This window comes from Ranitomeya variabilis, chromosome 1, assembly GCF_051348905.1.
Source record: "Ranitomeya variabilis isolate aRanVar5 chromosome 1, aRanVar5.hap1, whole genome shotgun sequence".
Lineage (NCBI taxonomy): Eukaryota > Metazoa > Chordata > Amphibia > Anura > Dendrobatidae > Ranitomeya > Ranitomeya variabilis.
Window position 1 is genome coordinate 592,870,168 of NC_135232.1, and position 65,191 is coordinate 592,935,358.

Genomic DNA, 65,191 nt, shown 5'->3' on the forward strand with positions numbered 1-65,191 from the left:
AAGAAAACCGGCGCTTAAGTTCCTGAAAGGCCTCCACGGCCGCAGGAGACCAATCAGCAACATCAGCACCCTTTTTAGTCAAATCAGTCAAAGGTTTGACAATACTGGAAAAATTAGCAATGAACCGACGATAAAAATTAGCAAACCCCAAGAACTTCTGAAGGCTCTTAACAGATGTAGGTTGTGTCCAGTCACAAATAGCCTGAACCTTGACGGGATCCATCTCAATAGTAGAAGGAGAAAAAATGTACCCCAAAAAAGAAATCTTCTGGACTCCGAAGAGACACTTTGAACCCTTCACAAACAGAGAATTGGCCCGCAGAACCTGAAACACCTTCCTGACCTGTAGAACATGAGACTCACAGTCATCAGAAAACACCAAAATATCATCCAAATACACAATCATAAACTTATCCAGATATTCACGGAAAATATTGTGCATAAAGGACTGAAAGACTGACGGAGCATTGGAGAGTCCAAAAGGCATTACCAAATACTCAAAATGGCCCTCAGGCGTATTAAATGCGGTTTTCCACTCATCACCCTGTTTTATCCGCACCAGATTATACGCACCGCGAAGATCTATCTTAGTGAACCACCTAGCCCCCTTAATGCGAGCAAACAAATCAGTTAATAATGGCAATGGATACTGGTATTTGACTGTAATCTTATTCAGAAGGCGATAATCTATACAAGGCCTCAGGGAACCATCTTTTTTTGCCACGAAAAAGAAACCTGCTCCCAGAGGGGACGAAGATGGACGAATATGTCCCTTTTCCAAGGACTCCTTAATATAATTCCGCATAGCAGTATGCTCTGGCAGTGACAGATTAAATAAACGACCCTTAGGGAACTTACTGCCAGGAATCAATTCTATAGCACAGTCACACTCTCTATGAGGAGGGAGCGAATTGAGCTTAGGCTCCTCAAAAACATCCCTATAGTCAGACAAAAACGCAGGGATCTCAGAAGGAGTAGATGAAGCGATTGAAATCGGAGGTGCATCATCATGAACCCCCTGACATCCCCAGCTTAACACAGACATTGTTTTCCAGTCCAGGACAGGATTATGAGTTTGTAACCATGGCAGACCCAGCACTAGTACATCATGTAAATTATACAGTACAAGGAAGCGAATCACCTCCTGATGAACGGGAGTCATGCGCATGGTCACTTGTGTCCAATACTGCGGTTTATTCATAGCCAATGGTGTAGAGTCAATTCCCTTCAGAGGAATAGGAACTTCCAGAGGCTCCAGACTAAAACCGCAGCGTTTAGCAAATGACCAATCCATAAGACTCAGGGCAGCGCCCGAATCCACATAGGCATCGACGGAAATGGAAGACAGTGAAAAAATCAGAGTCACAGACAAAATGAACTTAGGCTGCAGAGTACCAATGGCAAAAGATTTATCAACCCTTTTTGTGCGTTTAGAGCATGCTGATATAACATGAGCTGAATCACCACAATAAAAACACAATCCATTTTTCCGCCTATAATTTTGCCGTTCACTTCTGGACTGAATTCTATCACATTGCATAGTCTCAGGTGCCTGTTCAGAAGACACTGCCAACTGGTGCACGGGTTTGCGCTCCCGTAAACGCCGATCAATCTGAATGGCCATAGCCATAGACTCATTCAGACCTGTAGGCGTAGGGAACCCCACCATAATATCCTTAATGGCCTCAGAAAGACCATTTCTGAAGTTTGCAGCCAGGGCGCACTCATTCCACTGAGTAAGCACCGACCATTTCCGAAATTTTTGACAATATATTTCCGCTTCATCATGCCCCTGAGAGAGGGCTAATAAAGCCTTTTCAGCCTGAATCTCTAGGTTAGGTTCCTCATAGAGCAATCCCAATGCCAGAAAAAACGCATCCACACTGAGCAATGCAGGATCCCCTGGTGCCAATGCAAATGCCCAATTCTGAGGGTCGCCCCGCAGGAAAGATATTACAATCTTAACCTGTTGAGCAGGGTCTCCAGAGGAGCGAGATTTTAAAGAAAGAAACAATTTACAATTGTTCCTGAAATTCAGGAAGGTAGATCTATCTCCAGAAAAGAACTCTGGAATAGGAATTCTAGGTTCAGACATGGGAGTGTGAACAACAAAATCCTGTATGTTTTGAACTTTTGCCGCGAGATTACTCAGGCTGGAAGCCAAACTCTGGACATCCATGTTAAACAGCCAAGATCAGAGCCATTCAAGGGTTAAGAGGAGGTAAGAAGCAGCTAGACAGCAATTAAGGGCTAGGCAGCAAAACTCTGAAGGGGAAAAAAAAAAAAAAAAAAAAAAATTTTCCCTTAAACACTTCTTTTTCTCCTGCTTCAGCCCAAACAATTAACACTTTGTGGTCCGGCTATACTGTCATGAATCCCCAATGGCTAGGGATAGCGCAGGACAAGCAAAGTACAAATAGATAACGGACGAGCTCTAGGGTGATGGAACCTGGGCTGACCGCTGCCCTACGCCTGACAAACGCAACTAGAGATAGCCAGGGAGCGTGCCTACGTTGGTTCTAGACGCCACGCACCAGCCTAAGAGCTAACTAGTACTGCAGAGAAAATAAAGACCTCACTTGCCTCCAGAGGAATGAACCCCAAAAGATATAGTTGCCCCCTCACATGTATTGACGGTGAAATGAGAGGAAGGCACACACATAGAGATGATATATATAGTTTTAGCAAATAGAGGCCCGCTGTAAACTAGAAAGCAGAACGATACAAAAGGGGACTGAGCGGTCAGCAAAAAACCCTAATCAAAAAAACCATCCTGAGATTACAAGAACCCATGTGCCAACTCATGGCACATGGGGAGAACCTCAGTCCACTAGAGCTACCAGCTAGCATAGAGACATAATAAGCAAGCTGGACAAAAAACCAAACAACTGAAAATCAGCACTTAGCTTATCCTGAAAGATCTGGGAGCAGGTAGGCAGGAACCAAACAGAGCACATCTGAATACATTGATAGCCGGCAAGGGAATGACAGAAAGGCCAGGTAAAATAGGAAACACCCAGCCTCTGATGGACAGGTGGAAACCAAAGGCCGCAACCCACCAAAGTCACCCAGTACCAGCAGTAACCACCAGAGGGAGCCCACAAACAGAATCCACAACAGATTCCACAATTATTTCCTCAGAATTAAGTGATTCCATAATTTTTTCCCTATGCTTGGTTAAAAAAAGGTAACCATTACTGACTACCACATTTTTTGTTCTTGATTTCTTTTAGTGTTTCTTAAAGCCAGAAAGTTGCCATTTCAAATGACTTTAGTTTTGTGCCATGTCTGTGATCTGCTTTTTTCCTACAAAGTTAAACAACTGAATGAACATCCTCCAAGGCTGGTGATTCCATAATTTTTGCTAGAGGTTTTAATTTTGCACTTATTTCTTCTTGATGTGATTTCCAATTGTTGTCTGTTTTTCTCTACCCTCCCTGAGACTGTACATACTTTCTCAAGTTTCTACATTGTGGAAATCTGTATACGGTCACCTCCCTTTCCCTTCTCTTGTCTGAAAGAGGAGGGCTGTAGGATTTATAACACTTTTGAAAAACAATTTCATTTGTAAACGCCTTACAGACACTCTGTAGCTGCAAAATGGTGCATCATATTATACACTCACACTACATCATGTTACCATACCACCATGTACATTCACACTACACTGTGTTACCATGCCACAACGTACACTCACACTACACCATGTTACTATACTACCACATATATTCACACTTCATCATGTTACTATAACTCCATGTACGCTCACAATACACCAAGTTACCATAGCATGTACACTAATGGATCACCCCCAGAGTAGGGCAATGGGGTACTCGGCACCGGGTCCTACGGTTCGGGGGATGTCACGGTGGCCTGACCCGGTCCGTGGCCCTTTGAGGGGCGTCCAATTAAAGGTGAAATCTGTATAATGTTTGTGACGCCACCTGTGGTACTCGGTCAGGGCGACCGACGCTGCTTAGGGGTCCGCTGGGGTGATGGAATGGCAGCTAGATGGTGTACCTTCCCACAGGTGAAGTGTACCCCCAGGGCTTCCCAGATGTGTAGGTGGTGATGGTTGACGAAGTAAAGCGCAGTGAATAACGAGGACACAAAGGTTGCAGTCTCTTTACCTTTTACTAAAGACTTCAGCGTCCACAGTCCAGAGTACAGATCACAGGGCAGGCAGAATCCGGCCGGTCCGAAGGCACATCCAGAGTTCCCTTAACCAGGTGGAAATCAGTAGCCTTCCTACTAGCGCCTGTGTGTTGTAGTATCTCCCTGCTGAGCACCACAAGATAGTCCTCACAACCTTTGTAGATGTTCTAGGATGTTATTTCTTCCTCTCTGTCCCCCAGATGGTATGGATAGGACATACCCGTATGACTGGGATGGCCTGAGGCTTGTTTATAGGGACCCTAGAGACGCCCCGACCCCCACAATTTGCCTCCATTGTCTTCTTAGGTATTAAGGTCGGGCAGCCAACTTGGAATTGACTGTCCAGCCGGTCTTTGAAGTAATGTGTAGAGTCAATTACTCCCTCGGTATTCCGGCCACCGGCTATGCGCCTCAGAAGGAGGCAGCCTCTTACAGGACAGAACTCCTCCTGGTGTTGTCTCCTTGTGCTGTGACTTCGTTTCTCACTCCCTGCAACACAATTCCTTTCTTGTCCTTTCTTAGGATGCTGCCGCACGTGGGGCAGGCGCAGCTCCGTGTCTTTCTGTCTCGTGCTAGGTCTCTGCCAGGATCCCACCCCTGACAGGGACCCTCTGTCTGCAGCTCAGATGTTCCTCCTTTCCCCCTGTCTGCCTGACAGGTGTTGCCTGGGCGAAGCCCAGTCAGCGTCTCTCTAACTTTCTATCCAACCCACCAGTTTTACCCTAATGTGAGGAGTGTCCTAATAGATAGAAACAAGGCTCCCCCTGGTGGACTGGAGTGTGAAGTGTGGTGTCTGTTTTGTGATACCTGGAAAGATGAACTCCTTTAGTACCATCAGACGTAATATCACTCCCCCTGGTGGAAGAGCGACATTACTGCAACGACCAGGACTGTGGGGCGCTGCACTAACACAACGCCATGTTACCATACCATCATGTACACTCACACTATACCATGTTACCATACCATCATGTACACTCACACTACATCATGTTACCATACCACCATGTACACTCACACTACACCATGTTACCATACCACCATGTACACTCACACTACACCATGTTACCATACCACCATGTACACTCACACTACACCATGTTACCAAACCTCTACATACTGTACATTCACACTACACTATGGTACCATGCATCCACATACATTCACACTACACCATGGTACCATACCACCATGTACACGCACACTACACCATGTTACCATACCATCATGTACACTCACACTACACCATGTTACCAAACCTCTACATACTGTACATTCATACTACACCATGGTACCATACCACCATGTACACGCACACTACATCATGTTTCCATGCTACCACATACATTCACACTTCGTCATGTTACTTTTACTCCATGTACACTCACACTACATCAAGTTACCATAACATGTACATTACACTACGCCATGTTACCATGCCTCCACATACTGTACATTCACACTACACCATGTTATCATACCATCATATACACTCATACTACACCATGTTACCATACCATCATGTATACACACTACACCATGTTACCATACCAAGACGTACACTCACTCTACACCATGTTACCATACCACCACATACATTCACACTACATCATGTTACCACACCACCATATACCCTCACACTACACCATGTTACCATACCTCCAAATACTGTACATTCACACCACACCATATTACCATACCTCAACATACATTCACACCACACCATGTTACCATACCACCATGTACATTCACACTACACCATGTTACCATACCACCATGTACATTCACAGTACACCATGTTACCATACCACCACATACATTCACACCACACCATGTACCCTCACACTACACCATGTTACCATACCACCACATACATTCACACCACACCATGTACCCTCACACTACACCATGTTACCATACCACCACATACATTCACATTACACCATGTTACCATTTGGACTCATCAGACCAAAGCACAGATTCCCACTGATCTAATGTCCATTCCTTGTGTTCTTTAGCCCAAACAAGTCTCTTCTGCTTGTTGCCTGTCCTTAGCAGTGGTTTCCCAGCAGCTATTTTACCATGAAGGCCTGCTGCACAAAGTCTCCTCTTAACAGTTGTTGTAGAGATGTGTCTGCTGCTAGAACTCTGTGTGGCATTGACCTGGTCTCTAATCTGAGCTGCTGTTAACCTGCGATTTCTGAGGCTGGTGACTCGGATAAACTTATCATCAGAAGCAGAGGTGACTCTTGGTCTTCCTTTCCTGGGGTGGTTCTCATGTGAGCCAGTTTCTTTGTAGCGCTTAATGGTTTTTGCAACTGCAGTTGGGGACACTTTCAAAGTTTTCCCAATTTTTCGGACTGACTGACCTTCATTTCTTAAAGTAATGATGGCCACTCGTTTTTCTTAGCTGCTTTTTTCTTGCCATAATACAAATTCTAACAGTCTATTCAGTAGGACTATCAGCTGTGTATCCACCAGACTTCTGCACAACACAACTGATGGTCCCAACCCCATTTATAAGGCAAGAAATCCCACTTATTAAACCTGACAGGGCACACCTGTGAAGTGAAAACCATTTCCGGTGACTACCTCTTGAAGCTCATAAAGATAATGCCAAGAGTGTGCAAAGCAGTCATCAAAGCAAAAGGTGGCTACTTTGAAGAACCTAGAATATAAGACATATTTTCGGTTGTTTCACACTTTTTTGTTAAGTATATAATTCCACATGTGTTAATTCATAGTTTTGATGCCTTCAGTGTGAATTTACAATTTTCATAGTCATGAAAATACAGAACAATTTTTAAATGACAAGGTGTGTCCAAACTTTGGTCTGTACTGTACTACCACATACATTCATATTACACCATGTTTCAATGCCACCACATACACTCACACTTCATCATGTTACTATAACTCCATGTGCACTCACACTACACCAAGTTACCATAACATGTACACTCACACTACACAATGGTACCATACCACCGCATACATTCACACTACACCATGTGACCATACCTTCACATACATTCACACTTCGCCATGTTACTATACCATCATGTACACTCATACTACACCATGTTACCATACGACCATCTACACTCACACTTCACCATGTTACTATACCACCAAGTACACTCATGCTACACTATGTTACAATACGATTAGGTACACTCACACTGCTCCATGTTACCTTACCATGTACACTCGCACTATGCCATGTTACCATACCACCATGTACACTCATTACGCCATTTTACCATACCATCATGTACACTCACATTACACAATGTTACCGGAACGCCCACCAGGGCCGTAGGGTACTCGGTACCGAGTCCAGTACTTAAAGGGATGTGTCACGGCGGCAGTTACCCGGTCCGTGGCCCTGGGCAAAAGGAAAAGTCTTTTTAAAGGGGTTTTTGAAATAAAGTTCTTGACGCCACCTGTGGTATTCGGTCAGGATGACCAACGCTGCTTAAAGGGGTCCACTGGGGTGATGTTATGGCAGCCTGATGGTATAACTTCCCACAGGTGAAGTAGGTCCCCAGGGCTCCCGGTGGAAGATGGTGAGTGGTGCAGTAAAGAACGAAGGACGTAGTTGTGCTGTCTTTTTACCTGATCTACTGATGGTAGCAGGCAGCCACAGTCCAGGGCACCAGATCACAGGGCCTGGCCGGCTTGGAAGCGAGTTCAGAGTTCAGCTTTACCGGGTGGAGTTAAAAGCCTTCCTTCTAGCGCTGTGTTGTTGTAGCCCCTTACTGCCTATGACTTCTTAGCAAGGTCCTCTCAGTTATATCTTTCCTTTATTGAAGTGGGATACAAACCCGTATGACAGGTGATTCGAGCCTTTTTACAGGGTCTCTATCATGACCTGGGCTCTATGTGTCACTGTGTCTCCTGGGCATTAGGGCGACAGGTTACATGTAGTCTAGCTGTCCTACCAGTTTCTGCTGTGCCTCCTAGAGTATGACACAACCTCGGTTTTCTGGTTACCGGTATCTGCGCTCCACAGGGAGGTAGCCCAGTCGCTGCTATTCTCCCTTGTTGTCACTCTCCTGTGCTTCGCTCTCGGGCACATTAGATAAAGGCTGTTCTTCCTTCTGTATATCGCTATCCAGGGGCTACAGCACTTTAGGCTGTACGGTCCCTCACCTGTCCTTCTGCCTCATACTGCTCCAGTCTGCTGTCTGGCACCAACTGTCTAAATCCTCCTAACTGCCTAGCAACTAACTCCTCCTCCTGACCAGAGAGAGCAGCTCCCCTGAAGTCGGGTGTAGAGCTCCCCCTTCTGGCCTGGAGTCAGAACGGTGTTGTATGTGCTAATTACCTGTTAAGAGGAATCTTCCATCGCTTCCAAGCGTGACATCACTCTCCCCGTGGGGAAAGCGATGCCTCTGTGACAACCAGAACCCTGGGGCGTCACATTACTATACCACCATGTACATTCACAGTACATCATATTACCATATCTCCATGTACACTCATACTACACCACGTTACCATACCACCATGTGTACTCACACTACGCCATGTTACCATACATCCACATCCACTTCTCCATGTTATCATGGCATATCATACCATGATTTAACTTCTCAGCTACAATGCGCAGTGAAAATGTCTTCCATGCTGCTACTGCTTCTAGTGTGTGTTTTATCTTACACAGGGCTGGATTCTCAGCTACAATGCAAAACGATTACGTCCTTAATGCTGATGCTTCTAATATGTGTTTTATCTTATCCAAGGCTGGATTCCAGCTACGATGTTCAGTGATGATGTCCTCCAGGCTGCTGCTGCTTTCTAGTATGTATTTTATATTATCCATGGCTGTATTCTCTGTTACAATGATCAGTGATAATATACTCTATGCTGCTGCTTTTAGTATTTGTTTTATCTTACAGAAAGCTGGATTCTCAGGTACAATGCTCAGTGTATAATGTAATCTATGCCTCTGATGCGGCTTTTGAACACGGGTTTCATAGAGATAGAGCAGGAATCATCATTTGTGTGATTGTAGTGTATGGATCAAATGAAAAAAATGCACTCCAAACATCATTTATATGCTATCAAATTTTGTTACCATATGAAATTTCTTTTAGTTACAATTTCAATAGCAATTTCGTATATTACCATATACAAATGACATTTTCTTAATCCTTGTCTAAGACCTGTAGGCGCAGGAGCAGCCAGGTCCAGATGCACTGACTTAGGCTATGTTTTGGGGAAACACACCCTTTATCAAGCAAACAATAACTGAATCGCCTGCCAGGGCCGTGTGGTACTCGGTACCGGGTCCAGTGTTCACAGGGGGATGTCACTGTGGTTGCGACTTCAACCCAGTTTGTGGCCCAGGGCACCCATGTAAAAGGGAAAGGTCTTTAAAGGGATAAAGTTTATATTCGTGACGCCACCTGTGGTATTCGGTCAGGGTGACCAACGCTGCTTTAAGGGGTCCGCTGGGGTGATGTTATGGCAGCTGGATGGTATACCTTCCCACAGGTGAAGTATATCCCCAGGGCTTCCCAGTGTGTAGATGGTAGAATGGTGAGAGGTGCAGTAAGGAACGAGGACACAGGTTTGCAGTCTCTTTACCTTGTTTACTGAAAGCTTCAGCTGCCACAGTCCAAGGCACACATGGATCACAGGGCAGGTAGGGTCCGGCCGGTTTGGAGGCAAGTCCAGAGTCCCCTTATCCAGGTGGAAAATAGAAGCCTTCCTTTGCGCTATAGTGGTGTAGTCCCTTACTGCTAGAAGCTTCACATAAGGTCCTCACAGATGTTATCTCTTTCTCTCTGTCCCCCGGATAGGACATAACCCGTATGACTGGTGACTTGAGCCTGTTTATAGGGTCTCTTAGATGACCCGATTCTGCGGGGTGTCACCGTGCCTCCTGGGTGTGGGTGCGGACAGGTAATGTGAAATTAGCTGTCCTGCCGGTCTCTGATGTAAGGCGTGGAGGTGCTTACAACCTCGGTGTTCCGGCCACTGGATTTCTGCGCCTCAGAAGGCGGCAACCTGCTCGGGGCTGGTCCCCTTCTGGTATCGCCTCCTGTGCTCTGCTTTCCTGCATGCTCGCTGCAATCAATTCTGCTTTCTAAAATCTCTCTTTCTGGGGGCATACACAGCTCCTTAAACCCTCTGTCCTCCTCAGATTGATGTCTGGAACTCACTAACTTTCCCTATAGACTACCAGTTATATATATATATAGGGAGTCACATAGTAAATAGGATCAAAAGCTCCCCCTGGTGGCCTGGAGTGTGAATGTGTTGCATGTTTGTGATACCTGGTTACAGTTATCCTTTCTTGCCTCCAAACATAGCATCACTCTCCCCGCGAGGAAAGCGACATTACTGTGATGACCAGGACCATAACCTTAAAAAAAAAAATTTGGTTTGAACATGCTGTGAATGGGTGAAGTAATAGCAGCTAGCTCAGAGACGACTGAAGATTAGAGACGGAGACCACAAGAACGAAAAGCAGTAAAATATGCAGGATGCAATGCATACAATAGTCAGAAATAATGTTTTTTTTTTTTCTCACCTACACTCACAACAGCTGGTTCTGAAAAGCCTTGGATAATATATTCACATTTCTGTGCTATATATGCTTTTTTGGGGCCATTTTTATTACAAATGCAATTGTACCTATGGTATATATCAGCCCAATGGAGAAATCGGCCAACCACACATGGCTCCTAACTCCTTTCCTGTAACATTGCCCTCTCCTGTCCCTTTAACTCCTTGTCTTTATAATATTATACCCTGGTTTTATCCGATTCCCTTCTTATAGAAATTATTTTCTGGTTTAAGGCATCAAATCATGTAAATAGCATGGGTGCTCGTGATATCTTATCTGCATGCCACGTAAATGCGAATTAATCGGGATGGTTTTGCCAAGTATTTATGTGTAAGTCCATCTCGCTGCTAATGACTTTGATATAAATATAGCTAACTGCTAATTAGTAACACATTTTCCAATTGCTAATGAACGCTTTGTTAACGGAGCTATGACTCAACCGTCCCCGCAAGTGACTGTATAACACACAGACATAGAGGATAGCGCCAGTTTCCTTCATTCCTGCAGCACGTGAAATTATGAGAAATTAGGGAGTGCAAACGGCAAATGTTATGGTGATGAATGAATAAAGTAGTAGTAGTAGTAAAGTAGTGGTGAGAGGATGTACCAATATACATCATGAAAAATGATAACACAACCCGTATTCCATTGATCTCCATGGTGCCACATGTCGTCTTTTACTTAAAAAAGAAAACAGCCAACACTAAAAGCATCATGTCTCACCTATCTCTGAGCTGCAGTACCAGACACAGGCTGAGGACAAGTGTGGCGCTGTTTCTGGAGTAAAGAAGCCATGTTTTTCTAATCCTCCTTTTGATGATTTGGTTTTTCTATTCCTCATTTTTACATTTTTATTTTAACAGTATAAGTTCTGCTTCCTTAAACAAAACTTAGTGGTCTCCTGTGACTACTAAATCACATGTGAGGGGATACGCTCTTTCCTACAAATATGTAATAATTACTGATGGATCAACACAGTGGTGAAGGATTTTTTTGGAGAACCATGAATTAATTGGAAGTGGAGCTCATCTTTTGTGCTATGATTACATCACGTGTGAGTTTAAATTTTTTGTGAGGTTTCCTTTTTTTGTGCCACAGTGACATCACACGTGTGTATCCATCTGTTGTGTTATGGTGACATCACAAGGAAGTTCCAATATTTTGTGCGACAGTGATAATACAAGTGAGTTTCCGTTTGTTTTGTTACGGTCACATCACAAGTGAGTTTCCGTCCGTTGTGTTATTGTGACATCACATGGAAGTTCCCATATTTTGTGCAACAGTGATAATACAAGTGAGTTTCCATCTGTGTTGTTATGGTGATATCACAAGTGAGTTTCCGTTTGTTTTATTACGGTGACGTCACAAGTGAGTTTCCATGTGTTTTGCTATGGTGACATCACAAGTGAGTTTCCATGTGTTTTGCTATGGTGACATCACAAGTGAGTTTCCATGTGTTTTGCTATGGTGACATCACAAGTGAGTTTCCATGTGTTTTGCTATGGTGACATCACAAGTGAGTTTCCATGTGTTTTGCTATGGTGACATCACAAGTGAGTTTCCATGTGTTTTGCTATGGTGACATCACAAGTGAGTTTCCATGTGTTTTGCTATGGTGACATCACAAGTGAGTTTCCATCTGTTGTACTACGGTGACATCACTGATGAGTTCTTCCGGTACTCCATCAAAGCACTGCGACCAAGTTGGGGCCTCAGATTGACCGTTTACGGTCACGTGGGGTGACAGGAGGGAAGGGCAATGAATATCATAACATGATTGTCGAAATGGAGCAACATAAGAACAGAATACCGGCATGGAGAACCGGGGAGTGAAAAGTGAAAGAAAAGGCGAGTATAGTTGTTTTTTTTTTGTTAACCCTTTTCAAGCCCTCAAAGAATCAAGCAAAATGGTGGCTACCTGGGTAATTTTGGGGGAATTCTTTGTTTTGTAGAATGTCCCCTTTAAAAAAAAATGTTAGTTTAGAGCAAATCCAGTTCTGTCTTAATAGAGCCCTTAAAGTGAAGACGTGGCCACATTTTGGCTTTCATCGCCTGCTATCCTTTTAATTAGGGGGTCATTATGGATTTTGATTTGCACTTTATGGAGTTAAAGCAGCTATGGTGGTGTATTATTACGGAGATCAAGGTAAAAGGTGCAATTAACAAGATGGAGGGTGGCATTGACTGGGCACAGAAAGATCTGTCGGCGCTGGGCACCATCAGTTAAGGCTTTTAAAATTTGGACACAATTCATCCCCCCTTTGAGAATGTAATAACAGGGACAATACTGGGAAGGATGAAATGCGTATATTCCGTAAGAGGGCTGAAAAGGGACGCACATTAAAAGGCCTAGAACAAAAAGACGGCAGATCTTTTGGGAACCTTTGTGTGAGGCACAACAAAGGCTCAGGGATGGCAGTTGTCTGCCTCTCATGTCTCCGGGCACTGCTGTTCCAATCTGTCTCTTAGAGTGGAGCCGGGAAAATTTCCTGCACAGCTTTAAAATAAATAAATAAAACCGTCAGACTTGAAAAAGTGAGGGTCTCTCGGCCCCAGCCTGATTATCTTGGTATTTGAAGGCCCTCTTGGTCGAGCAGATGATGGAGGCGGCGGGGGGATCGGAGAAAGTAGCAGAAAACTCTGAAGATGGACGTCTGAGTGAGCAGACTTTAGAAGTGCAAGACTTTCATTAAAAAAAGGGCAGTGGAGCCCCCTATGTATAATCCTACAAGTGGGCCAGAGATCTGAATCTAGACAGGGCCTGAGAGTGTTAGGATATCCATAACTCCTGACTGTGAAAGACGGAAGAAAGGGACATGTGGTGCGGAAAGTTGTTTTGTTGTTGTGCTTTTTTTTTTTTTTTTTTAACAAAAGCCACCGCCTTTAATTCTGCCCAGTGTTTTTTGTTTGCCCACACAGAAATAATGCCCGTAATTGAGCCCACACAGTTTGATAACGTTTATGGCCCCAAGCAGTACAATGCCCCAAAAGGCCCTTCAAACAGCATGATGCTCCAATAAAGTACTCACAGTGCCCCTCCACACACACACACACACACACACACACACACTCGCCTGTGCCCACATACACACACATACACAAATTACATCCTACAGTGCCCCTACACACACACACACACACACACACACACACACACACACACACACACGTCCCCACAGTGCCCCTCCACAAACACAATGAAGTCCCGACAGTGCCCCTCCACACACACACACACAATGATGTCCCTCCAAATAGCCCCTCCACACAATGATGTCCCTCCAAATAGCCCCTCCACACACACAATGATGTTCCCACAGTGCCCCTCCACACACACAATGATGTCCCCACAGTGCCCCTCCACAAACACAATGAAGTCCCGACAGTGCCCCTCCACATGCGCACACACACACACACACAATGTCCTTATAGTGTCCCGCCACACACACACACACACACTAAAGTCCCCACAGTGACCCTCCACACACACACACACACACACACTAAAGTCCCCACAGTGACCCTCCACACACAAACGACATGCCGCAGTGCCCCTCCACACACAATGATGTCCCCACAGAGCCCCTCCACACAAACAATGGTGTCCCCACAGTGCCCTTCCACACACAGACATACACAATGAAGTCCCCACAGTACCCCTCCACACACACAATGATATCCTCACAGTGCCCCTCCACACACACAATGAAGTCCCCACAGTGCCCCCCCACACACAAACGACATCCCGCAGTGCCCATCCACACACACACACACAATGATGTCCCTCCAAATAGCCCCTCCACACAATGATGTCCCTCCAAATAGCCCCTCCACACACACAATGATGTTCCCACAGTGCCCCTCCACACACACAATGATGTACCCACAGTGCCCCTCCACACACACAATGATGTACCCACAGTGCGCTTCCACATGCACAATTAAATTCCCATACTGCCCCTCCACACACATAATGAAGTCTCCACAGTACCTCTCCACACACAATGATGTACCCCCAGTGCCCTTCCACATGCACAATTAAATTCCCACACTGCCCCTCCACACACAGAAGTCCCCACTGAGGCCCTCTACATAATCACATCCTCAGAGCTCCTCCACACTCAAGTCACCACAGTGCCCCTCCACACACACAAACGACATCCCGCAGTACCCCTCCACACACAATGATGTCCACACAGAGCACCTCCAAACAATGAAGTCCCCACAGTGCCCCTAAACATACACATTGAAGTCCCGACAGTGCCCCTTCACACGCACACATACACACACACATGATGATATCCCCCACAGTGCTCCTCCACACACAATGCAGTTCCCACAGTGCCCCTCCACACACACTCTGATGTCCCCAGTGTCCCACACACAATAAACTTCCCACAATGCCCGCACACAGTAGTAGGATGCCCATATTGAGCTGCTGCACACAGTAGGATGCCTCTACAGTGCCCCAATGGAGTATGACGCCACAAAAAAAGCCCATCCACACAGCATAATTCTCTAAAAATGTCATCACATTGCCGCCTACATACAATGCTAATTCTACAGCGCACATATTATGATGCTCGCACAGTGCCCCCACTGCACAGTATAATGCCCGCACACAAGATGATGTCTCCACTGTGCCCCTATATAGTATGGTTACAATCTACTATACCCTCTGACAGATGATAAAAAAGCCCCATTCCCATGAAGAGCAGATCTCTGCTCTGTGATGTGATTGGTCAGATGAGCCAGGCACATGTAGTAACATCGAGTCTCCTGCTCCGAACCTCAGACAGTACAGATAATGGGGGGCTTAATGCTCCACTATTAAATTCAACTAACCGTGTTCTGAGTGTGTGGAGATCATCATGCAACCAATATAAAAAGCAACTAAGTCAGTGTATCTACCGTAATTCTATATCTTGTGTGATACTGTCTGTTGAGCTGTGTATCTAACTCTGTGATACTGTCTGCTGAGCCGTGTATCTAACCCTATCCTGAGTGATACTGGGCTGTGTATCTAATCCTATCCTGTGTGATATTGTCTGCTGAGCCGTGAATCTAATCCTATCCTGTGTGATACTGTCTGCTGAGCCGTGTATCTAATCCTATTCTGTGTGATACTGTCTGCTGAGCCGTGTATCTAATCCTATCCTGTGTGATACTGTCTGCTGAGCCGTGTATCTAATCCTATCCTGTGTGATACTGTCTGCTGAGCCGTGTATCTAATCCTATCCTGTGTGATACTGACTGCTGAGCTGTGTATCTAATCCTCTCCTGTGTGATACTGTCTGCTGAGCCATGTACCTAATCCTATCCTGTGTGACACTGACTGCTGAGCCATGTATCTAATCCTATCCTGTGTGACACTGTCTGCAGAGCCGTGTATCTAATCCTATCCTGTGTGATACTGACTGCTGAGCTGTATATCTAATCCTATCCTGTGTGACACTGTCTGCAGAGCCGTGTATCTAATCCTATCCTGCATGATGCCGTCTGTTGTTGATTAGACACAAGATCCGTTTTAGTTAGGATACCCGCGATGATGTGCCCGTGCTGTTACATGCGGACCCTGTCCCCCCCCCAATAATCCTTATAACAAACAGCTCCTCATCAACCGTGGGATGACAATGGCTGCAATTTTCCTGTCCTTGCCTCATCTTGCTAAATGAAGAGAGGTAAAAGAGAAAAGAGAGGAAAAAAAAAACATGCACAAAATGTAGAGGTAAGGCCGAGGTTGTGAAATTGGGAAAACAACAAGCAGATGATGCGTTCCCAGCGCCGATTTTTTTTTTTTTTTGCTGGAAACAAAAGCCGTTGCCTAATTATCGCCATTTTCAGCCCAGTGAACGGAATTTTTTTTTTGTAATAATGTCATTTATCGGCTCTCTCGCTTATTGTGAGACATAAGTGTCCCTGATCCATTATCTGAACAATAGGAGCCGTGTTTTTGGCTGATAGGAGAAGAATCGGCCATTTTAACGCTGAAGCTGTGGCTCCTAGCAACATAAAGGACCACGACCTCGCACAGCGCCCCATCCCGGGCTAATTATGGTGCTAAGGTAGATGACGGGTAGGAATTGAAAATTAAAAATAAAAAAAAAGCCATCGGCTTCTCTTTTCATGACACAAACCGAGTAATTAATTATCGGACTGAAATCTCCACATTAGGCCTGGGAAATGAGGCCAGTTCTTTATATTCAGTAGGAAGAGGTGCGTTCCCGCAAAGAGCAGTATATCCACAGCGGCACGATCGTGCGGCCTCACGCTGAGTGCAGTGGCGATCGCGTGCTGGTGTCAGCACACCCCACAATCAATGCCCACGATCGGTGCTAGCACCGATTGCGGGCATTTAACCCGTCTGATGCCGCTGTCAGTAGTGACAGTGGCATAGAGAAGCATCGCACAAGGAGGGGGCTCCCTGCACGCTTCCATCATGACATCGCGATCGCATTGCAATATCCTGATGGTCTCCATGGAGGCCCCCGGCATCAAGATGGCTGCAGGGTCCTTCCGGGTCCCGGCATGCCTCCTTCCCTGTCTGTCAGATGACTGATCTGATACTCTGCTGTGCGTTATATAGTAATGTCCCATACTGGGTCAAATTAAAAAAGCTAAAACAAAACAAAAAAATTACAAGGTGTAAAAAATATATATTTTTAAAAAAATCCCTAAATAAAGAATAAAAAATATTTTTCCAATAAATACATTTATGTAAATAAAACCACAATAAAAGTACATATATTTGGTATTGCCACATCCGTAACAACCTGCTCTATAAAACTGTCCCACTAGTTAGCCTTTTCCCTGCACATCGTTAAAAAAAAAAAAAAGGGAAACCATGCTTTATCAACATACCGCCGAACAAAAAGTGCAATAAAAAGACAAAAAGCAATTCCTGAAATGCTGGTTTTTGTTCATTGTCTCCCAAAAATCAGAATAGAAAGCGATCTAAAAATATCATGTGCCCGAAAATGGTACCAATATAAACGTCAGCTCGTCCTGCAAAAAACAAGCCCTCACATGACTCTGTCGGCCGAAATATGAAAATATTATAGCTCTCAAAATACGGTGATGCAAAAACTAGCTTTCGCAATAAAAAGCATCTTTTAGCGTGTGACAGCAGCCAAACAAAAATCAGCTATAAATCTGGTATCGCTGTAATCGCACTGTTGTGAAGAATAAAGTCATCTAATCACTTATACTTAAAGTGGAATGGCACAAAAAAAAAATGAAACCAATGCTTCACCTACTGTTGATTTGTTCATTCTGCCTCCCAAAGATCGCAGTAAGGCGCACATTTATCCTGCGCGCACACTGGGGTTTCCGTGTAAATCTCTGAAATACTTGATTCAGACAGAACCCCAGGCGGAAGATTCCCTATAATGAGTCTGATGAAAATCACTGTGGACACCATATGACCCGTGATCCAGCGGTTTCCGTCTTTTCAGGATTGCACAGTTTTGGGCACTTCTGAAAAGGACACCGTTGAACAGAGGCCAGACAGAGTCCAGAGTAAGGCTGCCGTCACACTAGCAGTATTTGGTCGGTATTTTACATCAGTATTTGTAAGCCAAAACCAGGAGCGGAACAAATAGAGGAAAAGTATAATAGAAACATATGCACCACTTCTGTATTTATCACCCACTCCTGGTTTTGGCTTAGAAATACTGATGTAAAATACTGACCACATACTGATAGTGTGACGGCAGCCTAACTCTGCTGCCTCATTATAGTGAATGGATCCCTCAGGGGTATCCTCTGTCACGTCACTCAGATTTAGATAGAAAACCCAAAAGTAAGTGCTCAGTGTAGAGCGCTGGATAAATGTGATCCCTAACGTTATGTAAAATGTTCCCAATAAAAGCTTCAACTCAATCCACAAAAGAAAAAAAAAAGTACCCAGTCAGGTCCATCACCTGTTAACAGAAATATAGGGAGCTTCCAAATTACTGGTAGTACAAAGGCTCTAGAAAAGCAAAATGGCTGCTGACTCGCCAAAAGAAATTTAGAAAATTCTCCGTTCCCAAATCCAAATGCCCCCTCCCCCGAGCCCCAGTGTGCCTAAACCACATTTAGCGTCCACATGTTTGGCATTTCTGTAGTGATGAGAGCCCACCTAATTTACAGGTGCATGTCTCCAGAAGCATGAGCTGGGCATAATGTACTGGTCACTACAACGGCAATTTGCAATTTTCACTCAGCAACATCCACTGCTGCCTGTTTCTGGAAAACACCCATGGAGTCAAAATAGTCACTACATCTGTAGATAATTCCCAAAGGGGTATAATTTCCAAAATGGGGTCACTTGAGGGGGGTTTCCACTGTTTAGGCACATCAGGAGCTCTTCAAACAAGACATGGCGTCCGCTAATTATTCCAGCATATTTTACATTCAAAGAGTCAAACGGTGCTCCATCCCTTCCAAGCCCTGCCGTGTGCCCAAACAGTAGTATTCCCCCACATATAGGGTATCGGGGGTACTCAGGACAAATTGCACAACAAATTTCATGGAGCAATTTCTCTTGTTACCCTTATGAAAATGCAAAATTTGGAGCTAAAAAACATTTGGGAAAAATGTGTGTTTTTTTTTTAATTTTCACGGCTTATTGTTATAAACTTCTGTGAAGCGTCTGTGGGTTCAAGGTGCTCAATACACATCTAGGTAAGTTCCCTAAAGGGTCTAGTTTCCAAAACGGTGTCACTTGTTGGGGGTTTCCACTGTTTAGGCATATCAGGAGCTCTCCAAACGCAACATGGCAGCTGCTAATTATTCCAGCATATTTTACATTCCAAAAGTGAAATGGCCCCCCTTCCAGTTTTTCGAATGGTGTCATTTCTGGGTATTTTCTGTCATATAGACCCCCTCAAAGTGACTTCAAGTGTGAGGTGGTCCCTAAAAAAAAAAAAAATGGTTTTGCACATTTTGTTGTAAAAATTAGAAATCACTGGTCAACTTTTAACGTCCTAACAGAAAAAAAAGTTTCCAAAACTGTGCTGATGTAAAGTAGACATGTGGGAAATGTTATTTATTAACTATTTTGTGTGATATGGCTGATTTAAAGGCTTGAAAATTACAACATTTTCGACAAATTTCGGTTTTTTTTTTTTCACAAATAAACGCAAGTCATATCGAAGAAATTTTGCCACTAACATGAAGGTACAATATGTCACGAGAAAACAATGTCAGAATCAGTGGGATCCGTTGAAGCATTCCAGAGTTATTACCTCAAAGTGACAGTGGTCAGAATTGTAAAAATTGGTCTGGTCAGGAAGGTGAAAACAGGCTTCTGGGTGAAGGGGTTTAAAAAAATGGATTTTAGTCACATTTTACTTTTGACAATGTAAAAGTATTTCTTTAAAAATATTATATATATATCTCACACAGCGTTCCATTTTGTGGACAAAACCTTGCAGTGTATATAGTTTCCATACAGGCAAGAGTAAAATTTTTTTTTTTTTTAAGAAATTAAAACTCCAAACCACCACCATACCAGGTCTCAAGAAAAGTATAAGGTTGAGAGTTATGTTCTTGCAGCTGGAGCTGAAGGTCCTAGCAGTCGGACCCCACCGTTCAAAAAGTAATCACCTATCCTATGGAATTGTTGGATTGTGGCCGATTCCTGGTGAAGGCTACGTTCACACAGTTTTTTGCCGTCAGGCTCAATCCGGCGAGTTCTGAAAAAACGAATCTGTCGCAAATTGTTAAAAACTGATGGATCCGGGAAGAGGAGAGAGGGAGAGACCCCAGAATGGAAACCGCATGCTTAGTTTAATAAAATGGAATCCGTCGCCATAGGGTTCCATTATACCAAACGATGGATGGCGACGGATTCGTCACTGTCCGTTTTTTCGATGGATACAAAAAAGTTACTATGTCCGTTTTCTCCGGCCGCCAGAAAAAACAATTTGAAGGAGCTGTCGAAAAACGGATGAAACGTGAGGCCATCCGTCGCTAATACAAGTATGAGAAAAAACGGATCCGGCGGCAACTTTTGCCAGATCCGTTTTTTTTTTTTCAAAATTCACCGGATTGTGCCTAATGGCAAAAAACTTATATGTGAAAGTAGCCCAAGTCAAACTTGCCAGACACCCTACTCACTTGACTGATGGCCGGCTGGCCAGGTATTTCTTTCCTCTATGTGATTTCCAACTCCAAAACAGGAGGTTAAAAACATGGCTTTTCAATGCTTTAAAGCTATGGACCCATTACTGGGAAAAATATATTTTTGTATTAAAAAGTAGCCTTAATATCAACACAGCTTTAATTTTGCACTTATTTCCTCTCGATATGTTTTCCAACTATTGTCTGTTTTTCTCTGCCCTCCTTGAGACTGTAGATACTGTCTCCAGTCTCAACACAGTTGAAATCAATATAGAGTAAAGGCCCCGTCTCACACAGCGACGCTGCAGCGATACAGACAACGATGCTGATCGCTGCAGCGTCGCTGTGTGGTCGCTGTGTGGTCGCTGGGGAGCTGTCACACAGACCGCTCTCTCCAGCGACCAACGATCAGGGGAACGACTTCGGCATCGTTGAAACTGTCTTCAACGATGCCGAAGTCCCCCTGCAGCACCCGGGTAACCAGGGTAAACATCGGGTTACTAAGCGCAGGGCCGCGCTTAGTAACCCGATGTTTACCCTGGTTACCAGCGTAAATGTAAAAAAAAACAAACAGTACATACTCACCATCTGTTGCCCGTCAGGTCCCTTGGCGTCTGCTTCCTGCTCTGACTGAGCCGCCGTACAGTGAGAGCAGAGCGCAGCGGTGACGTCACTGCTGTGCTCTCACTTTACGGCGGCTCAGTCAGAGCAGGAAGCAGACGCCAAGGGACCTGACGGGCAACAGATGGTGAGTATGTACTGTTTGTTTTTTTTTACATTTACGCTGGTAACCAGGGTAAACATCGGGTTACTAAGCGCGGCCCTGCGCTTAGTAACCCGATGTTTACCCTGGTTACCAGTGAAGACATCGCTGGATCGGTGTCACACACACCGATTCAGCGATGTCAGCGGGACCTCAACGACCAAAAAAAGGTCCAGGCCATTCTGACACGACCAGCGATCTCGCAGCAGGGGCCTGGTCGCTGGTACGTGTCACACATAGCGAGATCGCTACTGAGGTCGCTGTTGCGTCACAAAACTTGTGACTCAGCAGCGATCTCGCTAGCGATCTCGCTATGTGAGACGGGGCCTTTAGCTCTGAAATTTCTTTGGTGCCTTCTTAGTTTATTTAATACTGCTGTGAATTTTACATGATTTGAAACCACCTTTAACAGGATCCGGAGCACCTTACGATGGAAAAAGAAACAGAATTCTCAAGCCTCTATAGTCACAGGGGTGGTGCCATTTTCCAGAGAAGTCATGCTGGCCGTTCCCCCTCTCCTAGATTGACTGATCCCAGGTATCACAGATTAATTCCAGCACATGGGCTCCTCATGTTAGAAAAAGATCCAGAATTCTCAAGCCCATGGAGCAGCTTTTCAAAAACGTGAGGCCAGCCGATCCCCCTCCTGGGCACGTACGTCATTACAAGCCACTTCCAGTGACATACGACACATGCGCAATGCAGACCTCGTTCTCTGTGTATGCGCTCTAAATTGGTGGTCATGATAATTCCAGCCTGCGGAACTGCTCACCCTGACTTCTCTGGAAATATCTCCACCTCCATGACTTAACAACACGTACTACAAAACCACCACCGAGAAATCATCGAGACACATATATATTCTGTATTTATATTTAATTCAGCGCGATATATGTGAAAAGCCGGTAATTCAATTGCCGGCTTTTCATTTCTCCTTCACAAACCCGACATGATATGAGATATGGTTACATACAGTAAACCATCTCATATCCCTTTTTTTGGCATATTCCACACTACTAATGTTAGTAGTGTGTATGTGCAAAATTTGGCCGCTGTAGCTGCTAAAATAAAGGGTTAAATGGCGGAAAAAATTGGCGTGGGCTCCCGCGCAATTTTCTCTGCCTGGTAAAGCCAGTGACTGAGGGCAGATATTAATAGCCTAGAGAGGGTCCATGGTTATTGCCCCCCCCCCCCCCCTGGCTAAAAACATCTGCCCCAGCCACCCCAGAAAAGGCACATCTGGAAGATGCGCCTATTCTGGCACTTGGCCCCTCTCTTCCCATTCCCGTGTAGTGGTGGGATGTGGGGTAATGAAGGGTTAATGTCACCTTGCTATTGTAAGGTGACATTAAGCCAGATTAATAATGGAGAGGCGTCAATTATGACACCTATCCATTATTAATCCAATAGTACGAAATGGTTAATAAAACACACACACATTATTACAAAGTATTTTAATGAAATAAAGACACAGGGTGTTGTAGTATTTTATTAGACTCTTAATCCACCTGAAGACCATCGTCCTGAAACAAAGTTAAAAAAAACAAAACAATATTCCATGCCTTCCGTCGTTATGTCCCACGATGTAAATCCATCTGAAGGGGTTAAATCATTTTACAGCCAGGAGCTGTGCTAATGCACTCTCTCCTGCCTGTAAAACCCCGGGTACTGAATGGAAAGCAGGGTGACCTGTAGTTACCTTGAGTTGCGGTGATGCGCCCTCTGCTGGATGTCCTCATATGAACTCGAGCGTGGGAACTTTTCCCAGGTACTTTGTAATAATGTGTGTTTTATTAACCATTTCGTACTATTGGATTAATAATGGATAGGTGTCATAATTGACGCCTCCATTATTAATCTGGCTTAATGTCACCTTACAATAGTAAAGTGACATTAACCCTTCATTACCCCATATCCCACCGCTACACGGGAGTGGGAAGAGAGTGGCCAAGTGCCAGAATAGGTGCATCTTCCAGATGTGCCTTTTCTGGGGTGGCTGGGGGCAGATGTTTTTAGCCAGGGGGGGGCCAATAACCATGGACCCTCTCTAGGCTATTAATATCTGCCCTCAGTCACTGGCTTTACCACTCTGGCGGAGAAAATTGCGCGGGAGCCCACGCCATTTTTTTCCGCCATTTAACCCTTTATTTTACAAGCTACAGTGCCCAAATTTTGCACATACACGCTACTAACATTAGTAGTGTGGAATATGCAAAAAAAAAAAAAAAAAAAAAAGGGATGAGATGGTTTACTGTATGTAAACCATGTCTCATATCCTGTCGGGTTTGGGAAGGAGAAATGAAAAGCCGGCAATTGAATTACCGGCTTTTTTATAGAACACTGCTGCGTATTTCTCGCAAGTCACACTGCTGGTCCGTGTGTAATCCGTATTTTTCTCGCCCCCATAGACTTTCATTGGCGATTTTTTTTTTGCGCAATACAGTGACAAACGCAGCATGCTGCGATTTTGTACGGCCGTACAAGACCGTATAATACGGATCAGTAAAATACGGCTGATAGGAGCTGGGACATAGGGAATCATTGGGCCGTGTGTTATGCGTATTTTACGGGTCTATTTTCTGCGCTCATACGTCCATAAAACTCGCCAGTGTGACGGTGGCCTTAAAGGGAACACACAGAATTTTACTTAGTTATTAATATGCTTTTTACGGTAATCATCATGGTGCCTGGAGCAACAAGAGAATAATCAGAGGCATTGCCTGAGGCTGACAGCCCCACAGCAGGAATATTCCAGCAGGCGTCTGCTCTATAGGAAGGAATAGATTGAGTCTATAAAGCCAAAAACCAAGCTTTCCTATTTTTCCCATCAGCCCCCACCAATGTTGAAAGGTGATTTAGCATAAACACTTATCAGCCTCTCCATACATTATCATTGTGTGGTTTAAAGACATGAAACTCGGGTCATCGCCTTTAAGAGATGGGAGACCCCTTTAAAGAGGAGCAGGCACCAAGTCAAATGTGGATTTTAGCTTATTTACAATTTTTTTCTTTTGCTCCTCTTAAATGAGGGGGGGCCTGGCTCATGGGAATAGGGCTGCTCTGCATTAAGACACGCCCATGAGGATCCCAGGAGCACTGCCCTATTGTAAAGACTATAACATTAAAGCCCCGATTTCTAGATTTCCCAAAGACTTTTTTATTTTTTAATAAAGAAGGCATATTCAGGGGAGCAGAGAGAATAAAATGGGGACAAACTGTCCACTTTGGACCTGGTGACAGGTAAGGGACCCACCTCCTGACTTCAATGGCCAACTCAGGCCCTCCATGATGCTTGGAGGGTACATGGATCAGGGGCCATCATATGGGCAGGGACTACAGTATATAGATGGAGGTCTATGCTTAATAACTTTTTTTTTCTGTATATTTTCAGGAAAGCAGCAGCCACTCTCTTCTTGGTCGGTGTGGAAGACTAGTGATTTTGTTGTTTTTAGTGTAAGAGACAAAACAGCAAATCATAGTCTCCAAACTGCCCCGGAAAAAAAAAATCTCTTCAGAGAGCACAAGATGGTGGACAGACGCAACGTGAAACCTCCTAAGCTACGCAGATGGCATTGTGTGACATTGTGTAACGAGCATGAAACGCCCTTTCCACTTGGATGATTCCCCCCTAACACCAGCCGTGTGTGACCCCATGGTAAGGCAGCCAACGGCCATTTTGAAGGCAACACCAGTTTTAATGAGTTGCTGCCTCATCGTGAAGGCCTCATTTATCACCCCGTCTCCATTTACTGGGCCCTAGAAACGATGAGGTGGCCATGTTGACCATACCAGACAATCAGAGCTTAGCTTTCATTTTGTACCCTGCGCTAGAAAGAGGAATGATTGGTTGCTACGGGCAACATCTGCTCTACAGCCGTCTCAATACATCTGAGGCCTAGTGACCTGACTAGATTTGCTGACACATTAATGCTATTAACAACAAAATGGCGTACATGCCATGGAGACCGGCATGTTAAGAGCCACAAATCTCCATTTTTCCAGTCAGGAAACAATTTCATCCTTCATTGGCTGTATAGCAATAAATGCAGTTTTCTACAAAAATATATGAGGGAATATATCAATAGGTAAAAAAAAAAAACACTAATAAAAAAAATTTCTGTACATTTGTCTCATTTCATTTTTATGGACTTTACTATTATGTGGTTACTATTGTGTAAGTTTTTTATGCTTTAGTCTTTTCTTCCAAGAGCCATAACTTTTTTTGGAGTTTTTTTTTTTTTTTTGCTGTACGAGGATTGTTTTGTGGGACAATTTGTAGTTTTGCACGGCGTCATTCATTTTATCATATAATACAATGAAAAACTAAAAAATTCCAAGAGTGAAATAGTGAAAATAACCTTTAAATATATTTTTGTGGGTAAGATTCAGAATTTTGTATTTAAACACAATAAATATTTTTACATTGTTTAAAGTTGACTTTTGTTGAAAATCAAGAGCCTTTAAAGGATATCATTTTGGGGCACATGTTTTAATTGCATTTTTTGGGGAAATGCAGCCACCCCCCCTTCCAAAAAAAATAAATAAAATGGGCAAACTTATAAATTTCGATTTTCTTATTTTGTGGCTTTTTACATACGCAATAAATATTAATATTTTCATAAATCGGACCTTTGGGGAAGCTGCAAACAGACTTTCTTATGGGAAAAGAGGGGAGATATATATATATATATTTTTTTTTTTTTTACATTTTCTAGAAACAAAATGTGTACTCAGCTTGACTGCCCGTTAGTGCTTTATAGTGCGTTACTTAATTGTATAGTGAATTTGACACTATGAACAAAAATCCGCTCCAGCTATCTGTAATTATGCCACATTTTGCTGCAAATATGGAAACGAAATTCATTTTTATACTGCATCTAATTAATACTACAGCCGAGGCTTACCCCTTAGTGGATTGTCGTGCAAGCGGTGAGTCGTGGAGCCAAATCCCCATCTGCCTTATTTTAGGTCTATGACAGCTGAAGTTTCCTCCCTCCATAATCCCAAGTAGCTTTTCACATTCTAAAACAGAACTGCTCCTGTCCACTGGTTGGTTGCGGTATCACACCTCAGGGAGAGGGCTAACCATGGTTTTACAAACCCAAACTATGATATGTGTGTGTGTGTGTGTGTGTGTGTGTGTGTGTGTGTGTGTGTGTGTGTGTGTGTGTGTGTGTGTGTGTGTGTGTGTGTGTGTGTGTGTGTGTGTGTGTGTGTGTATACACACACACACACAGTGAAGGAAATAAGTATTTGATCCCTTGCTGATTTTGTAAGTTTGCTCACTGACAGACATGAATAGTCTATAATTTTAAGGGTAGGTTAATTTTAACATTGAGAGATAGAATATCAAAAATAAAATACAGAAAATCACATTGTATAAATTATACATTTATTTGCATTTTGCAGTGAGAAATAAGTATTCCATCCTATACCAACCATTAAGAGTTCTGGCTCCCACAGACCAGTTAGACGCTCCTAATCAACTCGTTATCAGCATTAACCCCTTCACGCCACAGTTTTCATTTTTCACTCCCCTCCTTCCCAGAGCCATAACTTTATTTTTCCGTCAATATGGTCATGTGAGGGCTTATTTTTTGCGGGACGAGTTATACTTTTGAACGACACCATTGGTTTTACCATGTCTTGTACTAGAAAATGGGAAAAAAATTCCAAGTGTTGTGAAATTGCAAAAAAAGTGCAACCCCACACTTGTTTTTTGTTTGGCTTTTTTGCTAGCTTCACTAAATGCTAAAACTGACCTGCCATTATGATTCTCCAGGTCATTACGAGTTCACAGACACCTAACATGTCTAGGTTATTTTTATCTAAGTGGTGAAAAAAAAAAATCAAATCTTTGCTAAAAAAAAACACCAAAACAAACAAAAAAAAAGCCATTTTCTGATACCCATAGCGACTCCATTTTTCGTGATCTGGGGTCGGGTGAGGGCTTATTTTTTGCGTGCCGAGCTGACGTTTTTAAATGATACCACTTTTGTGCAAATACGTTCTTTTGATCGCCTGTTATTGCATTTTAATGGAATGTCGCGGTGACCAAAAAAAACGTAATTCTGGCATTTCTAATTTTCTAATTTTTTTTTCTCGCCACGCCGTTTAGCGATCAGGTTAATCTTTTTTTTTTTTTTTATTGATAGATCAGGCGATTTTGAACGCAGCCATACCAAGTATGTGTAGGTTTGATTTTTTTTAATTTTATTTTGGATGGGGCGAAAGGGGGGCGATTGAAACTTATTTTTTTCATATTTTTAAAAACTTTTTTTTTTACTTTTGCCATGCTTCAAATAGCCTCCATGGGAGGCTAGAAGCTGGCACCACTCGATCGGCTCAGCTACATAGCAGCGATCATCAGATCGCTGCTATGTAGCTGAATTGGAGGCTTGCTATGAGCGCCGACCACAGGGTGGCGCTCACAGCAGGCCAGCTTCAGTAACCATAGAGGTCTCAAGGACCTCTATGGTTACCATCCTGACGCATCGCCGACCCCCGATCATGTGACGGGGGTCGGAGATGCGCTCATTTCCGGAAGTGGTAGTTAAATGCAGCTGTCAGCATTTAACAGGTTAATAGCGGCGGGTGAATCGCGATTTCACCCGTCGCTATTGCACGCACATGTCAGCTGTACAAAACAGCTGACATGTCGCGACTGATGTGGGCTCAGCGCCGGAGCCTACCTCAAAGCAGGGGTTCCGACCTCCGCAGTAATAGTACGGCGTAGGTCGGTAATGGGTTAAAGACAGCTGTCTTACATAGTCACATTTATAAAAGACTTCTGTCCACAGACACAATTAATCAGTCAGACTCTAACCTCTACAACAGGGGCAAGACCATAGAGCTTTATAAGGATGTCAGGGACAAGATCACAGACCTGCACAAAGCTGAAATTGGCTACAAAACCAAAAGTAGGATTCTGGGTGAGAAGGAGACAACTGTTGGTGCAATAGTAAGAAAATGGGAGAAATACAAAATGACTGTCAATCAACATTGATCTGGGGCACCATGCAAAATCTCACCTTGTGGGGTATCCTTGATCATGAGGAAGGTGAGAGATCAGCCTAAAGCTACACGGGGTGAACTTGTTAATGATCTCAAGGCAGCTGGGACCACAGTCACCAAGAAAACCATTGGTAACACATTACGCCGTAAAGGTTTAAAATCCTGCAGTACCGGCAAGGTCCCCTGCTCAAGAAGGCACATGTGCAGGCCTGTCTGAAGTTTGCCAATAAACACCTGGATGATTCTGTGAGTGATTGGGAGAAGGTGCTGTGGTCAGATGTGACAAAAATTGAGGTCTTTGGCATCAACTCAACTCACCGTGTTTGGAGGAAGAGAAATGCTGCCTATGACCCAAAGAACACCGTCCCCACTGTCATGCATGGAGGTGGAAACATTATGTTTTGGGGGTGTTTCTCTGGTAAGGGCACAGGACTACTTCACCACATCAATGGGAGAATGGATGAAGCCATGTACCATTAAATCCTGAGTGACAACCTCCTTCCCTCCGCCAGGACATTAAAAATTGGTTGTGGCTGGGTCTTCCAGCAAGACAATGACCCAAAACATACAGCCAAGGCAACAAAGGAGTGGCTCAAAAAGAAGCACATTATGGTCATGGAGTGGCCTTGCCAGTCTCCAGACCTTAATCTCAGAAAACTTATGGAAGAAGTTGAAGCTCCAAGTTGCCAAGCGACAGCATCAAAATCTTAATGGATTTAGAGATGATCTGCAAAGAGGAGTGGACCAAAATTCCTCCTGACATGTGCGCAAACCTCATCATTAACTACAAAAAAGTCTGACTGCTGTGCTTGCCAACAACGGTTTTACCACCAAGTATTAAGTCTTGTTTGCCAGAGGGATCAAACACTTATTTCTCACTGCAAAATGCAAATAAATTTATACAATGATTTTTCTGGATTTCATTTTTGACATTCTATCTCTCCAAGTAAAATTAACCTTCCCTTAAATTTATAGACTGTTTGTCAGTGGGCAAACTTACAAAATCAGGAAGGGATCAAATACATATTTCCCCCACTGTGTAATATATATGATATATGACAAAATATAGGAGCAGCACCAGCAAAAGATTATAAACGGGTGCAAAATCAAACCTCAAAGCATGTCCAGAAAAGATGAAGGCAGCACTCCAAAATAATGGTTTATTGACCCATCATGCCAGGGTGACATTTCGTTACAAAGATGGCTTGGAAAAGTTCCCCATTTGGAATGAAATGTTGCCCTAGCATGATGGGACAATAAAGCACTATATTTTTGGAGTGATGCTGTTCAGGCTAGCCTACACCCTTAACACTTAAAGGGGTATTCTGGGCCCACTTACTTCCACATAGGAAGACTATCCTAGCCAGTGACTTCTTTACCAACGTAAACGATGATGAACGATAACGGCTAATGTGGTAGGTTAGCGTTACCATCCGAATTGGAAGTGAGTGGAGCTGGAATATCCCTTTAACAGCCAAGGTCTAACAAACCATCAGGATCAAAGACAATCCCTTTAGCTAGACTGGCTGGAAGTGTAGCAAACCCTCAGCTGTGACAATTAAGCGTTTTCAAAATATGGGGGTAAGTTTGGATATTTCCATTCACTCTCAGGATGCAGAGATGTCGAAGATTACACCTGGTGGAGACCCTGTTTGGACTCTGACAGGTCCCCCCGGAATGGAGTGGTGGGCTCCATACTTCGGCAGCCGGCAATGCACCGCCACAGCTTCTACTATAATGAGGCACATCAGAACCCCATTTTTGGGGAACCAGGTGATGTATCCATTGCACACAGCCATTACCCATCCTTGTTTTTGAAAGAATATGCCCCAAACCTCCCCTCCCTCTTATATCAGGGGTCCAGGCCCGACCACCATCACGAGGTCTTGTGCGCAAGATCAGGAAAAATAAAACATTTGGTTTTATTGTTAAAATCTAATGAAAATAAGACTCCAAATCGTTAGGGGTGATGGAGGGGTTAAACTTTAAAATATATCAGTGGGGTAAGGGCAAATAAAAAAAAAAAAAAAATCCTAGGTTGTTGGAGAAGTTGTGATATCCGCTGAGCAAAGTCACGTGGAGATTAGCGAGTTAAATAATTATGAGCAGTCGGCTATGAGCGAGCTTTGCGGGCTGTGGCGGTCCTGTATGGAAAATGGAGCCCCGGTGATGGGGGAGATGAGATGTGTACAGCACCACAGAGTGCCTCCTATGGGCAGGAGACCGGAACTGTCCAGTGTCAATATAGCATGGAGGCCACTTCCCATGATGCTCGGTGGTCAGGACTAAGTACTAGAGGCCCAGATGGTTCTGGCAGGGTTTGCGCGCTTGTGGCTTTTGTTTTTTTCTCGCTTTTGCTCATTATTAAGAGGGCTGAGAGCCCAACAGTCTTTCGATGGCAGCATTGATGTCCCCGCCCGTTGCTATCAGCGCCTGTAGGTTGGCTTCCCGGTTAATAAAACCCATCGCGTTTAACTGGTCCAGTTGGGACTGGAAGCGCACTTCTGGGGTCTGTCCCTGCAAAATATAAAATTAATAAATATATATTATTTTGAACAGTAGAAATTGAAAACTTTGTTCTTACAATTTCACCTCCACCATTGTGAATTATTTTCCCAATTCTCAGAGCAGTATGTGGTAATGTGAATGGTTTTGTTCAGAACTTGTCCAAAAAAAAAAAAAGCGAGGAAAAAAAAAAAAAAGCAAGTTCAAAAACAAATACACAGTGGTAGGAAGGAGTTAATTCACATACCGGGGGCCGCCATGACACTTAAAAAGCCCACAGGAGTGCAAAACAGGTTTTGTGACCATTACTAGTGGAGACTTTTAAAGGGGTCATTTTCTAAAGGGGCTTGTCTGCATTTTTCCCCACCCCGCCCGCTCGCATACCGGGGCGCTTCCTCCTGCTAGAAGCTGGATCATTTGCTGCATCATCTGTTGCTGCGCACTGCTAGTGCCCCCTGCTGGAGAGGCACTGGCCGGTGTGGGGGGATTGGGATTATCAGGGACTGTGCTTCCGCTGGATGTAGGGGGAATCCCAAAAGTACCGAGACTGGAAGAGAGAAAATGTGAAGGTCAGTGGGAAGATCATTAAGAAGAAAGGAACAGGCAGGGCACTAGTTTGGAAAATCTTACCCGGAGATCAGGCTGGGGGCTTCTGTCTGGAGAGTCTGCAGCCCCTGCTGTATCTGGAGGAGGGCCTGCATGGCTCGGGGATTGGTCATTACAGAGAGAGATTCTGGATTCTGCATCTATGGGCCACAACAGGGGTATAAGGTGAGCACCAGTTACACTGTGCAGCTTACAGTTTCGGACCGTGGTAGCATTATGGCACTCACCTGCTGTAGGAAGACTGGCAACTGGAGCCGGAGCTGTTCCTGTAGCTGGGGGTTACCCGAAAAGATTGGAATGTTTCCCATCATCTAGAAAGAAGACACAGAAGAAGAAGTTTGCATCAGTCACTAAACGGTATACAATGGTGGGGATCTGAGCTCGGAGACCACTACTGACCCCAAGGTCAGTTTCACACGTCAGTGCCTCTGTGTAGTGACAATTTTCTCACGTACCAGATACACTGACACGTAGACACATTCAGATGAATAGGTCTATGCAGATGTCAGTGTGTTTTGGCGGACCGTGTGTCCGTGTGCAAAACACACAGACATGTCTTTTTACCCGGACTCACAGCCCACCAAACATCCTGCACACGTGCATACAGAAAACAGTGTACACGGACGGCCGTGGGGGAAGCAGCGCTACTGTAAGCCGCTGTTCCCCTGCATGTGGTGCTTAATCTGGCTTTCATCCATAGTCCCCCCGCTCTGCCGGCAGCAGAACGATCAGGGGGACAATGAATGAATGAAAAAAAAAAAAAAAAAAAAAAAAAAACACCACACTACATGGGGTCCCCCCTATACAACCAACCCGGCAAAACTCACAAGTGCAGGCAGCTATTCTCAGGCTGGTAAGGGGTCATGGGATATGCCCCCCAGCCTTAAAAAAAAAAAAAAAAAAAAAAAAAAAAAAAAAAAGCAGCCCGCAGACGTCCAGAAAAGGCGCATTTAATATTACCGAGCTTCGCCCGGTTTTTCCCACTTGCCCTGTAGCGGTGGCAAGTGGGGTAATGAAGGGTTAATGTCACCTTCCTATTGTAAGGGGACATTAAGCCAGCTTAGTAATGGAGAGGTGTCAATAAGAAAAAAACATTTTTTTTAATGAAATATACACATTCTCCCCCCCCCCCCCATCTTTATTAGTCTGCCACTCCGAGCAAAGCCCTAGATCTCATGGAAAAAATGTCAAAATAATAAACCAACAATATACCATACCTGTCCAGCGTACAGTAAGTCCCATGCAGTAATCCATATCTAGAGGAATTTACAGTTTACAACCGAGCGGTGCTAATGTGACTGCCAGCTGATTTTCCCACGCTGAAGAGTTCATTTTCGTTCAGGCCGCCAGGGAGCATAGCTTCGGTGACGTCACTGCTAGTCACTGAAGCTCCGCTCCCAGCATTTCATTCAGTCACCAGTAGTGTACAGCCAGGAGCGGTTGCATTAGCACCGCTCCCGGTTGTAAACTCTAAAGTCCCCTAGATATGGATTACTGCGTGGGACTGACTGTATGCCGGACAGGTATGGTATATTGTTGATTTATTTTTTGACATTTTTTCCAGGAGATCGAGGGTTTCGCTTGGAATGGCAGACTAATAAACATGGAAAAACTGTGTTTATTGTTTGATTTAATTAAAATACTTTTTTTTCTTACTGTGTGGTGTTTGATTAACCATTTAACTACTCTAGGATTAGTCTTATCCTAGTCTTATTGACACCTCTCCATTACTAAGCTGGCTTATTGTCAACTTACAATATGAAGGTGACATTAACCCATTTGCCACCGCTACAGGGCAGGTGGGAAGGACTGGGCAAAGCTTCAGAAATGGCGCATCTAATAGATGCGCCTTTTCTGGGCAAGCTGGGTGCTGCTTTTTTTTTAGGCTGGGGGGCCCATATTTATGGCCCCTTACCAGCCTGAGAATAGCAGCCCGCACCTGTGAGTTTTGCCAGGTTGGTTTATAAACATAGAGGGGGACCCCATGTGTTTTTTTTTTTCTTCATAATTTCCCCCCTACTTGCAGGCCGAGCAGGAAAGGATGGATGACAGCTGGCTTCAGCACCACACGCAGAGGAACAGATCTTACTGTAGCGCTGCTTCCCGGCGGCCGTCCGTGTGGTCCTGATGCGGCACACGGTTGCCACACGGATGTATCACACGGACATCTCTGGTACAGTGTTTACCAGTAATATCAGGACCTGTGAAACCGGCCTAACAGAGCTTTCTCTGCACTTAAATAGGGAAGAGCTGCAGTTACCTGCTGAGCCACAGCTATAGAGGGAAGGACAGAAGGAAAAAACAAAAAACAAAAAACCTGTGGTCCCACCATTTTTAGGATTGTTAACAGTCCTACCCCGACAAAACAATGATGGTGTTTATTAGAAGTATTCCCCTTTAAACGTCTGAATGTCCAAGGATTAGACACTGATGCAGGGCCGGTTTAAAAAATGCAGGGCATTAAATAAAAAAATAAATAAATAAATAAAAAATTTAAAAAAAAACACTGGAAACCCCCTTTTAAAGAAACAGACCAACCTGAGCCGCAAAGTCTGGATTTTGGGAGAGTGTCTGCATCATAGTGCGCATGTAGGGGGCAGATATCATGCTCTGTATTAGCTGGGGGTTCTCAGATATCTGCTGTAACAATCCCTGCATCTCGGGGCTGTTGAACATGCCTAAACCAAGAAAAGAAATACCTTTAATCATTTACAGAATAAAGTCAACTAAAAGGGTTATGTGGTACTTCCTATGTCAATGTTGGCGGTGGAGGCGCAGTTAGTCAGCATTTTCACAAACCCGTACCATTTTTTTTTTATTTTACTACAAAAAGAACAGCTGTCAGTGATTGGCAGTGGCATCTAAACAATACAAAGTTGGCACCCCCAGCTCCTGACTGCTAAGTGAGCCAGGCGATGAGCCCCACCACCAAAGTAAACCACTGAGGATGCATCTAACAGTGATTGGCAGCAGCATCCAAACTCCGATAATGCAGCCAGCTCCAGACCCCACGCCGTGTCATGTCCACATAATGAAGGGGTTAGCGTTAAGTCGTCTATGAATCGTCAGACATGGAGAGAAGCCAAATGTCTCCGGAGATCATACCTGTCCCCAGGCTGGCAGCATTGATACCAAATGGGTTGGATACAGTTGGGGCGCTCTGGCTGGTGGTGGACCCGCTGCTGGTGCCACCACCCTCACTTGTGGGGGGCTGACTCTGAGGGGACGATGGATTCCAGGGGTTGGGAAGAGGCTCGCGATTCTCTGTGCGTAACGGCTGTGAGGCGGAACCATCCGAGCCCCCTGCTGATGAAAAGGGGTTGTTGCCAAACTGGAAGAGGAAGAGAAACAGACACAATAAGCAAATATCATAAAGAGACCCTCCAGCAAATATACTGCGGACAAAGCATCATGGGAAAGGATACGTCCCATGTTGGAAATTACTGGATGCCGTCTGCTGGCAAAGTGCGCCCTGCGTTACCTGCTCCCGGGCCGCGCTGAACATGGGCTCCTGAATATCAGTGTACATGCGCCGTAAGGCGTTGTACCCTCCAGGGATGCTTTCCAGGTTACTGAGGGCCCGGTCCTGGTTCCTCATCATTTCCTGCATCATGGCTGGGTTGCGGGCCAGCTCCATGGTCTGAAATAAAGGAAGCAATCAATGGAGGCATACGGGCAAACATCTACGACGTGAGAGGGTGCCCAGCGACACCTACCTGTCTCATCAGCTCTGGGTTGTTCAGCATGTGGCTTATTTCGGGGTTCCTCTCCATCAGCTGCTGCATCTGTGGATTGGCCATGATCATTTGTCTCATGAGGTCGGGGTTAGACATCATGTTCTGTACCAGCGGGTTCTCCATGATCTGGGACAACATCTCTGGGTTGGACATAAGCTGGCGCTGCATCTGTTGCTGAAGCTCCATGAAGTTAGCAGAGCCCATGCCCAGGTTGCCCAAGCCGGACAGGCCCCCAAACCCAGCTGAGGACAGAACATACATATATTATACCTCTGTGGCAGGAGAAGCCCCTACAAGTCAACCATGGAGGGTTTATACTCACAAAGGATGCTGGGAGAAGAAGCTCTATCAGGTGGGCTGGTGCCGGACCCCCTGGCGGTACCACCAGAGCTTTCCGGGGAGGCGGCAGATGACGAGTTGGACTGAGAAGAGGGGGCAGCAGTGTTTCCTGTGGGTGAAGAGGATGCGGTAGAGGCAGCAACGGCAGCAGCGGTGGCAGCAGCAGAAGGGGACAAAGCGGATGGATCCTGCGACCTGAAGCCATAAAAGTGCATTAGTATTTTAGATGTTTAGATTCCCCCTGTCCTGAGAACGTCACTCACTTCTGTGCCGTCTTGATGACTAGATGTACGGTGAGGCCGTCTTTGATGCCGTGTTGGTTCAGCGTGTCTCCATCTTTCAAGATCTTCCCGGCAAAGATCAGTACCAGCTGATCCTTCTTGGCTTTAAACCGCCGGGAAATTTCCTCTTTGAACTGTGAGGAGGGAAAAAATAAAAAAAGTCAATCAGTTGGGAAGGGGCGACAGCTAAAAACATAAGAACACGACAGACCTCATTCTTAAAAAATAAAAAATAATATTCGAGGACACAGACCCCTAATGAAAAATGAGGGAGACATCCCTGCTGCACCCCCTTCATTCCCAGAATTGGCCAGGATGGCGGTGTCTCATGCCTCCTAAAGGCAGCCTACACAGGGATGGCGGGGGGCGCTACACACCAATCTCCCTCTACACACAGACATGAAGGGGTATTCCTCATAGATGATATTGTCGGATAGTACTTATAAATACAAGCACTTTTCTCATGTTCTGCTTACTAAAATTCTCAGCCATTCTTGAGATAGCAACACTTGTTTACAGCTTGTTGCCTAGGACACCGACCACCGCTGCTGTCCATATTTTAAGCACTGCGATGAAGCTGGCCGAGATTAGCGCGCTCAACGTTAAAAACAGAGCTGACATACTCAATAGCAAAGAGCTTGTAAGCACTGAACATGTTCTGTCTACCAGCGGTGGTTGGTCTCCTGGGCAACAAGCTGTAAACAAAAAAAAAAGTTAATAGATCAACAATGGCTGAAAATGTTAACAAGCAGTAAACTGAAAAATTGCTTTCATTTACAATGTGAAGAGCGGAACAAAAATGGTTACCTCAATGAACCAAAAAGAATTTGTGATCAATATTGACCTGTCCATTCAAGGACATTTTAGCTATAGTGTGAAATCCTATTTTTTGTTTGTGAAACTGCCACTTAGGCGAAACTGTACTGTTTTGTTTGTTGTGAAACTATCACATAGCCGAAACTGTTTTTTTGTCTTCTCTTTTCTCTCTTTGTTTAAACAAGCAAAACTTGTATAACCACTGAAACTACCTGTACAACTATATAAAGAGGGGATAGCACCTTGAAGGCAGGCGTGCTTGAGAGGCTTCCCAGTGATATACTATACGAGACGTGTCTTGTGTATTATTTCTGGTGATTCCCCACTTCCAAAGGCTGCTCCGACTGAGTGTGGTCCCGACAACAAGTTCTGACAATATTTATGAAGATGGGAATACCCCTTTAAAGGAAAGACTCCATTTACAGCGAGAGCTGCAGCTAGAGTGTGTACTGATCATGCTTCGTTTACACTGTGCAATCGGCACATTCCCCACTCACAGACCCCATAACATTATGGGAACGTAGGACTGATGCACTGCAGGCTGCAGCTCTGGGTGTGACTAGTGACAGGCAGCATGCCATGGATCTGTAACATGTGAGAAGTTTGGAAATCTCTTTTCACTGTCAAGGGGTTAATAAATCCTACATTCCCAGGGCCCCAGCTCTGGAAACACTGCAACCAGGCGCATCAGCTGCGATTACGCCACGGCCTCAGCTGTGTCAGAGGAGGAAGGGCAAACTCCACAGAGACTATCAGCCTGGCACAGAGGAGCTCCGACTACAGAGACGCCATTATACATACCGGGATGACAGGGCACAGGCAGCTTAGGCCCTGCTAAGAGAGGGGATGCCGGCCCCTACAGAAGTGCTGGACACCATCGCAAGTAATGGCTATCCTGCTGCCGTCAGTGAACGGGAGCCAGCATACCTGCACCTAGCGCCTGACCACCTGTAACCCATACTCCTGGCAGCTGAGGGCTCCCTACAGTCATCTCCATCCTGACAATATAACAAACCATGTAGGAATCAGTTCTGCTCAATGGAGGACTGACAAGACCAGATACAACTGTGGCAAACCCTCAGCTGACAGAAGTGCAGGGCAGGAGCTCTCTGGATCTAAACAGCATAGCTCAAATCACAGACAGCAAACAGATCTAGAAAATGGTGCAGGACTAAAGCAATCTCTGGTGGAGAACTTCATAATATACAAAGATTAAGCCACATTACAGCAGCCTAAACGAGCCGGGTACAGAGGGGGCTGCAGTACTTGGCAATCAGAGAGTTACACAATGGTGACACAGATCAGTGGGGGAGGCACAACCAGGATCAGGGGATCAAACATTGCCCAACCAGCGGTGACTGCCAACCATGCCCACACCATCAGTACGGTGATATATGGTCTACAAACACTGAGGAGACCCCATGTACATGACTTGTAATTTATTATACTCCAGAGCTGCACTCACTATTCTGCTGGTGGAATCACTGTGTACATACATTACTGATCCTGAGTTACATCCTGTATTATACCCCAGAGCTGCACTCACTATTCTGCTGGTGCAGTCACTGTGTACATACATTACTGATCCTGGGTTACACCCTGTATTATACCCCAGAGCTGCACTCACTATTCTGCTGGTGCAGTCACTGTGTACATACATTACTTATCCTGTACTGATCTGAGTTACCTCCTGTATTATACTCCAGAGCTGCACTCACTATTCCGCTGGTGGAATCACTGTGTACATACATTACATTACTGATCCAGAGTTACATCCTGTATTATACCCCAGAGCTGCACTCACTATTCTGCTGGTGCAGTCACTGTGTACATACATTACATTACTGATCCTGTACTGATCTGAGTTACCGCCTGTATTATACTCCAGAGCTGCACTCACTATTCTGCTGGTGGAATCACTGTGTACATACATTACATTACTGATCCTGAGTTACATCCTGTATTATACCCCAGAGCTGCACTCACTATTCTGCTGGTGCAGTCACTGTGTACATACATTACTGATCCTGTACTGATCTGAGTTACCTCCTGTATTATACTCCAGAGCTGCACTCACTATTCTGCTGGTGGAATCACTGTGTACATACATTACATTACTGATCCTGAGTTACCTCCTGTATTATACTCCAGAGCTGCACTCACTATTCTGCTGGTGCAGTCACTGTGTACATACATTACTGATCCTGAGTTACATCCTGTATTATACTACAGAGCTGCTCTCACTATTCTGCTGGTGCATTCACTGTGTACATACATTACTGATCCTGTACTGATCCTGAGTTACATCCTGTATTATACCCCAGAGCTGCACTCACTATTCTGTTGGTGCAGTCACTGTGTACATACATTACTGATCCTGTACTGATCCTGAGTTACATCCTGTATTATACCCCAGAGCTGCACTGACTATTCTGCTGGTGCAGTCACTGTGTACATACATTACATTACTGATCCTGTACTGATCCTGAGTTACATCCTGTATTATACCCCAGAGCTGCACTCACTATTCTGCTGGTGCAGTCACGGTGTACATACATTACTGATCCTGGACTGATCCTGAGTTACATCCTGTATTATACCCCAGAGCTGCACTCACTATTCTGCTGGCTCAGTCACTGTGTACATACATTACATTACAGATCCTGAGTTACATCCTGTATTATACCCCAGAGCTGCACTCACTATTCTGCTGGTGCAGTCACTGTGTACATACATTACATTACTGATGCTGTACTGATCCTGAGTTACATCCTGTATTATACCCCACGGCTGCACTCACTATTCTGCTGGTGTAGTCACTGTGTACATACATTACTGATCCTGAGTTACATCCTGTATTATACCCCAGAGCTGCACTCACTATTCTGCTGGTGCAGTCACTGTGTACATACATTACTGATCCTGAGTTACATCCTGTATTATACCCCAGAGCTGCACTCACTATTCTGCTGGCTCAGTCACTGTGTACATACATTACATTACTGATCCTGAGTTACATCCTGTATTATACCCCAGAGCTGCACTCACTATTCTGCTGGTGTAGTCACTGTGTACATACATTACTGATCCTGAGTTACCTCCTGTATTATACCCCAGAGCTGCACTCACTATTCTGCTGGTGCAGTCACTGTGTACATACATTACTGATCCTGAGTTACATCCTGTATTATACCCCAGAGCTGCACTCACTATTCTGTTGGTGCAGTCACTGTGTACATACATTACTGATCCTGAGTTACATCCTGTATTATACCCCAGAGCTGCACTCACTATTCTGCTGGCTCAGTCACTGTGTACATACATTACATTACTGATCCTGAGTTACATCCTGTATTATACCCCAGAGCTGCACTCACTATTCTGCTGGTGTAGTCACTGTGTACATACATTACATTACTGATCCTGAGTTACATCCTGTATTATACTCCAGAGCTGCACTCACTATTCTGCTGGTGCAGTCACTGTGTACATACATTACTGATCCTGAGTTACATCCTGTATTATACTACAGAGCTGCTCTCACTATTCTGCTGGTGCAGTCACTGTGTACATACATTACATTACTGATCCTGTACTGATCCTGAGTTACACCCTGTATTATACCCCAGAGCTGCACTGACTATTCTGCTGGTGCAGTCACTGTGTACATACATTACTGATCCTGAGTTACATCCTGTATTATACCCCAGAGCTGCACTCACTATTCTGCTGGTGCAGTCACTGTGTACATACATTACTGATCCTGAGTTACATCCTGTATTATACTACAGAGCTGCTCTCACTATTCTGCTGGTGCAGTCACTGTGTACATACATTACATTACTGATCCTGTACTGATCCTGAGTTACATCCTGTATTATACCCCAGAGCTGCACTGACTATTCTGCTGGTGCAGTCACTGTGTACATACATTACATTACTGATCCTGTACTGATCCTGAGTTACATCCTGTATTATACCCCAGAGCTGCACTCACTATTCTGCTGGTGCAGTCACGGTGTACATACATTACTGATCCTGGACTGATCCTGAGTTACATCCTGTATTATACCCCAGAGCTGCACTCACTATTCTGCTGGCTCAGTCACTGTGTACATACATTACTGATCCTGAGTTACATCCTGTATTATACCCCAGAGCTGCACTCACTATTCTGTTGGTGCAGTCACTGTGTACATACATTACTGATCCTGTACTGATCCTGAGTTACATCCTGTATTATACCCCAGAGCTGCACTCACTATTCTGCTGGTGCAGTCACTGTGTACATACATTACATTACTGATCCTGCACTGATCCTGAGTTACATCCTGTATTATACCCCACAGCTGCACTCACTATTCTGCTGGTGTAGTCACTGTGTACATATATTACATTACTGATCCTGAGTTACATCCTGTATTATACCCCAGAGCTGCACTCACTATTCTGTTGGTGTAGTCACTGTGTACATACATTGTATTACTGATCCTGTACTGATCCTGAGTTACATCCTGTATTATACCCCAGAGCTGCACTCACTATTCTGCTGGTGCAGTCACGGTGTACATACATTACATTACTGATCCTGCACTGATCCTGAGTTACATCCTGTATTATACTCCAGAGCTGCACTCACTATTCTTCTGGTGTAGTCACTGTGTACATACATTACATTACTGACCCTGAGTTACATCCTGTATTATACCCCAGAGCTGCACTCACTATTCTGTTGGTGCAGTCACTGTGTACATACATTACATTACTGATCCTGAGTTACATCCTGTATTATACCCCAGAGCTGCACTCACTATTCTGCTGGTGCAGTCACTGTGTACATACATTACATTACTGATGCTGTACTGATCCTGAGTTACATCCTGTATTATACCCCACGGCTGCACTCACTATTCTGCTGGTGTAGTCACTGTGTACATACATTACATTACTGATCCTGAGTTACATCCTGTATTATACCCCAGAGCTGCACTCACTATTCTGTTGGTGCAGTCACTGTGTACATACATTACATTACTGATCCTGTACTGATCCTGAGTTACATCCTGTATTATACCCCAGAGCTGCACTCACTATTCTGCTGGCTCAGTCACTGTGTACATACATTACATTACTGATCCTGAGTTACATCCTGTATTATACCCCAGAGCTGCACTCACTATTCTGCTGGTGTAGTCACTGTGTACATACATTACTGATCCTGAGTTACCTCCTGTATTATACCCCAGAGCTGCACTCACTATTCTGCTGGTGCAGTCACTGTGTACATACATTACATTACTGATCCTGAGTTACATCCTGTATTATACCCCAGAGCTGCACTCACTATTCTGTTGGTGCAGTCACTGTATACATACATTACTGATCCTGTACTGATCCTGAGTTACATCCTGTATTATACCCCAGAGCTGCACTGACTATTCTGCTGGTGCAGTCACTGTGTACATACATTACATTACTGATCCTGTACTGATCCTGAGTTACATCCTGTATTATACCCCAGAGCTGCACTCACTATTCTGCTGGCTCAGTCACTGTGTACATACATTACATTACTGATCCTGAGTTACATCCTGTATTATACCCCAGAGCTGCACTCACTATTCTGCTGGTGCAGTCACTGTGTACATACATTACTGATGCTGTACTGATCCTGAGTTACATCCTGTATTATACCCCACGGCTGCACTCACTATTCTGCTGGTGTAGTCACTGTGTACATACATTACATTACTGATCCTGAGTTACATCCTGTATTATACCCCAGAGCTGCACTCACTATTCTGCTTGGTGTAGTCACTGTGTACATACATTACTGATCCTGAGTTACCTCCTGTATTATACCCCAGAGCTGCACTCACTATTCTGCTGGTGCAGTCACTGTGTACATACATTACTGATCCTGAGTTACATCCTGTATTATACCCCAGAGCTGCACTCACTATTCTGTTGGTGCAGTCACTGTGTACATACATTACTGATCCTGAGTTACATCCTGTATTATACCCCAGAGCTGCACTCACTATTCTGCTGGCTCAGTCACTGTGTACATACATTACATTACTGATCCTGAGTTACATCCTGTATTATACCCCAGAGCTGCACTCACTATTCTGCTGGTGCAGTCACTGTGTACATACATTACTGATCCTGAGTTACATCCTGTATTATACCCCAGAGCTGCACTCACTATTCTGCTGGTGCAGTCACTGTGTACATACATTACTGATCCTGTACTGATCCTGAGTTACATCCTGTATTATACCCCAGAGCTGCACTCACTATTCTGTTGGTGCAGTCACTGTGTACATACATTACATTACTGATCCTGAGTTACATCCTGTATTATACTCCAGAGCTGCACTCACTATTCTGCTGGTGCAGTCACTGTGTACATACATTACTGATCCTGAGTTACATCCTGTATTATACTACAGAGCTGCTCTCACTATTCTGCTGGTGCATTCACTGTGTACATACATTACATTACTGATCCTGTACTGATCCTGAGTTACATCCTGTATTATACCCCAGAGCTGCACTCACTATTCTGTTGGTGCAGTCACTGTGTACATATATTACATTACTGATCCTGTACTGATCCTGAGTTACATCCTGTATTATACCCCAGAGCTGCACTGACTATTCTGCTGGTGTAGTCACTGTGTACATACATTACATTACTGATCCTGTACTGATCCTGAGTTACATCCTGTATTATACCCCAGAGCTGCACTCACTATTCTGCTGGTGCAGTCACGGTGTACATACATTACTGATCCTGGACTGATCCCGAGTTACATCCTGTATTATACCCCAGAGCTGCACTCACTATTCTGCTGGCTCAGTCACTGTGTACATACATTACTGATCCTGAGTTACATCCTGTATTATACCCCACAGCTGCACTCACTATTCTGCTGGTGTAGTCACTGTGTACATACATTACTGATCCTGAGTTACATCCTGTATTATACCCCAGAGCTGCACTCACTATTCTGTTGGTGCAGTCACTGTGTACATACATTACATTACTGATCCTGTACTGATCCTGAGTTACATCCTGTATTATACCCCAGAGCTGCACTCACTATTCTGTTGGTGCAGTCACTGTGTACATACATTACATTACTGATCCTGTACTGATCCTGAGTTACATCCTGTATTATACCCCAGAGCTGCACTCACTATTCTGCTGGCTCAGTCACTGTGTACATACATTACATTACTGATCCTGAGTTACATCCTGTATTATACCCCAGAGCTGCACTCACTATTCTGCTGGTGTAGTCACTGTGTACATACATTACATTACTGATCCTGAGTTACCTCCTGTATTATACCCCAGAGCTGCACTCACTATTCTGCTGGTGCAGTCACTGTGTACATACATTACATTACTGATCCTGAGTTACATCCTGTATTATACCCCAGAGCTGCACTCACTATTCTGTTGGTGCAGTCACTGTGTACATACATTACTGATCCTGAGTTACATCCTGTATTATACCCCAGAGCTGCACTCACTATTCTGCTGGTGCAGTCACTGTGTACATACATTACTGATCCTGAGTTACATCCTGTATTATACCCCAGAGCTGCACTCACTATTCTGCTGGTGTAGTCACTGTGTACATACATTACATTACTGATCCTGAGTTACCTCCTGTATTATACCCCAGAGCTGCACTCACTATTCTGCTGGTGCAGTCACTGTGTACATACATTACATTACTGATCCTGTACTAATCCTGAGTTACATCCTGTATTATACCCCAGAGCTGCACTCACTATTCTGCTGGTGCAGTCACTGTGTACATACATTACATTACTGATCCTGTACTGATCCCAGGTTACATCCAGTATTATACCCCAGAGCTGCACTCACTATTCTGCTGGTGCAGTCACTGTGTACATACATTACATTACTGATCCTGAGTTACATCCTGTATTGTACTCCAGAGCTGCACTCACTATTCTGATGATGCAGTCATTATGTACATACATTACATTACTGATCCTGCGTTACACCCTGTATTATACCCCAGAGCTGCACTCACTATTCTGCTGGTGCAGTCACTGTGTACATACATTACTGATCCTGAGTTACCTCCTGTATTATACTCCAGAGCTGCACCCACTATTCTGCTGGTGCAGTCACTGTGTACATACATTACTGATCCTGAGTTACCTCCTGTATTATACTCCAGAGCTGCACTCACTATTCTGCTGGTGCAGTCACTGTGTACATACATTACTGATCCTGAGTTACCTCCTGTATTATACTCCAGAGCTGCACCCACTATTCTGCTGGTGCAGTCACTGTGTACATACATTACATTACTGATCCTGTACTAATCCTGAGTTACATCCTGTATTATACCCCAGAGCTGCACTCACTATTCTGCTCGTTCCTCCATGCACCTAATAGCGGGCAGTACCACACGTGACCTGTGCAGTGTGAGCGCCATCTCCCACAATGCAGCCCGCTCACCTCCCGCACACACGCCGTCTCTCCGATCACGATCTCCTCCTTGTCCTTGGGTGTCTTCACTGTGACCCGAATAAAGCCTTTACCCGGCGCCTGTCCGGGGTTACCGGAGGCCGCACCGTCAGCGCCGCTCTCCGCCATCTTGTGTGCACCCGCCCACCCCGAGGAGGAGCAGAAAAAAAGTGAGGGACTGTAGCCGGCTACCGCGAGACAGACAACTCCGTGCTTTGTTTTAATTCCCAGACTCTTCATCGCCACCTGGCGGTGCGGGGGACCCAGCGCAGACTAATGATGCTGCGTCATTCGCGCGACCAGCTGATTCAAGTCCTCCAATCAAGACGCAGCTCTTTGAAACGTAGGAACTTCATGAGCAAATCAAGAAGCTAGTTTTGAAACATAAAAACGCAATCGAGTCCTGACACGCAGGGCCTGGACCGTTACCAGGGCAACACACCTTTGTACCAGTTTATTACAAGCTCTAAGCTTCAAAATTATTTTATTTTAATTGGTTTGTTAAGATTTTTAAAGTTTATGTTTTATGAAGTGATACTAGAGCGAAATTAAAGTACAAAAATAGATTCTTCGAATTTCGGACTGCATTTCCCAGCATGCAATGCACGGGTGGGGAGTTTTGTCTCGTCACATGACCGCTGGTACTGAGGCTGCTCGGCGTGTGGACCTGCTGCAGGAAGGATATTATGTTGCGGCCCAAAGCTCTGACCCAGGTCCTGAGCCAGGCCAACACTGGGGGCGTGCAGAGCACTCTGTGAGTATGAGCCCACCCTGCACTGTGAGTGCCACTGCTCTCTGTTATCAGCCACTTCACTAGGACCCCTCCCACTGGTCGCTTCTAGTGACACCTGGATAAGTAGATCCCCTGATGGATCCCACCAGGAGTGCCCCCAACACTATGACTTATCCAGATCCCACCACGAGCGCCCCCAATATCACCGACTTACCAGATCCCACTAGGAGTTCCCCCAATACTACGACTTATCCGGATCCCACCAGGAGTGCCCCCAATATCACCGACTTATCCAGATCCCACCAGGAGTGCCCCTAATATCACCGACTTATCCGGATCCTACCAAGAGCGCCCCCAATATCACCGACTTATCCGGATCCCACCAGGAGTGCCCCCAATATCACCGGCTTATCCAGATCCCACCAGGAGTGCCCCTAATATCACCGACTTATCCAGATCCCACCAGGAGTGCCCCCAATACTACGACTTATCCGGATCCCACCAGGAGTGCCCCCAATATCACCGACTTATCCAGATCCCACCAGGAGTGCCCCCAATATCACCGACTTATCCAGATCCCACCAGGAGTACCCCCTTCACCATCACCACCGACTTATCCAGATCCCACCAAGAGTACCCCAGTACTATGACTTATCCAGATCCCACCACGAGCGCCCCCTATACCACCGACTTATCTAGATCCCACCAGGAGCTCCCCCTATACCACCGACTTATCCAGATCCCACCAGGAGCTCCCCCTATACCACTGACTTATCCAGATCCCATCAGGAGCGCCCCCAATACCACAGACCTATCCTGATCCCACCAAGAGTGCCCCCTACACCACCGACCTATCCTGATCCCACCAGGAGTGCCCCCAATACCACAGACCTATCCTGATCCCACCAGGAGTGCCCCCTACACCACCGACCTATCCTGATCCCACCAGGAGTGCCCCCTACAGCACCGACTTATCCATATCCCACCAGGAGTACCCCCAGTACTACGACTTATCCAGATCCAACCAGGAGTGCCCCCAATACTACGACTTATCCAGATCCCACCAGGGGCGCTCCCAATACTACTGACCTATACTGATCCCACCAGGAGTGCCCCCTACACCACCGACTTATGCAGATCCCACCATGAACGCCCACCAATACCAGTGACCTATCCAGATAATGCCAGGAGTGCCCCCAATACCACCAACCTATCCGGATCCCACCAGAGGCGCCCCCTATATCACCAACCAATCTGGATTCCACCAAGAGTGCCCCCAATACTACTGACCTACCCAGATCCCACCAAGAGCCCCTATACCACGGACCCATCTTGATCTCATCAGGAGAGCCCCCTATGCCACCGACTTATCCAGATCCCACTAGGAGTTCCCCCAATACTACGACTTATCCGGATCCCACCAGGAGTGCCCCCAATATCACTGACTTATCCAGATCCCACCAGGAGTGCCCCCAATATCACCGACTTATCCAGATCCCACCAGGAGTGCCCCCATTATCACCGACTTATCCAGATCCCACCAGGAGTGCCCCCAACACTACGACTTATCCAGATCCCACCAGGAGTGCCCCCAATACTACAACTTATCCAGATCCCACCAGGAGTGCCCCCAATATCACCGACTTATCCAGATCCCACCAGGAGTGCCCCCAATATCACCGACTTATCCAGATCCCACCAGGAGTGCCCCCAATACTACGACTTATCCAGATCCCACCAGGAGTGCCCCCAATACTACGATTTATCCAGATCCCACCAGGAGCGCCCCCAATACTCTACGACTTATCCAGATCCCACCAGGAGTGCCCCCAATACTACGACTTATCCATATCCCACCAGGAGCGACCCCAATACCACAAACTTATCCAGATCCCACCTGGAGCACCCCCAATACAACGACTTATCCAGATCCCACCAGGAGTGCCCCCAATACTACGACTTACCCAGATCCCACCAGGAGCGACCCCAATACCACAAAGTTATCCAGATCCCACCTGGAGCACCCCCAATACAACGACTTATCCAGATCCCACCAGGAGCGCCCCCAATACCACCGACCTATCCAGATCCCACCAGGAGTGCCCCCTACACCACCGACTTATCCATATCCCACCAGGAGTGCCCCCAATACTACGACTTATCCAGATCCCACCAGGAGCGCCCCCAATAACACCGACCTATCCGGATCCCATCAGGAGCGGCCCCGATACTGCGACTTACCCAGATCCCACCAGGAGAGCCCCCTATACCACAGACTTATCCAGATCCCACCAGGAGCGCCCCCAATACTGCGACTTATCCAGATCCCACCTGGAACACCCCCAATACTTCGACTTATCCAGATCCCACCTGTAACACCCCCAATACTACGACTTATCCAGATCCCACCAGGAGTGCCCCCAATACTATGACTTATCCAGATCCCACCTGGAGCGCCCTCAATACTACGATTTATCCAGATCCCACCTGGAACACCCCCAATACTTCGACTTATCCAGATCCCACCTGGAGCGCCCCCAATACCACCAACTTATCCAGATCCAACCTGTAACACCCCCAATACTACGACTTATCCAGATCCCACCAGGAGTGCCCCCAATACTATGACTTATCCAGATCCCACCAGGAGCGCCCCCAATACTACGATTTATCCAGATGCCACCAGGAGCTCCCCCTATACCACCGACCTATCCAGATCCCACCAGGAGTGCCCCCTACACCACCGACTTATCCAGATCCCACCAGGTGCGTCCCTAATACTACAACTTATCCGGATCCCACCAGCAGTGCCCCCTTCACCACCGACTTTATCCAGATCCCACCAGGAGCATCCCCAATACTACAACTTATCCAGATCCCACCAGCAGTGCCCCCTACACCATCGACTTATCCATATGCCACCAGGAGTACCCCAGTACTACGACTTATCCAGATCCCAACAGGAGTGCCCCAATACTGCAACCTATCCAAATCCCACCATGAGCGCCCCCTATACCACCGACTTATCCAGATCCCACCAGAAGCGCCCCCTATCCAACCGACTTATCCAGATCCTACAAAAAGTGCCCCCATACCACCGACTTATCCAGATCCCACCACGAGCTCCCCCTATACCACCGACTTATCCAGATCCCACCAGGAGTGCCCCTACACCACAGACCTATCCTGATCCCACCAGGAGTGCCCCCTACACCACCGACCTATCCTGATCCCACCAGGAGTGCCCCCTACACCACCGACTTATCCAGATCCCACCTGGAGTGCCCCCAATACTACGACTTATCCAGATCCCACCAGGAGTGCCCCAATCCTACGACTTATCCAGATCCCACCAGGAGCGCCCCCAATAACACCGACCTATCCGGATCCCACCAGGAGCGGCCCCGATACTGCGACTTATCCAGATCCCACCAGGAGAGCCCCCTATACCACTGACATATCCAGATCCCATCTGTAACACCCCCAATACGACGACTTATCCAGATCGCACCTGGAGCGCCCCCAATACCACCGACTTATCCAGATCCCACCAGGAGCGCCCCCAATACTGCGACTTATCCAGATGCCACCAGGAGCTCCCCCTATACCACTGACCTATCCAGATCCCACCAGGAGTGCCCCCTACACCACAGACTTATCCAGATCCCACCAGGTGCGTCCCTAATACTACAACTTATCCGGATCCCACCAGCAGTGCCCCCTACACCACCGACTTATCCATATCCCACCAAGAGTACCCCAGTACTACGACTTATCCAGATACCACCAGGAGCGCCCCCAATACGGCAATTTATCCAGATCCCACCATGAGCGCCCCCTGTACCACCGACTTATCCAGATCCCACAAAAAAGCGCCCCCTATACCACCGACTTATCCAGATCCCACCACGAGCGCCCACTATACCACTGACTTATCCAGATCCCACCAGGAGCGCCCCCTATACCACCGACTTATCCAGATCCCATCAGGAGCGCCCCCAATACCACAGACCTATCCTGATCCCACCAGGAGTGCCCCCTACACCACCGACCTATCCTGATCCCACCAGGAGTGCCCCCAATACTACGACTTATCCAGATCCCACCAGGGGCGCTCCCAATAACCCTGACCTATCCGGATCCTACCAGGGGCGCCCCCAATAACACCGACCTATCCGGATCCCACCAGGAGCGGCCACAATACTGCAACTTATCCAGATCCCACCAGGAGAGCCCCCTATACCACCGACTTATCCAGATCCCACCAGGAGCGCCCCCAATAGCACCGACTTATCCAGATCCCACCAAGAGCGCCCCCAATACTACTGACCTATCCTGATCCCATCAGGAGTGCCCCCTACACCACCGACTTATGCAGATCCCACCATGAGCACCCACCAATACCAGTGACCTATCCAGATAATGCCAGGAGTGCCCCCAATACCACCAACCTATCCGGATCCCACCAGGAGTGCCCACAATACCACCAACCTATCCTGTTCCCACCAGGAGCGCCCCCAATACTACTGACCTATCCTGATCCCATCAGGAGTGCCCCCTACACCACCGACTTATGCAGATCCCACCATGAGCACCCACCAATACCAGTGACCTATCCAGATAATGCCAGGAGTGCCCCCAATACCACCAACCTATCCGGATCCCACCAGGAGTGCCCACAATACCACCAACCTATCCTGTTCCCACCAGGAGCGCCCCCAATACTACTGACCTATCCTGATCCCATCAGGAGTGCCCCCTACACCACCAACTTATGCAGATCCCACCATGAGCACCCACCAATACCACCAACCTATCCAGATCCCACCAGGAGCGCCCCCAATAGCACCGACCTATCCTGATCCCACCAGGAGCTCCCCCAATACCAAAAACCTATCCTGATCCCACCAGGAGTGCCCCCAATACTACAACTTATCCAGAGCCCACCAGGAGTGCCCCCAATAGCACCGACCTATCCTGATCCCACCAGGAGTGCCCCCAATAGTACCGACTTATCCACATCCCACCATCAGCGCCCCCTATATCACCGACCTATCCAGATCCACCACGAGCGCCCCCAATACCACCGACCTATTCTGATTTCACCAGGAGCGCCCCCAATAGCACCGACCTATCCTGATCCCACCAGGAGCTCCCCCAATACCAAAAACCTATCCTGATCCCACCAGGAGTGCCCCCAATACTACAACTTATCCAGAGCCCACCAGGAGTGCCCCCAATAGCACCGACCTATCCTGATCCCACCAGGAGCTCCCCCAATACCACCAACCTATCCTGATCCCACCAGGAGTGCCCCCAATAGTACCGACTTATCCACATCCCACCATCAGCGCCCCCTATATCACCGACCTATCCAGATCCACCACGAGCGCCCCCAGTACCACCGACCTATTCGGATTTCACCAGGAGCGCCCCCAATAGCACCGACCTATCCTGATCCCACCAGGAGCTCCCCCAATACCAAAAACCTATCCTGATCCCACCAGGAGTGCCCCCAATACTACAACTTATCCAGAGCCCACCAGGAGTGCCCCCAATAGCACCTACCTATCCTGATCCCACCAGAAGTGCCCCCAATAGTACCGACTTATCCACATCCCACCATCAGCGCCCCCTATATCACCGACCTATCCAGATCCACCACGAGCGCCCCCAATACCACCGGCCTATTCGGATCCCACCAGGAGCGCACCCAATACCACCGACCTATTCGGATTTCACCACGAGCGCCCCCAATGCCACCAACCTATTCGGATTTCACCAGGAGCGCCCCCAATACCACCAACCTATTCGGATCCCACCAGGAGCGCCCCCAATAGCACCAACCTATTCGGATCCCACCAGGAGCGCCCCCAATAGCACCAACCTATTCGGATCCCACCAGGAGCGCCCCCAATACCACCGACCTATTCGGATCCCACCAGGAGCGCCCCCAATACCACCGACCTATTCGGATCCCACCAGGAGCGCCCCCAATACCACCAACCTATTCGGATCCCACCAGAAGCGCTCCCCGGCATAACCATTGGTTGATTGAACGTGACTTTCCCTGAATATTGAGTGTCTGTCTGAGCAGGATCAGAGAATGAGAGAATCAGGACAGGAAGTGTGGTGTGTGCAGGATAATGTCTTCCCCACCTGACTGTTCCTTTCCCGTCACTGTTCCTCCTGCGGTCCGGTGCCATTGTGGGATCTCGTCTCCCGGATGTGACTGTCTCGCCTTCGTCCCCGCAGGCTCCTGAATAATGAAGGCTCTCTACTTGCGTATTCTGGCTATGGTGACACAGACGCCCGAGTTACAGCTGCTATTGCTAGCAACATTTGGGCTGCCTATGATAAAAACGGACATCAGGCATTCAACGAGGACAACCTTAAATTCATCCTTATGGACTGTATGGTGGGTATTGCTTCAGGGGGCGACGCCAGGTGTCAACCCTTTAACCCCTTCACCCCCGGGCTGCCATTTCTGTTTTTTTTTTTTCCGGTTAGTTTTCTCTCCACTTCTTCCAAGAGCCATAACTTTTTTATTTTCTTGTCTCCATAGCTGTATGAAGGCTTGATTTTTGCAGGACGAGTTGTACTTTTGAATGACAAGATTTATTCTACCACATAGTGTGCTGGAAAACAAGAAAAAAATTCCAAGTGCTTTGAAATTCCACATTTCTTATTTTTATATTTACCATGTTCATTATATGGTAAACTGACCTGGCAATATGATTCCCCAGGTCAGTATAAGTTCGCAGACACCGAACATGTATAACTTATTTTTATTTAGGAAACCTGAAAAAAACCCTTAAATTTGTTAAAAAAATAAATATATATATTTTGTGGCTTGTGTTGCCATCTTCCAAGACCCATAACGTTTTCAATTTTGGAAATCTGGGTCTGGGTGAGGGCTTATTTTTGCGCCCTGAGCTGATGTTTTTCTTGATACCATTTTTGGTACATACGACGATTTGATTGCCTCTTATTGCAATGTTGCGGTGGCCAAAAAGTCATATTTCTGTCTTTTAAAAAAAATATTTTTATAGTTATGCCGTTTACTAATCAGATTAATTTATTTTCTGTTTTAATAGATTGGGCATTTATCAACACAGCAACACCAAATAAGTGTATTTTTTAATTGTTTTATTTTTAATGGGGGTGATTTGAACTTTTGTTTTTAATTTTTTTGTATTTACAGCGTTCAATGGTGGATTCTGTTTTCTTTTCCATCATTTCCCCTCATTTTGAATTATCTTTTATTACGCTATATGGTGAAATGAATGGAGTCAGTGAAAACTACCACTCTTCCTACAAAAAACACACCCTCATACGGCCATATTGGCAGAAGAATAGAAAAGTTGTGTCAAACTTGGAAAAAGGGAAGGGAGTGGGGATGACAAAATAATGTCCTGGTAAGGAAGGGGTTAGTATAAGTAGGCTTGCAGCCTCTTGTAGATGAATGGTACTTCTGATTATGCCCCCCTCACTCTGTTATTTTGAGGACTGACTGGGTGGGATGCCTCCAACATAGGATTAGACCTGCCTAGTGGAATGGGGTGCTTCAAAGAGGCCTGTAAGAAGGAGTTGTTAAAAGTGGCCATTTTTTGTTTTAATTTCAGCTGCCCCCCATGAGGAGTGGGTCATGTCTCACAGAATCCTCTGGGGCGTGTCTAGGCTGATTTGCATACTGTATATACTCGAGTATAAGCCGACCCGAGTATAAGCCGACCCCCCTAATTTTGCCACAAAAAACTGGGAAAACTTAATGACTCGAGTATAAGCCTAGGGTGGAAAATGCAGCAGCTACCCGTAAATGTCAAAAATAAAAATAGATACCAATAAAAGTAAAATTAATTGAGACATCAGTAGGTTAAGTGTTTTTGAATATCCATATTGAATCAGGAGCCCCATATAATGCTCCATACAGTTTGATGGGCCCCATTAGATGCTCCATATTAAAATATGCCCCATATAATGCCGCACAAATGTTGATTATGGCCCCATAAGATGCTCCATAGACACATTTGCCCCGTATAATGCTGCACAAATGCTGAGTATGGCCCCATAAGATGCTCCATACAGACATTTGCCCCATATAATGCACAAATGCTGATTATGGCCCCATAAGATGCTCCATACAGACATTTGCCCCATATAATGCTGCACAAATGCTGATTATGGCCCCACTAGATGGTGGCCCGATTCTAACGCATCGGGTATTCTAGAATATGTATGCGTAGTGTATAGCACAGCCCACGTAGTATATTGCACAGCCACGCAGTACATTGCGCAGCCCACGTAGTACATTGCGCAGCCCACGCAGTACATTGCGCAGCCCACGCAGTACATTGCGCAGCCCACGCAGTACATTGCGCAGCCCACGCAGTACATTGCGCAGCCCACGTAGTACATTGCGCAGCCCACGCAGTACATTGCGCAGCCCACGCAATACATTGCGCAGCCCACGCAGTACATTGCGCAGCCCACGCAGTACATTGCGCAGCCCACGCAGTACATTGCGCAGCCCACGCAGTACATTGCGCAGCCCACGCAGTACATTGCGCAGCCCACGCAGTACATTGCGCAGCCCACGCAGTACATTGCGCAGCCCACGCAGTACATTGCGCAGCCCACGCAGTACATTGCGCAGCCCACGCAGTACAATGCGCAACCCACGCAGTACATTGCGCAGCCCACGCAGTACATTGCGCATCCCACGTTGTATAGTCACGTAGTATATTGCCCAGCCACGTAGTATATAGCACAGCCCACGTAGTATATAGCACAGCCCATGTAGTAAATTGCCCAGCCACGTAGTATATTGCCCAGCCCATGTAGTATATTGCCCAGCCCATGTAGTATATAGCACAGCCCATGTAGTATATAGCACAGCCCATGTAGTATATAGCACAGCCCATGTAGTATATAGCACAGCCCATGTAGTATATAGCACAGCCCATGTAGTATATAGCACAGCCCATGTAGTATATAGCACAGCCCATGTAGTATATAGCACAGCCCATGTAGTATATAGCACAGCCCATGTAGTATATTGCCCAGCCCATGTAGTATATTGCCCAGCCACGTAGGATATAGCACAGCCCACGTAGTATATTGCACAGCCCACGTAGTATATTGCCCAGCCCACGCAGTATATAGCAATGTGGGCATCATATCCCTGTTAAAAAAAGAAATAAAAAATAGTTATATACTCACCTTCCGGAGCCCCCGTATCCAAGCGAAGCGGTTACCGACGCTGCTTGTGCGCTCCGGTCTCAAGAGCGCATTGCGGTGTCGCGAGATGATGACCGCTACGTCATCATATCGCGAGATCGCAGCATGGACCGGTTACCGGAGCGTCGCGAGCGGGAAAGGCCTGTTGTCGATCCGGGGGCCGACGGACGGTGAGTATATAACGATTTTTTTTTTTTTTATATTATTATTATTTTTAACATTTGATCGTTTTACTATTCATGCTGCATAGGCAGCATGAATAGTAAAAAGTAGGTCACACAGGGTTAATAGCAGCGGTAACGAAGTGCATTACACCACGGCATAACGCGGTCCGTTACCACTGCGATTAACCCTGTGTGAGGGCAGACTGGATGAGAGTACGGAGCGGGCACTGACTGCGGGGAGGAAGGAACGGCCATTTTTCCGCCAGACTGCGCCCGTCGCTGATTGGTCGTGGCTGTTTTGCCACGACCAATCAGCGACTTGGATTCCATGACAGACAGAGGCCGCGACCAATGAATATGAATGTCCAATGAATATCCGTGTCAGAAAGAAAGAAGGATAAGATGCTCCATACAGACATTTGCCCCAAATAATGCTGCACAAATTCTGATTATGGCCCCATAAGATGCTCCATAGACACATTTGCCCCATATAATGCTGCACAAATGCTGATTATGGTCCCATAAGATGCTCCATAGACACATTTGCCCCGTATACTGTTGCTGCGATAAAAAAAAAAAAAATAAAAAATCACATACTCACCTCTCGTTGCTCAGGTCCCCGGCACTTGCTATAGTCACCTGTCCCCATTCCACCGCTGGGCGCCACTCCGTCTTCCGTGTCCTCTACACTGAAGTTCAGGCAGACGGCGGCGCGCACACTAATCGCGTCATCACGCCCTCTGACCTGAGCGTCACTGCAGAGGACGCGGAAGACGGAGCGGCGGTGGAACGCGGACAGGTGAATATCGCGCAATGCCCCCGTTATACTCACCTGCTCCTGGTGCAGTCCCTGCACGTCCCTGGTTCTCCGGGCGCCGGAAGCTTCTTCCTGTATTGAGCAGTACCGCTCATTACAGTAATGAATATGCGGCTCCACCCCTATGGGTCGGAGGGGTCCATATGGCCCCATAAGATGCTCCATACAGATATGTGCCCCATATAATGCTGCACAAATGCTGATTATGGCCCCATAAGATGCTCCATACAGACATTTGCCCCATATAATGCTGCACAAATGTTGATTATGGCCCCATAAGATGCTCCATAGACACATTTGCCACATATAATGCTGCACAAATGTTGATTATGGCCCCATAAGATGCTCCATACAGACATTTGCCCCATATAATGCTGCACAAATGCGGTTTATGGCCCCATAAGATGCTCCATAAAGACATTTGCCCCATATAATGCTGCACAAATGCTGATTATAGCCCCATAAGATGCTCCATACAGGCATTTGCCCCATATAGTGCTGCACAAAAGCTGAATATGGCCCCATAAGATGCTCCATACAGACATGTGCCCCATATAATGCTCCACAAATGCTGATCATGGCCCCATAAGATGCTCCATACAGAAATTTGCCCCATATAATGCTGCACAAATGCTGATTATTGCCCCATAAGATGCTCCATAGACACATTTGCCCCATATGCTGTTGCTGCGATTAAAAAAAAATCACAGACTCGCCTATCGTCGCTCGGGCCCCTGGCACTTGCTATAGTCACCTGTCCCCATTCCACCGCTGGGCGCCGCTCCGTCTTCCGCGTCCTCTGCACTGACTTCAGGCAGAGGGCGGCGCGCATACTAATCGCGTCACTGCACCCTCTGACATGAGCGTCACTGCAGAGGACGCGGAAGACAGAGCGGCGCCGACGGTGGAACGTGGGACAGATGAATATGCCCCCGTTATACCCACCTGCTCCTGGCGCGGTCCCTGCAGGTCCCTGGTCACATGGTACCGCTCATTACAGTAATGAATATGCGGCTCCACCCCTATGGGAGTGGAGTCAGGTCAATATTCATTACTGTAATGAGCGGTACCATGTGACTGCTCACTACAGGAAGAAGCTGTCAGCGCCCGGAGAACCAGGGATGTGCAGGGACCGCGCCAGGAGCTGGTGAGTATTATTAGACAGCCCCCGCTCCTCCTCCCCTGCCGACCCCTGGGAATGACTCGAATATAAGCAGAGAGGGGCAATTGCAGCCTAAAAAAATGGGCTGAAATTCTCGGCTTATCCTCGAGTATACACGGTAATTACTTTTTGAGCCACGCTCCCTAGGTAAAGACCATACAAAGTTTCTGCTCATTTAGTTAAGAGACTGGTTTTCTTCATAATGGTCTCCACACTCTCCTGTACCCTCATGTACCCTCATGTGTTCCTGTTTCTCCCCCCAGGAAGGTCGCGTGGCGATTACAAGAGTGTCCAACCTGCTGCTGTGCATGTATGCCAAGGAGACTGTCGGATTTGGCATGTTGAAAGCCAAGGTGAGTGAGTGACTGTCTTTACTTCTGCCCTAAGCTGCAGTCGCTGCAGGCACTGGGCACCATCCACGATGGAAATACAGGTGCATCTCACAAAATTAGAATATCATCAAAAAATTAATTTATTTCAGTTTTTCAATACAAAAAGTGAAACTCCTATATTATACAGAGTGATCTATTCCAAGTGTTTATTTCTGTTAATGTTGATGATTATGGCTTACAGCCAATGAAAACCCAAAAGTCATTAGCTCAGTAAATTAGAATAATTAACAAAAAACACCTTCAAAGGCTTCCAAAATGTTTTAAAAGACCCCTTAGTCTGTTTCAGTAGCTCCACAATCATGGGGAAGACTGCTGACTTGACAGATGTCCAGAAGGCAGTCATTGACACACTCCACAAGGAGGGTAAGCCACAATAGGTCATTGCTGAAGAAGCTGGCTGTTCACAGAGTGCTGTATCCAAGAATATTAATGGAAAGTTTGAGTGGAAGGAAAAAATGTGGTAGAAAAAGGTGCACAAGCAACCGGGATAACCGCAGCCTTGGAAGGATTGTTAAGATAAGGCCATTCAAAAATTTTGGGGGAGATTCACATGGAGTGGACTGCTGCTGGAGTCATTGCTTGAAGAGCCACCACACACAGACATGTTCAGGACATGGGCTACAAGTGTCACATTCCTTGTGTCAAGCCACTGATGACCAATAGACAACGCCAGAAGCGTCTTACCTGGGCCAAGGAGAAAAAGAACTGGACTGTTGCTCAATGGTCCAAGGTGTTGTTTTCAGATGAAAGTATATTTTGCATTTCATTTGGAAATTAAGGTCCCAGAGTCTGGAGGAAGAGTGGAGAGGCCACAATCCAAGCTGCTTGAGATCTAGTGGGAAGTTTCCACAATCAGTGATGATTTGGGGAGCCATGTCATCTGCTGGTGTAGGTCCACTGTGTGTTATCAAGACCAAAGTCTTCGCAGTCTACCACCAGGAAATTTTAGAGCACTTCATGCTTCCCTCTGCCGACAAGCTTTTTGGAGATTGAAATGTCATTCTCCTGCAGGACTTGGCCTCTGTCCACACTGTCAAAAGTACCAATACCTGGTTTATAATCAACAGTATCACTGTGCTTGATTGGCCAGAAAACTCTCCTGACCTTACCCCCATAGAGAATCTATGAAGTATTGTCAAGAGGAAGATGAGAGACACCAGACCCAACAATGCAGACGAGCTGAAGGCTGCTATTATAGCAACCTGGGCTTCCATAACACCTCAGCAGTACCACAGGCTGATCGCCTTCATTAATACAGTAATTGATGCCAGAGGAGCCCCGACCAAGTATTGAGTGCATTTACTGAACATACATTTCAGTAGGCCAACATTTCGGATTATAAAATAATTTTTCCAGCTGGTGTTATAAAGTATTCTAATTTACTGAGATAATGACTTTTGGGTTTTCATTGGCTGTAAGCCATAATCATCAATGTTAACAGAAATAAACACTTGAAATAGATCACTCTGTTTGTAATGACTCTATATAATATGAGTTTCACTTTTTGTATTGAAGAACTGAAATAAATTCACTTTTTGATAATCTAATTTTGTGAGAAGCACCTGTATATGTCATGGGGTATGAAGGCTCTCCCATGCTTTACACTGCAGCACTGTTCGGCACCAATGTGTAAAAGTGGGTGAGCGGGTCCCTGCTGTGCATAGGAGGGGGGGACTTTAATAAAGGGGCTGTCCATTAACCGCTGTGTTGTTTTCCCAGGCCCAGGCTTTGGTGCAGTACCTCGAGGAGCCCCTGAACCAGGTTTCTGCTTGCTGAGCGACTCTGGATCCACATGGACTGTTATCCCCCCATTGACACCTATGAAGGCAAGCTCCATCCCCGATGCCGGTGTGTGCAGAACTACCCCTGATCCTCCCGTATTGTTATTTTTTTCTGTGTTTTCCGTTGTCTGAATTTCAATGAAGGCGAAATGCAGCTGATTAAAGGATGCTCAGATTTTTTTTTTAATAACTAAGAAATATCACCGTGGCATATAAGGCCCTAATTGTGGGATGATATAGGCTAACCCCTATTTTTAGGGTTAATGTGGTGAGAAATGGAGATTCCAGCAGTGTTGTTATTGGCCACAAGGTTGCAGCATACACCTGCACAATATTCATAGCGACCACTATGCAGACTGTGTCCCCCAATCATTGATCTAAGCTGGCTACATCCAAGGGGTGTTTATCTGAGAAAATCAGTGCCAGCCACTAAATCAGTACTTCAGTTGGATGCTGCCATAATGGTTATAGATTTGTCCTTGGGTTGTGACAGAGGAAGTTTAAAGGTCGTACAAAATCCAAGTAATGTTCTAGTTAGAGCAGTGTTTTATTTCCTGCTTGCAATATGCCTGCCTCACCACTAGGGGGACCCCTTATGAATCACAGCTAATGATGTACAGCTGCGCATACTGGCTCTGGGGGTCTCAGATGTCAGACCCCAACAATCTACAAGTTATAAATCATCCTAAGAATAGGTTAGAACTTATAATATAAATGGACGCCCCTTTAATAGTAGTATTGCCCCCTTAAAGGTATAGTCTTTAAGACCTCGACAGAAGACTCTGAAAATCAGGGACTGCTGGGAGATTTAAGCCCTCTTAGCTACAGAATTGTGAATACAGCTCTGGAGCCCAGGATCAGCACTGTTTCCATATCTAAATGGACACTCCCTTTAAGGCCCTTTCTCTCCGTATCTGGTCCTGGTTGCTGTCTGGAGCCATCACCTTTGGCCCCTCTTGTATCTGTCAACTTGTCGCTTCTAGTGAACCAAATAAAGTTTACACCGTCCTCCATATTGTGTGCTTTATTGAGGCAAAAAGGAAGACTGGAATGTCAAATCCATTATTCCGGTGTGTGATAGTCTGGACCCCCAGGATTATTCAGAAGAGATTGGGAATGTGGGATCAGTGTATAACCAGCAAAGTCAATACACCATATTGGAGATGGCACAGGCAGTACCACTACACCACCGGGGACAGAGCAGTAGGATACATGGACTGACTGTACCACTATTCCACAGGGGACTGAGCAGTAGGACACATAGACTAGCTGTACCACTATACCGCCGGGGACTGAGCAATAGGACATATTGGACTGACTGCGCCACCGGGAACTGATCAGTTGCACATCTTGGACTGACTACCACTATACCACTGGGGACTGAGCAGTAGGACACATGGACAGACTGACTGTACCACTACACCGGGGACTGAGCAGTAGGACACATGGACTGACTGTACCGCTATACCACTGGGGACTGAGCAGTAGGCCACATGGACTGACTGTGCCACTATACCACTGGGGACTGAGCAGTAGGCCACATGGACTGACTGTGCCACTATACCACTGGGGACTGAGCAGTAGGACCCATAGACTGACTGTACCACTATACCACTGGGGACTGAGGAGTAGGACACATGGACTGACTGTACCACTATATCACTGGGGACTGAGCAGTAGGACACATAGACTGACTGAACCACTATACCACTGCGGATTGAGCAGTAGGACACGTGGACAGACTGTACCACTATACCACTGGGGACTGAGCAGTAGGACACATGGACTGACTGTACCACTATACCACTGGGGACTGAGCAGTAGGACACATAGACTGACTGTACCACTATACCACTGGGGACTGAGCAGTAGGACACATGGACTGACTGTACCACTATACCACTGGGGACTGAGCAGTAGGACACATAGACTGACTGTACCACTATACCACTGGGGACTGAGCAGTAGGACACATAGACTGACTGTACCAATATACCACCAGAGACTAAGCAGTAGGACATATGGACTGACTGTACGTCTATACCACCGGGGACTGAGCAGTAGGACATATTGCATTTACTGTACCTCTATACCACCGGGGACTGAGCAGTAGGACATATTGGATTTACTGTACCTCTATACCACCTACAACTGAGCAGTAGGACATATTGGACTGACTGCACCACTATACTACCGGGGACTGAGCAGTAGCACATATTGGACTGACTGTACCACTATACCACCGGGCACTGAGCAGTAGGACATATTGGACTGACTGTACAACTATACCACTGGGGACTGAGCAGTTGAACATCTTGGACTGGCTGTACCACTACAACACCAGGGACTGAGCAGTAGGACATATTGGACTGGCTGTACCACTATACTACCGGGGACTGAGCAGTAGGACATATTGGACTGACTGTACAACTATACCACTGGGAACTGAGCAGTTGAACATCTTGGACTGGCTGTACCACTACACCACCAGGGACTGAGCAATAGGACATATTGGACTGACTGCGCCACCGGGAACTGATCAGTTGAACATCTTGGACTGACTGTACCACTATACCACCAGGGACTGAGCAGTAGGACATATTGGACTGGCTGTACCACTATACCACCGGGGACTGAGCAGTAGGACATACTGGACTGACTACCACTATATCACCGGGGACTGAGCAGTAGGACATATTGGACTGACTGTACCACCGGGGACTGAGCAGTAGGACATATTGGACTGACTGTACCACCGGGGACTGAGCAGTAGGACATATTGGACTGACTGTACCACTGGGGACTGAGCAGTAGGACATATTGGACTGACTGTACCACTATACCACTGGGGACTGAGCAGTAGGACACATGGACTGGCTGTACCACTATACTACCGGGGACTGAGCAGTAGGACATATGGACTGGCTGTACCACTATACCACTGGGGACTGAGCAGTAGGACACATGGACTGACTGTACCACTATACCACCGGGGACTGAGCAGTAGGACACATGGACTGACTGTACCACTATACCACCGGGGACTGAGCAGTAGGACACATGGACTGACTTTACCACTATACCACCGGGGACTGAGCAGTAGGACACATGGACTGACTGTACCTCTGTACCACCGGGGACTGAGCAGTAGGACATATTAGGCTGACTGTACCACTATACCACCGGGGACTGAGCAGTAGGACATATTGGACTGACTGCACCACTATACTACCGGGGACTGAGCAGTAGCACATATTGGACTGACTGTACCACTATACCACCGGGCACTGAGCAGTAGGACATATTGGACTGACTGTACCACTATACCACTGGGGACTGAGCAGTAGGACACATGGACTGTCTGTACCACTATACCACTGGGGACTGAGCAGTATGACATTTTGGACTGGCTGTACCACTATACTACCGGGGACTGAGCAGTAGGACATATTGGACTGACTGTACGACTATACCACTGGGGACTGAGCAGTTGAACATCTTGGACTGACTGTACCACTATACCACCAGGGACTGAGCAGTAGGACATATTGGACTGGCTGTACCACTATACCGCCGGGGACTGAGCAGTACGACATATTGGACTGACTACCACTATACCACCGGGGACTGAGCAGTAGGACATATTGGACTGACTGTACCACCGGGGACTGAGCAGTAGGACATATTGGACTGACTGTACCATTATACCACCAGGGACAGAGCAGTAGGACATATGGACTGACTGTACCACTATACCACTGGGGACTGAGCAGTAGGACACATAGAGTGACTGTACCACTATACCACCGGGGACTGAGCAGTAGGACATATTAGACTGATTGTACCTCTATACCACCGGGGACTGAGCAGTAGGACATAATAGACTGACTGTACCATTGTACCACCGGGAACTGAGCAATAGGACATCTTGGACTGGCTGTACCACCGGGGACTGAGCAGTAGGACATATTGGACTGACTACCACTATACCACCGGGGGCTGAGCAGTAGGACACATGGCCTGACTGTACCACTATACCGCCGGGGACTGAGCAGTACGACATATTGGACTGACTACCACTATACCACCGGGGACTGAGCAGTAGGACATATTGGACTGACTGTACCACTATATCACCGGGGACTGAGCAGTAGGACATATTAGACTGACTGTACCACTACACCACCGGGGACTGAGCAGTAGGACACATGGACTGACTGTACCGCTATACCACTGGGGAATGAGCAGTAGGACACATGGACTGACTGTACCGCTATACCACTGGGGACTGAGCAGTAGGACACATGGACTGACTGTACCGCTATATCACTGGGGAATGAGCAGTAGGACACATGGACTGACTGTACCGCTATACCTCTGGGGACTGAGCAGTAGGCCACATGGACTGACTGTGCCACTATACCACTGGGGACTGAGGAGTAGGACACATGGACTGACTGTACCACTATATCACTGGGGACTGAGCAGTAGGACACATAAACTGACTGTACCACTATACCACTGGGGACTGAGCAGTAGGACACGTGGACAGACTGTACCACTATACCACTGGGGACTGAGCAGTAGGACACATGGACTGACTGTACCACTATACCACTGGGGACTGAGCAGTAGGACACATAGACTGACTGTAACACTATACCACTGGGGACTGAGCAGTAGGACACATGGACTGACTGTACCATTATACCACTGGGGACTGAGCAGTAGGACACATAGACTAACTGTACCACTATACCACCGGGGACTAAGCAGTAGGACATATGGACTGACTGTACCGCTATACCACTGGGGACTGAGCAGTAGGACACATGGACTGACTGTACCACTATACCACCGGGGACTGAGCAATAGGACATATTGGACTGACTGTACCTCTATACAACCGGGGACTGAGCAGTAGGACATATTGGATTTACTGTACCTCTATACCACCGGGGACTGAGCAGTAGGACATATTGGATTTACTGTACCTCTATACCACCTAGAACTGAGCAGTAGGACATATGGACTGGCTGTACCACTATACCACTGGGGACTGAGCAGTAGGACACTGTTGTGGATTCGGTTTTTGGGCTCCCTCTGGTGGTTACAACTGGTACTGGGTGACTTTGGTGGGTTGCGGTCTCTGGTTTCCACCTGTCCATCAGAGGCTGGGTGTTTCCTATTTAACCTGGCTTTCCTGTCATTCCCTTGCCGGCTATCAATGTATCAGTGTGTCTCTGTTAGGCTACTTTCACACTAGCGTCGGGAAAGACCCGTCGCTGTGCGTCGGGCCGACGTTCCCGACGCTAGCGTGGTCTCCGCCGCACAACGGGGGCAGCGGATGCATTTTTCCCACGCATCCGCTGCCCCATTGTGAGGTGCGGGGAAGTGCGGGGAGGTAGGGGCGGAGTTCCGGCCGCGCATGCGCGGTCGGAAAAAGCGGACCGTCGGGAGCAAAAAACGTTACATGTAACG

General features: G+C 46.3%; 2 protein-coding genes across 2 annotated transcripts; one reads left to right on the forward strand and one right to left on the reverse strand.

The window, feature by feature from the left end:
• Positions 1–30,514: 30,514 nt before the first annotated feature.
• Positions 30,515–45,731, reverse strand: UBQLN4 (ubiquilin 4). Its single transcript, XM_077258402.1, has 11 exons — positions 45,413–45,731; positions 36,067–36,218; positions 35,787–35,998; positions 35,444–35,706; positions 35,209–35,367; positions 34,833–35,058; positions 34,266–34,405; positions 31,955–32,038; positions 31,752–31,867; positions 31,506–31,668; positions 30,515–31,133 (listed from the first exon to the last, which is right to left on the reverse strand). Exons 1-11 carry the CDS (start codon positions 45,659–45,661, stop codon positions 30,981–30,983), a joined length of 1,917 nt encoding a protein of 638 aa, XP_077114517.1. The 5' UTR covers positions 45,662–45,731; the 3' UTR covers positions 30,515–30,980.
• Positions 45,732–46,018: 287 nt separating this feature from the next.
• LAMTOR2 (late endosomal/lysosomal adaptor, MAPK and MTOR activator 2) lies at positions 46,019–60,723 on the forward strand. Its single transcript, XM_077258433.1, has 4 exons — positions 46,019–46,175; positions 52,410–52,572; positions 57,801–57,890; positions 59,649–60,723. Exons 1-4 carry the CDS (start codon positions 46,108–46,110, stop codon positions 59,703–59,705), a joined length of 378 nt encoding a protein of 125 aa, XP_077114548.1. The 5' UTR covers positions 46,019–46,107; the 3' UTR covers positions 59,706–60,723.
• Positions 60,724–65,191: the final 4,468 nt, after the last annotated feature.

Coding starts and splice junctions, on each gene's coding strand:
- UBQLN4 (XM_077258402.1), bottom strand. CDS start 45,661: ATGAAGAGTCTGGGAATTAAAACAAAGCACGGAGTTGTCTGTCTCGCG. Junction 31,868..31,954: donor TGCCAGTCTTCCTACAGCAG/GTGAGTGCCATA, acceptor TGTGGCCCATAG/ATGCAGAATCCAGAATCTCT. Junction 31,669..31,751: donor GCCCCCAGCCTGATCTCCGG/GTAAGATTTTCC, acceptor TCTCTCTTCCAG/TCTCGGTACTTTTGGGATTC.
- LAMTOR2 (XM_077258433.1), top strand. CDS start 46,108: ATGTTGCGGCCCAAAGCTCTGACCCAGGTCCTGAGCCAGGCCAACACT. Junction 46,176..52,409: donor GGGGGCGTGCAGAGCACTCT/GTGAGTATGAGC, acceptor TCGTCCCCGCAG/GCTCCTGAATAATGAAGGCT. Junction 57,891..59,648: donor TTGGCATGTTGAAAGCCAAG/GTGAGTGAGTGA, acceptor TTGTTTTCCCAG/GCCCAGGCTTTGGTGCAGTA.